The sequence below is a fragment of the Bombina bombina genome, chromosome 11, assembly GCF_027579735.1.
Source record: "Bombina bombina isolate aBomBom1 chromosome 11, aBomBom1.pri, whole genome shotgun sequence".
Lineage (NCBI taxonomy): Eukaryota > Metazoa > Chordata > Amphibia > Anura > Bombinatoridae > Bombina > Bombina bombina.
In genome coordinates, this window is record NC_069509.1 from 115659911 (window position 1) to 115731999 (window position 72089).

Below are 72089 nucleotides of genomic sequence, written 5' to 3' on the forward strand. Positions count from 1 at the left end.
TTTCAGTATGGAAATTATGTTTGGGAAGCTTATTTCTCTTACCTGGGGTTCCAGTTCTTCTTATATGACTTTGTTTTCCAACATTTTTGCGGGCAAACTAGGCTCACGAGGTCGCAAAATGTTTTTTTTTTTTATTGCGTCATTCGTGGCTCGAAAATTTTTTTGCCACAAAGTTGCATCCATGGTGATGCAAGTCTTGTCATTTCCTGCGTCTTTGTTGACATTACTTCTTTTGGGGCAAAGTCGTGCTTGTTATGATGCAAGTTGTGTCACTTTCTGGTGTTAGCTTTGGCGCCAAAAATGTTTTCCCTTTCTTTTGCGTCATGCGTCATTCATGGCACCAAAAATTTATTTGTATATTACCCCTCTTCCTTTAATGCTTCTGGTTCTCTTAAAGAGCTATGATGCTTACTTTTTTGCATATACTTTAGCATAAGCATTTTGTCCCATTTGTGAAACTGCTATATGAGGAAATTGGATATTTTGTTTAAATGTTATTTTTTTTCTTTTTACATTTTGCAAGATGTCTCAGTCTGATCCTGCCTCTGATGTTGCTGTAGAAACCATGCTGCCTGAACACAGTTCTACCAAAGCTAAGTGTGTTTTTTATAAATTAGCTGAAGTTATTTCTTCAGCTCAATTATGTGGCATCTGTCATGACAAACTGTTAAATGCTGATAATGTCTCTATTAGTTCAAATACAATGTCTGTTGTTCCTTCAACATCTAATGTACCTGATATACCTGCAGATGTAAAGAATTATTTTGCTGCAGCTTTAGAAAAGGCTCTGTCTGCTATTCCGCCTTAAAATAAACGTAAAAGGTATTTTAAAACTTCTCGTAATTCTGATGAAATTTGCATTGACTGACAACATACTGAAGTTTCCTCTGCAGATGAGGATCTCTCCGGTTCAGAGAATCCTGAATGAGACTCTGAATTTGTTAAATCTTCCTATATGTTTAAGATTGATTATATTCGTTCTTTGTTGAAGAAAGTTTTGGTTACTTCGGGTATTGAAGAGTCTAGTCCTCTTGATAACAAAGCCAGTAAACATTTAAATTCTGTTTTCAATCCTCCAAAGGTTGCTCCTGAGGGTTTTTCTATTCCAGATGATGTCTCTCATATGATTACTAAAGAATGGTCTAAGCCTGGTTCTTCTTTTAATCCTTCTTTTAGGTTTAAGAAGTCGTATCCTTTACCTGTGGCTAATGTAGAGTTTTGGGAAAAGTCCCTAAAGTTGATGGGGCTATTTCCACTCTTGCCAGATGTACTACTATCCCTATGGAAGATAGTACTTCTTTTAAGGATACTTTAGACAGGAAGATTGAATCTTATCTCAGAAAAGCTTATTTACATTCTGGCTATATTTTTAGACCTGACATTTCTATGGCTGATGTGGCTGCTGCTTCAACTTTTTGGTTGGAAAGTTTAGCTCATAAGGTAGAGGATCCTGACTTGTCTAGCATTGTTCTTCTGCTTCAACATGCTAATCATTTCATTTGTGATGCTATATTTGACGTTATTAAGATCAATGTTAAATCTATGTCTTTAGCTATTTTAGCTAGAAAAGCTTTATGGCTTAAATCTTGGAATGCTGACATGGTGTCTAAATCTAGATTACTATCTTTATCTTTCCAGGGTAAGAATTTATTTGGTTCTCAATTGGATTCTATTATTTCCACTATCACTGGGGGGAAGGGAGTTTTTCTACATCAAGATAAAAAAATCTAAGGGTAAATGTAAAGCTCCTAATCATTTTTGTTTCTTTCGTCAGAATAGAGAACAAAAAAACACTTCTTCCCCTAAGGCTTCTAGTTCTAATTGGAGACCATTTTCAAATTGGAATAAAACCAAGTCTTATAAAAAACCAAATCCAGCCCCCAATACTGCATGAATGTATGGCCCTCAAGCCAGTTCAGCTGGTGGGGAGCAGATTTAAATTATTTCAGGACATTTGGACAGGTTCTGTTCAGAATCAGTGGATTTAGAATATTGTGTCTCAAGAGTATTGAATAGGTTTCAGAATAAGACTTCTGTGGGAAGATGATTTCTTTCTCATGTTCCAACAAATCCTGTGAAGGCTCAGGCTTTTCTGAAATGTGTTTCAGACCTAGAATTTTCAGGGGTGATTGTACCAGTTCCTCTCCAGGAGCAAGGTTTAGGGTTCTATTCAAATCTATTCATTGTCCCAAAGAAAGAGAATTCTTTTAGACCAGTTCTGGATCTGAAGTTTTTAAATCATTTTGTAAGAGTCCCAACTTTCAAGATGGTGACTATAGGGTCTATTCTGCCTTTTGTTCAGCAAGGGCATGCTTATTTTCACATTCCAATTCATCCAGACCACTGTCAGTTTCTGAGATTCTCTTTTCTAGACAAGCATTACCAATTTGTCGCTCTTCCATTTGGCTTAGTGACAGCTCCAAGAATCTTCTAAAAGGTTCTCAGTGCCCTTCTTTCTGTAATCAGAGAGCAGGGTATTGTGGTGTTTCCTTATTTGGACGATATCTTGGTACTAGCTCAGTCTTTTCATTTAGCAGAATCTCACACGAAACAACTAGTGTCGTTTCTTCAAAGGCATGGTTGGAGGATCAATTTACAAAAGAGTTTCTTGATTCCTCAAACAAGGGTCACCTTTTTAGGTTTCCAGATAGATTCTGTGTCCATGACTCTGTCTTTAACAGACAACATGCAAATGAAATTGGCTATGTGCATGGAAGTTGTAGGTCTTATGACTGCAGCATCGGATGCAATCCCCTTTGCTCATTTTCATATGAGACCTCTGCAGCTTTGCATGCTGAATCAATGGTGCAGAGATTATACTCAGATATCACAACTGATATTCTTAAATCCTAACATTCAACTCTCTCTGTCTTGGTGGTTGGACCATCACTGTATTGTTCGAGGGGCCTCTTTTGTTTGTCCTCCTTGGACTGTGATTTCAACATATGCAAGTCTTACAGGTTGGGGAGCTGTCTAGGGGTCTCTGACAGCATAAAGGGTTTGGAAACCTCAAGAGGTGAGGTTACCAATCAATATTTTAGAAATCTGTGCTATCTTCAGAGCTATTCAGGCTTGGCCTCTATTAAAGAGAGAACTTTTCATTTGTTTTCAAACAGACAATATCCCAACAGTGACATATGTCAATCATCAGCTGGGAATCACAACTCTTTAGCAATGAAAGAAGTATCTCGGATACTTTCTTGGGCAACTCTTGTCTAATTTCTGCGATTCATATCTCAGGTGTAGACAATTGGGAAGTGGATTTTCTCAGTCATCAGACTTTGCATCCGGGGGAGGGGTCACTCCATCCAGATGTGTTTCATCAGATTGTGCTGATGTGGGGTCTTCAAGAAAAAGATCTGATAGCCTCCCGTCTGAACAAGAAACGTCCCAGTTACCTTTCCAGGACCATGGATCCTCAGGTGGAGATGGTGGATGCTTTAGCAGTTTCTTGGTTTTACCAACCTGCTTACATATTTCCGCTTCTAGATCTTCTTCCAAGAGTGATCTCCAAGATCATAGTGGAACAATCTTATGTGCTTCTGATAGCACCAGCATGGCCTCACAGGTTTTGGTATGCAGATCTTGTCCGGATGTCCAGTTGCCAACCTTGGCCACTTCCTTTAAGGCAAGACCTTCTGTCTCAAGGGCCGTTTTTCAATCAGGATCTCAAATCTCTAAATTTGAAGGTATGGAAATTGAACACTACCGGCTAAATAACGAGTTTTGCGGTAACAGGGGTGCGGTGCTAACTTGCACGTTATTCTCAACGCTCACTTACATGCTGCACTGGTATTACAGGTTTTTACAAATCCGGCGTTAAAAGGCAAAAAGTGAGCATAGAGCAAAATTTAGCTCCATATCTCACTTCAATACCAGCACTGCGAAAATCAGCAGTGAGCTGGTTGAACGTGGTTGTGCACGATTTCCCCATAGGAATCAATGGGGAGAGCCAGCTGAGAAAAAGTCTAACACCTGCAAAAAAGCAGCGTCTAACTCAGTAACGCTGCCCCATTGATTCCTTTGGGGAAACTAAATTTATGTTTACACCTAACACCCTAAACTGAACCCCGAGTCTAAACACCCCTAATCTTACACTTATTGAGCCCTAATCTGCCACCCCGACATTGCCGACACCTGCATTATACTTATTAACGCCTAATCTGCCGCTCGGACACCGCCGCCATCTACATCATACTTATGAACCCCTAATCTGCTGCCCCCAACATCGCCGCCACCTTCATTATATTTATTAACCCCTAATCTGCCGCCCCAAATGTCGTCGCAACCTATCTACACTTATTAACCCCTAATCTGCCGCCCCAACGTCGCCGCCACTATACTAAACATATTAACCCCTAAACCTCCACACTCCTGCTTCGCAAACACTAGTTTAATATTATGAACCCCAATCTGCCGTCCCTAACATCGCCACCACCTACCTACATTTATTAACCCCTAATCTGCGGCCCCCAACGTCACCGCCACTATACTAAATGTATTAACCCCTAAATCTAAGTCTAACCCTAACACCCCCTAACTTAAATATAATTTAAATAAATCTAAATAAAATTAATATCATTAACTAAATAATTCCTATTTAAAACTAACTACTTACCTATAAAATAAACCCTAAGCTAGCTACAATATAACTAATAGTTACATTGTAGCTAGCTTAGGGTTTATTTTTATTTTACAGTCAAGTGTGTATTTATTTTAACTAAGTAGAATAGTTATTAAATAGTTATTAACTATTTAATAACTACCTAGCTAAAATAAATACAAAAGTACCTGTAAAACCTAACCTAAGTTACAATAACACCTAACACTACACTATAATTAAATAAATTCCCTACATTAAATACAATTAAATAAATTAAATTAAATTAGCTAAAGTACAAAACCCCCCCACTAAATTACAGAAAATAATAAACAAATTACAGATCTTTAAACTAATTACACCTAATCTAATAGGCCTATCAAAATAACCCCCCCCCCCAAATAGAAAAACCCTAGCCTAAACTAAACTAAACTATCAATAGCCCTTAAAAGGGCCTTTTGCGGGGCATTGCCCCAAAGAAATCAGCTCTTTTACCTGTAAAAAAAATACAAACAACCCCCCCAACAGTAAAACCCACCACCCACACAACAAAACCCCCAAATAAAATACTAGCTAATAAAACCTAAGCTCCACATTGCCCTGAAAAGGGCATTTGGATGGGCATTGCCCTTAAAAGGGCAGTTAGCCCTTTTGCGGCCCAAACCCTAATCTAAAAAAAAAACAAAAAAAACCTTACACTAACCCCCTGAAGATCGACTTATTGTTCTGAAGACCGGACATCCATCCTCCGCGTCAGATGGATGAAGATAGAAGATGCCGTCTGGATGAAGACTTCTGCCCGTCCTGAGGACCACTTCCCCCGGCTTGGATGAAGACTTCTCCCGGCTTCGTTGAGGACTTCGGCCCAGTTGGATGAAGACTTCTGCCGCTTCCTTGAGGATGGATGTCCGGTCTTCAGAACAATAAGTCGATCTTCAGGGGGTTAGTGTAAGGTTTTTTTAAGGGTGTATTGGGTGGGTTTTTTGGTTTAGGGTTGGGCCGCAAAAGAGCTAACTGCCCTTTTAAAGGCAATGTCCATCCAAATGCCCTTTTCAGGGCAATGGGGAGCTTAGATTTTATTATTTAGCATTTTATTTGGGGGTTTTGTTGTGTGGGTGGTGGGTTTTACTGTTGTGTTGGTTGTTTGTATTTTTTTACAGGTAAAATAGCTGATTTCTTTGGGGCAATGCCCCACAAAATGCCCTTTTAAGGGCTATTGATAGTTTAGTTTAGGCTAGGGTTTTTTTATTTTGGGGGGCTTTTTTATTTTGATAGGGCTATTAGATTAGGTGTAATTAATTTAAAGATCTGTAATTTGTTTATTATTTTCTGTAATTTAGTGTTTTTTTTGTACTTTAGCTAATTTAATTTAATTTATTTAATTGTATTTAATGTAGGGAATTTATTTAATTATAGTGTAGTGTTAGGTGTTATTGTAACTTAGGTTAGGTTTTATTTTACAGGTACTTTTGCATTTATTTTAGCTAGGTAGTTAACTATTCTACCTAGTTAAAATAAATACAAACTTGCCTGTAAAATAAAAATAATCTCTAAATTAGCTACAATGTAACTATTAGTTATATTGTAACTATCTTATGGTTTATTTTACAGGTAAGTATGTAGTTTTAAATAGGAATAATTTAGTTAATTATAGTAATTTTATTTAGATTTATTTTAATTATATTTAAGTTAGGGGGTTAGGGTTAGACTTAGGTTTAGGGGTTAATACATTTAGTATAGTGGCGGCGACATTGGGGCGGCAGATTAGGGGTTAATAAATGTAGGTAGGTGGGGGCGATGTTAGGGATGGCAGATTAGGGGTTACTAATATTACACTAGTGTTTGCGATGCGGGAGTGAGGCGGTTTAGGGGTTAATATGTTTATTATAGTGGCGGCGACGCTGGGGGCGGCAGATTGGGGTTAATAAATGTAGGTAGGTTGCGGCGATGTCCAGAGCGGAAGATTAGGCATTAATAAGTATAATGTAGGTGGCAGCGATGTTAGGAGCGGCAGATTAGGGTTTAATAATTGTAGGTAGGTGGCGGAGATGTTAGGGGCGGAAGATTAGGGGTTAATGATATTTAACTAGTGTTTGCGATGCGGGAGTACGGTGGTTTAGGGGTTAATATGTTTATTAAAGGGGGCGGCGATGTCCGGACTGGCAGATTAGGGGTTAACATTTTTATTATAGTGTTTGCGATGCGGGAGGGCCTCGGTTTAGGGGTTAATAGGTAGTTTATGGGTGTTAGTGTCCTTTTTAACACGTTAGTTATGAGTTTTATTTTACAGCCTTGTACCATAAAACTCATAACTACTGACTTTCAAATGCGGTAGGAATCTTGGCGGTAGAGGGTGTACCACTCACTTTTTGGCCTCCCAGAACAGACTCATAATACCGGCGCTATGGAAGTCCCATAGAAAAAAGATTTTACAAAGTTTACGTAAGTCGTTTTGCGGTAAGGCCAAAAGGGTGTGCGGTGCCCCTAAACCTGCAAGACTCGTAATACCAGCGGTAGTGAAAAAGCAGCGTTAGGACCTGTTAAGCACTGCTTTTTCACCTAACTCAAAACACGTAATCTACCCGTTCGTTCTTAGTCATATAGGTTTCTCTGACTCAGTGATAAGCACTATGTTACAGGCTCATAAGTCTGTTTCAAGGAAGATTTATTATCGTGTATGGAAAATCTATATTTCATGGTGCTTCTCTCATAAATTTGCTTGGCATTCTTTTAGAATTCCTAGGATTTTACAGTTTCTTCAGGATGGTTTGGATAAGGGTTTGTCTGCAAATACTTTGAATGGACACATCTCTGCTTTTTCTGTCTTATTTCATAGAAAGATTGCTGAACTTCCTGATATTCACTGTTTTGTTCAGGCTTTGGTTCGTATCAAACCTTTTATTAAGTCTATTTCTCCTCCTTGGAGTCTCAATTTGGTTTTAAGGATTTTGCAGGCTCCTCCTTTTGAGCCAATGCATTCTTTGGATATTAAATTACTTTCTTGGAAAGTGTTATTTATTTTGGTTATCTCTTCTGCTAGTTGAGTTTCTGAGTTTTTCAGCTCTCTCTTGTGAGTCTCCTTATCTGATTTTCCATCAAGATAAAGCTGTTTTGGGGACTTTGCTTACATTTCTGCCTAAAGTTGTGATTTCTAACAACATTAATAGGGAAATTGTTGTTCCTTCCTTGTGTCCTAATCCTAAGAATTCTCTTGATAGATCTCTACATTCGTTGGATGTGGTAAAAACTTTGAAATACTATGTTGAGGCTACTAAGGATCTCAGAAAGATTTCTAGTCTATTTGTTGTTTCTTCTGGTTCCAGGAAAGGTCAGAAAGCCTCTGCCATTTCTTTGGCATCTTGGTTGAAACTTTTGATTCACAAAGTTTATTTGGAGGCGGGGCAGTCTCCACCTCAGAGAATTACAGCTCATTCTACTAGATCAGTTGCCACTTCTTGGGCTTTCAAGAATGATGCTTCAGTTCATCAGATTTGCAAAGCAGCAACTTGGTCTTCTTTACATACATTTACTAAATTTTACTATTTTGATGTATTTGCTTCTTCTTTGCAGTCTTTGGTAGAAAAGTTCTTCCGGCAGCTGTATCAGTTTGATTCTATTGCCTATGTTTTTTGGTTTTTTTTAAGAAAACATAATTATTATTCGGATTTAATTTATCAGCAGAATTAGCTGTTTTTATTTTATCCATCCCTCTCTAGTGACTCTGTGGATTTCCACATCTTGGGTATTATTATCCCATATGTCACTAGCTCATGGACTCTTGCCACTTACATAAAAGAAAAGATAATTCAAGGAAGAACTTACCTGATAAATTAATTTCTTCATTAGTGGCAAGAGTCCATGAGACCCGCCCTATTTTTTGGTGGTTATGATTTTTTTGTATAAAAGCACATTATTTTTCCAGTCCCTCTTTTTGTTTGCTTTTTTTACACCTCACTACTTAGCTATAAGTTAAACTAAGGTATGAGTGTGGTGGGAGGTGTATTTATAGGAATGTTGAGGTTTGGGAAACTTTGCTCCCTCCTGGTAGGAATGTATATCCCATATGTCACTAGCTCATGGACTCTTGCCAATATGAAAGAAATTAATTTATCAGGTAAGTTCTTACATAAATTTTGTTTTATTATAGTTGATTAAAAGATAATACTAAAAATGGTTTTATGCTAATTTGGCTAGGCATTTGAATTCTCTTGTTTGCAAATTGTGGCTCAATTTTTTCCTTGTAGCTAAACATTAAAGGGACAAAAAAAAAACACAACATTTTTATATAATTTGCTTTGTTCACTTGGTACGCTTTGTTGAAAAGCATCCCTAGGTAGGCTTGGGATAAGCAATGAACTATTTAGAACTAGCTGCTGACCAATGGCTGCAGGTATATGCATCTTGTCATTGGCTTACCTGGTATATCTCCCAGTAGTGTGTTGCTGCAACTTTAACAAAGAATACTAAGAGAATGAAGTGAAAACATGGAAAGTTGTTTAAAATAATATTTTCTGCTTGAATAGTGAAAGAAAATTTTTGGGATGTATGTCTCTTTAAGACTGTAAATGTCTATTTTACTTCTGTTTTAGAAAAGTGGAATATAATATCTTTATTTTTTGTTGTCTTACTAAGTATATTTAACTGCTTGTTTATCTAGAATGTTTGAGACTTGATTAACCCCTTAATGACCGAGGACGTGCAGGGTACGTCCTCAAAAAAAAGGCAGTTAATGCCTGAGGACGTACCCTGCACGTCCTCGGTGTGGAAAGCAGCTGGAAGCGATCTTGCTCGCTTCCAGCTGCTTTCCGGTTATTGCAGTGATGCCTCGATATGGAGGCATCCTGCAATAACCTTACACGGCCATCCGATGCAGAGAGAGCCACTCTGTGGCCCTCTCTGCACCGGACATCGATGGCCGGTATCGTTGGTGGGTGGGAGCCGACTTGGGAGGCGGGTGGGCGGCCATCGGTGTTCCCTGTGTCGTCAAGGGGGGCGGGATCGGGGGCGGGCCGTTAGGGGGCGCGCACGGGCGCGCGCGCGCGTGCACGGAGGGTGGCGGGCGGGCGCGTGCACGGGGCGGGAGCGGGTGGGAACCGCTACACTATGGAAAAAATTTTTGGTAACAAATGGCCAAATCTTGTTTGTGCAAAAGCACAAAAAGAGATCATGGAGGGGTGGGGGGTTGGTTTTGTGTGGGGGGAAGCTACACTGCAGAAAAATTTAATAAAAACTAAAAAAAAACCCATTTTTTCTGCTAAACTGGGTACTGGCAGACAGCTGCCAGTACCCAAAATGGCGCAGATTAAGTTAGAGTGGGAGGGTTATAGAGCTGTTTGGGGGGGATCAGTGAGGTTGGGGGCTAAGGGGGGGATAGTACACAGCAGCATATGTAAATATGCTTTTTTAAAAAAAAAAAAAAAAAAAACATAGCTTTTATTTTAGTACTGGCAGACTTTCTGCCAGTACTTAAGATGGCGGGGACAATTGTGGAGTGGGGGAGGGAAGAGAGCTGTTTGGGAGGGATCAGGGGGTCTGATGTTTCAGGTGGGAGGCTGAGCTCTACACTAAATGTGATATTAACCCTGCAAGCTCCCTACAAGCTACCTAATTAACCCCTTCACTGCTAGCCATAATACACGTGTGATGCGCAGCGGCATTTAGCGGCCTTCTAAATACCAAAAAGCAACGCCAAAGCCATATATGTCTGCTATTTCTGAACAAAGGGGATCCCAGAGAAGCATTTACAACCATTTGTGCCATAACTGCACAAGCTGTTTGTAAATGATTTCAGTGAGAAACCTAAAATTGTGAAAAATTTAACGTTTTTTTTAATTTGATCGCATTTGGCGGTGAAATGGTGGCATGAAATATACCAAAATGGGCCTAGATCAATACTTGGGGTTGTCTACTACACTACACTAAAGCTAAAATTACCCCAAAAAGCTCCCTACATGCTCCCTAATTAACCCCTTCACTGCTGGGCATAATACACGTGTGGTGCGCAGTGGCATTTAGTGGCATTCTAATTACCAAAAAGCAACACCAAAGCCATATAAGTCTGCTATTTCTGAACAAAGGGGATCCCAGAGAAGAATTTACAACCATTTATGCCATAATTGCACAAGCTGTTTGTAAATAATTTCAGTGAGAAACCTAAAGTTTGTGAAAAAATTTGTGAAAAAGTGAACAATTTTTTTTGTTTTAACGCATTTGGCGGTGAAATGGTGGCATGAAATATACCAAAATGGGCCTAGATCAATACTTTGGGTTGTCTACTAAAAAAAAATATATACATGTCAATGGATATTCAGAGATTCCTGAAAGATATCAGGGTTCTAATGTAACTAGCGCTAATTTTGAAAAAAAGGGGTTTGGAAATAGCAAAGTGCTACTTGTATTTATGGCCCTATAACTTGCAAAAAAAGTAAAGAACATGTAAACATTGGGTATTTCTAAACTCAGGACAAAATTTAGAAACTATTTAGCATAGGTGTTTTTTGGTGGTTGTAGATATGTAACAGATTTTGGGGGTCAAAGTTAGAAAAAGTGTATTTTTTTTCAATTTTTCCTCATATTTTATAATTTTTTTTATAGTAAATTATAAGATATGATGAAAATAATGGTATCTTTAGAAAGTCCATTTAATGGCGAGAAAAACGGTATATAATATGTGTGGGTACAGTAAATGAGTAAGAGGAAAATTACAGCTAAACACAAACACTGCAAAAATGTAAAAATAGCCTTGGTCCCAAACGGACAGAAAATGGAAAAGTGCTGCGGTCATTAAGGGGTTAAAGGGACACTGAACCCAATTTTTTTTTCTTCGTGATTCAGATAGAGCATGCAATTTTAAGCAACTTTCTAATTTACTCCTATTATCATTTTTTCTTCCTTCTCTTGCTATCTTTATTTGAAAAAGAAGGCATCTAAGCTTTTTTATTAGTTCAGTACTCTGGACAGCACTTTTTTTATTGGTGGATGAATTTATCCACCAATCAGCAAGAACAACCCAGGTTGTTCACCAAAAATGGGCCGGCTTCTAAACTTACATTCTTGCATTTCAAATAAAGATGCCAAGAGAATGAATAAAATTTGATAATAGGAGTAAATCAGAAAGTTGCTTAAAATGTCATGCTCTATCTGAATCACAAAAGAAAAAATTTGGCTTCAGTGTCCCTTTAAGTGCTGTTTTTTGTTTTTTTTTTGCTTTATCTTAGAGGCACAAAGCAAAACAACTTTGATTTTGCATGCAATGAACTATCTAATTACAAAATGAAACTAGGACTAGGACAAAATTTGGCTTAGTGAGTATAACCATTAATTTGACAAATACGTGTTTTAAAGTTTGCTATATAATTATGGTTACATTAGGAGATATTTTGTTTTATATATAGCACTCCAACAAGCAAAATTTAAAGGGACATTAAAGACAAATTTACTTCCCCATGAAATTGTTTAAATAAAGCTGTTTAAAATATCAATATAAATATATTTATTTAAATTCTTGACTTTTTAATGATTCAAAATATTTTATTTTTCCTCTCCTGGATGAGGCAATGCTATGTTTCTTTATGTTAGAGCAAACTGGTTTGGTTTAATTCAGTCCACTTATTTTGAGCCTGACTGTATAATAATGAAGACTACATACAGAATAATTCCGTTAATATGAGAGAGAAAATGCTAAATTACATCTAGACTCTGACTGGTTAAATCAAGAGACCAGATAAACATTAAGAGACGTATCTCTGTACCAAAGCACGGTTAATTTTGGTAATAAAATTATATATATTTGTATATTTTTATTAGATATGTGCGATTTTGTTCGGTTCGATTCGGAAATTCTAAAAATTCTGTAAATTCGGCTATTCGAATCGAACTGAATTTCCGAATTAACATTTTACCGAATTTTCCAAATCGAACCGAAACGAATCGATTCGTAAATTCGGATGGCAATTGGATTACACTAGTATTGTACAGTATGTTAGGTTAACACCTAATATACAGTATAATACTAGTCTAATCCCACCTAACACTTACCGAAATGCCGAATTTACTAACCGAATCGAACCGAATCAAACCGAATCCAGCCGAATTTCTTCGAATCCGATACGAATCCGAAACAAATCGATTCGAAATTTTCCGAATTAGAATCGATCCGAACCGATTTTTTTCGCCATGCACATGTCTAATTTTTATAACTGGTCTTTTATATGCATTTTTAGAAAGCAGTGATCAATTGCTGATGTAGGAGTATGCTAAGCAGTACATCACTGCCACTAATAAAATGTTTTAACCCCTATTCTGCCGCTCCTCAATATCGCTGCCACTAAATAAAGTTATTAACCCCTAAACCTCTGGGCTCCGACATCACTTCCACTAAATAAACCTATTAATCCCTAAACCAACAGCCCCCCACATCGCAAAAAACTAAATTAAACTATTAACCCCTAAACCTAACAACCCCCTAACTTTAAATTAAATACTAAATTACAAAAAATAACAAACACTAAATTACGAAAAATAACAAACGAATTATCCAAAATAAAAACAATTGCACCTAATCTAATAGCCCTATGAAAATAAAAAGGGCCTGTTGTAGGACATTGCCCTTAAGAAATCAGCTCTTCTACCTGAAAAAAATACAAAGACCCACCAACAGTAAACCCCACCACCCAAGCAACCCCCCAAAATAAAAAAACCTAACTCTAGCAAAAACCTAAGCTACCCATTGCCTTGAAAGGGCATTCAGCTCTTTTTCTTGCCCTGAAAAGGGCATTCAGCTCTTTTAAGAACGCCAAAACCCTAATCTAAAAACAAAACCCACCCAAAAAAAGTTTAAAAAACCTAACACTAACCACTTACAGTTACTGAAGCCTGGACAGGCGGTGAAGTCTTCATCCAGGCGGTGAAATCCTCATCCAGGCGGCGAGGTCTTTCTCCATTCAGGCGGCGTATTCTATCGTCATCCAGGCGGCATCTTCTATCTTCATCCTGGTGGCGCGGAGCGGGTCCATCCTGAAGACATCAAATCAGCCAATAGGATGAGATCTACTGAGATTCTATTGGCTATTCAAATCAGCCAATAGAATTTGAGTGGCTCTCATCCTATTGGCTGATTTGAACAGTCAATAGGATTTCAGTAGCTCTCATCCTATTGGTTGATTTGAATTTCAAAAATCAAATCAGCCAATAGGAATGCAAGGGATGCCATTTTGAAAAGTCTTCCTTGCATTGAAGATTCAGTATAAGCGGCGACCGTATAAAGAGGATGCTCCACGCCGGATGTCTTCAGGATGGGCCCGCTCCGCCAGGATGAAGATAGAAGATGTCGCCTGGATGGATGAAGACCTTGCGGCCTGGATGAAGACTTCTCGTCACCTGGATGAAGAATTCGCTGCCTAGATGTCCAGACTTCAGAAACTGTAAATGGATCGTCAGGGGTTAGTGTTAGGTTTTTTTAAACTTTTTTTGGGTGTGTTTTTTTTTAGATTAGGGTTTGGGCATTCTTAAAAGTGCTAAATGCCCTTTTAAGGGCAATGCCCATACGAATGCTCTTTACAGGGCAATTGGTAGCTTAGGTTTTTGTTAGAGTTAGGTTTTTTTTTTATTTTGGGGGGTTGGTTGGGTGGTGAGTTTTACTGTTGGGGGGGTCTTTGTATTTTTTTACAGGGAAAAGAGCTGATTTCTTTAGGGCAATGCCCTACAAAGGCCATTTTAAGGGCTATTGGTAGTTTATTGTTTTTATTTTGGATAATTTAGTTTGTTATTTTTTGTAATTTAGTATTTGTTATTTTTTGTAATTTAGTATTTGTTATTTTTTGTAATTTAGTATTTTTTATTTTTAGTAATTGTAGATCTAATTTTTTTAGTAGTGTTAGGTTTTTTTAATGTGTAATTTAATTTATGGTTATTTTAATTTTAGTATAATAGTAATGTTAGTTTAATTTATAGTTTAAACTTAGTTTTTTTTTAATTTCCCAGGTAAGTTTTTATTTATTTTAAGATAGCGATGTTGTAATTTTAATTAAAAGATAGGGGGTTGTTTAGGGGTTGATAGTTTTATTTAGTTTTTTTGCGATGTGGGGGGCTGTTGGTTTAGGGGTCAATAGGTTTATTTAGTGGCAGTGATGTGAAAGGCCAGAGGTTTAGGGCTTAATAACTTTTTTTAGTGGCGGCGATGTTGGGGAGAAGCGGAATAGGGGTTAATATCTTTATTATAGTGTGAGCGATGTTGGGGTGCAGGGGAATAGGGGTTAATAACTTTATTATAGTGACGGCGATGTCGGGGAGCGGTGGATTAGGGGTAAATAAATTTTACTAGTGGCGGAGATGTCGGGAGTGACAGATTTGGGATTAATAACTTTATTTAGGTGTTGGTGATGTTGGGACGGCAGATTAGCAGTGTTTAGACTTGGGGTTTATGTTAGGGTGTTTAAATGTAACTTTTTCTCCCCATAAACATCAATGGGGCTGCATTACGGAGCTTTTCATTCCGCGATCGCAGTTGTTAGCTTTTTTTTCTAACACTCTCTACCCATTCATGTCTATGAGTAAAGCGTGCACAAGCACGGCAAAGCAGCGCTTGGATTTTGTGCGGTACGGAGCTCGTTGCCACCATATCGCATGCACAAGGCAGCTTTTCAAAAACTTGTAATGACAGCACTATGAGGGGTAAAATAACACAACTTTTGTTGTGTTCGTTTCGCACCCTCTATAGCGCAAAACTTGTAATCTAGGTGATACAAATTATGACTTTAATATGCCTTTAATTAGATATTACTATATTATTATGCTGTAATATCATTTTTTGATAAACATTTCTTTAGCAATACCTTATTGCACTTATATAAGGCCAGATTACAAGTTGAGCACAAAATATCGCTTTCGCAAAATCGATATTTGCACTTATCTTAGTAATATCAGCGCAAGCAAATTTTCACTGGTATTGCAAGTTAGATGCAATGCAAACGAGACCTCACTTTTGCATTACACGGAAGCTTTGTGCTCACGAGAGCACAATTTCATAGGCTCCGATCGGAGCCAAGTTCTCATGCCGTCAAGTGGTAAGTCGCGCAGTGATGTGTAGCAAAAATGTATATGTTTATATATATACAGTATATATTTATCTGCAAATATGTGTATATACACATATTAACACATAAATATATATATTTATATACATATATTTATATATATTTACTGGGAACACATAGACATAGGCACTTTTCAGCACTGCCTTTTTTCTAATACCCAACCCCGCCAACTTTAACCCCTAAAAACTGCATAGTGGATTTTTGTTCCCCAAAGAAAAAAAGATATGTTTTATTTACTAAAAGGCACTAGACACATGTTTTGGGGATAGTTAGGGCAAATTTTAAAATCACAATTTAAATGTTCACCTATGATAATTCAAATGTTTCATTTGCTAAGTGGATGTTGTTAAATTTGATATTTTTAAATGTGGTAAGGGTTGAATTTTGTTCTTTTTTAAAAAAAAAACTACTACTATTTAAGATTTATTAAAAAAAATAAAATTAATGTGCTAAGCATATAAGGTCAATTTATGGTAAAAGTGGATAATTTATTAATAACCTTTCTATTACTTTGAGTCAACAAATGTTTTTATATGTTTACTTGTTATGTGATTGCTTCCAACAGATTATATATAATGGCAATGGTGTTCCTATTTGGTCTTCTGTCTCTTTTATCAATTTATTACAAGCTTCAATAACACTTGTGGCCTTAGTATAATCCATTTTAGACCAAAAGAAAATAGGCAAAAAAATAAAATAATATAAATTGAAGCAAATTGCTTCTACGAATGAATACTGTTTTTGAAGCTTATTCTACAAGAAACAGAATTATATTATTTAAGAGTTTTATACATTTTTTAAAATATATATTTTTAAACATAGTGAATTTTCTTCCTAACGATATAAAATTCTTCACATTGCCAGACAAGACATGAGTGCAGTAACCTATTTAAATTACAAATTAAATCAGCGTTCAGCAATTACCATGTGTGTGATTAGTTGACGTGTTACTTGATTGGAATTTTTTTTTTATTCATTTGTTAGAGATTAAACAGTTATAACCAATTATGCTTAGAAATTTAGTCTTGAATTAAAGAATCAAAGATGAAAACAGAAAGAAAGAGGGAAAGGATTTCATTTGCAGCTCTTTTATGTTATAACACTTTTCTATTTCTTTGGCTTGATTAAACATATGACGCTAGCATTGTAGCATTAAAATCACGGAAAACGCTGAATTTATAGCAGACTAAAAAATGTATTCAGTGATAAATTTATAAGGTTTTTAAAGGTAAATAAAAAAGAGATGCATTTATTTGAATGCATCACACCCACTTCATTAAAGTGATAGTAAATTTAACATCATGTGGAAAAGGATTTTGACATCTTTATGAAAATGAATATGTAGTTTAAATCATTAGCTTTTATACACTATATATCTAGTTTTTTTACTTTATTCATGGTCTTCTAATACCCCGCTCCAGCCGCCACTTTTAAAAGTACTTTTTTTTTTTTTTTATCTTTGGCATTATCCAATCATTTGCTTAGCCATACGACACTCTGCTTAAAAAAAAAAAAAAAAAAAGCTTGCAGTCCTCTTACACTAGGGCAAGGGTCTCCAACCTTTTCGGACCTCAGGGACCACTAAACTCACAATTTTGAATTCCGTGGACCACTAACATTAATTTTTTTAAAAGGGTGAAAACTTCTATAATGTGTGTGTGTGTGTATATATATATATATATTTATATTTATATATATATATATATATATATATACGAATCATTGGTGGTACAGCACTCACGGTAACCGTTGGAGAGAACTTCTTCTGCCCAGGGTGCACTTAAAATAGGTGTATGTAGTCCAGGAAAGAGAAAGGCATTCACCGGGTCTTTTAAATTATAATACCTTTTATTTCATGTAATAAAATGTATTATAATTTAAAAGACCCAGTGAGTGCCTTTCTCTTTCCTGGACTATATATATATTCATAAATAATGGGTAGAGAGAGTTAGATACTTTTAATCATATTTTGTTTAGTAGTTAACTACTTAATCAAAGTTAATGGTGAAGACCCTTTTAAAATAACTATCAAATTACATTTAAAGATAGATTTATAAGGAAGGAGGATACTCCTCCCTTACAAAAGAAAGGGAATACAGCACTCTTTTTGCTTTAAAAAGCCATTTTTATTCATCTAAATATTTCAATTAGTGTCTGTCAGAGAAATATAATCACCATTACTTATATATATTCAAACCCAAAATAAAGTTAACAATTCTGCTAATCAGGAAGCAAACATTAACATTAGAAAATGAGCAACCAAAAGACCCACAGGGATTAAGCCGTTAATATCTTAGGCAAGAATTGGTTTCCCAAAGCTTGCTCAGCTTAAACATATATTACCCCTATGTATCTACAATAGTATAGCAATGGTTAACCTTAATACACCTTATTTAACCTGGTTTTAATAATAATCATGCAATCTTATAAAACATACATGGTTGCTGAAGTGACCTTAATATGATAGTATTGGTTACTGAGGCGATGTTATAACTTTATACTGGGCTGCAGTCCCTTAGAGTAACACTCCAAAAGCTCACAGATGGTGTTTGTAACAAACCAAATGCCAGTTCCAAATCTGTTGCAAAGTTGCAGAATAACAGAGTACCTTATTGCTGGAGACCACCCTTAACGAAAAAGCTGTTTGTCAAGCTCCTTAGATGCCTTCCTGGCCTCCTGTTCCCAGGAGCACGTTACCAAACAAGTTGTTTGTTTCCTCCAGCAGCTTCGCTCAGCAGCGTGGGTGTCAGGGGATTACACGTAATTTGGTTACTCCTGTTTCCTCCAATCACTTTGCTTATACCAGAAAAAAATTCCTTGGTAAGTCTCCATTAACACCTCCGTGAAGCTTATCTTGTGGGATCCCAAAGAAGTTTTCAGTGATAACTTAGCCTTACTTTGGGCTTATTCTTAGCTGTGCAATCAAACAGTTTTCTGCTCATGTTAAATGGTGCATTCCTGCAGCAATGGAAGTCAAGTTGTGTTTGCTGCCAACAACATGTGTTTCACCCCTCCTTTCTTTTTCACACCTGGGGCTTCATCAGGGCTCCAGAGTAAAAAAACAATCTAGCTACGCAAGTTGCGCAGTACTACGCAACATGCATAGGGAGATTATAATTTAACTCCTCCGTTGATTTTCACTGATGTCCAGCCAGGCACTGTAGGGAGTTGCAACGCGATGGGGTGACACCATCAGAGGAGATTAATTCCTGCTTGATGGTGTCAAGGATTACCAACATCTTCTCATGGACCACTGGTTGTCAACCGCTTCTCTAGGGAGTGTGCATTGCTACAAGGACTGCTCTCTATATTTACAAAGATACTGACCAGGAAGCGAAATGGGGGCAGAGAACCCAAAGAAGAATGCCAACAATTTAAGTATATAATTTAAAGTGTAAGCTTAAGAATTAAAAAAATAATAATTTAGCAGTTTGCATTACAATAATATACATTTACTACTGAGATGTTCTTCGACTTTTAAATTCACCATCACTTTAACAAAATGGCACTATAGTAGAATACAGAAAATTGTGAATAATTTATCTCGCTAAACATAAGCTAACTTTAGTTAATCTTCAAGAAGCTGTTGTGTTTTTCATCTATACAACTTTGCATTTTCTAGTCTTTGCTTGCCTATACATAGCAAAGTCATGTGGAGAATACAGAGACACCTGAAAAATGTAGCACATTTAGAAAACTTTGCATTCTTTGTAGCAGAAATCAAATGTGCCAAATCGCATTTTGTTTTTGCATTGACTGTATTAGAACACTTCATGGGTGCATTCAGGTTTTGTGTTGCTTCCTAGTCATTTATTAAAATGAAAAGGGCTTTTGGGGGTACCAAATGTTAAGATATAGCAGACATTGTCATAAAAATATATAGTAAATAATAATATACCAAAGAAAGGTGCAGACCCAAAATTAATGTATTGTAATCATATATAAAAAGAAAGATACCAATGATAAGTATTCAAATGTATAAAAGTAAGGGGATTCAGCACTCTTGATTAAATATCAAAATATATAATTGTATTATTTCAATCAAAAAACACAGTGTTCTCAATCACTAAGCAGTTCAAACCTTAGCACTCCCTCCCCAGTGTGGCTCAAGATGCTGACCATCAGCGTTATCTTTAAGTTCATCAAGTACTAATCAGGAGTAACTCACCCCTCTTTGCAGGCTGCTTGTAGGCTTTTGGAGTACATCAGACAAATGGAAAGCCTTCAGCTCTTCTGTCATACCTGCTGTATCCCAAACGGACATCTCAGCTTACGATCTGGGCCCCTGCTATGCCAGACAGCTTCAGTCTCCTACTCCACAGTCACCATTCGCCTCAAAGGATGATGTCTGATGCTGGAATCTCTACCAGCTCCGAGTCCTCCCTACTGCCAGTCAGATTCAATGATTGAACAGCAGCCTCCGGTTTCAAAAGGTAATCACCAACACTAGCGATATCCAAATGCAGAGACTCAAGCCGGGTACATAGGCATCAAAGGTGAAATAATACAAGGAAATCCCAGCCAGTCTCAAGGCATATAATAATAAAGGCTTTATTCATGGAAAACAAAAAACATTGCTAAAAAAGCATAAGCACAACAGAGCAGGCGTGTCTTACGTGTTTTGGCGTTGGTACACCTTAATCTTAGTCTATGATTAAGGTGTACCAACACCGAAACACGTAAAACACATCTGCGCTGTTGTTCTTTTGCTTTTTTAGCATTTTTTTTGTTTTCCATGAATAAAGCCTTTTTTTATTATATGCCTTGAGACTGGCTGGGATTTCCTTGTTTTGTTTCACCTTTGTTATTTATCACTAATGTAATATATACATCCTAAAAAAGTGCAAGATAGTGATCAACATACATAAAGATATCAAATACAATCACATAACATATAAAAACATGCCGTTTAGGAATTTAAGCCAAATAGTAGAGCAGCGTGCAACACTCTGCTGCACCAGACCCTGTGTCAAGCAGGTACCGTCTGGCCAGTGTAACTTGGGGATCTATGCACACCACAAAAACAGCATAGATAGCCTCATTAGGAGACCAAGACAAGCAGGAAAAGCAGTCACTGCGGAGCTTAACAATCCAGGCAGTCTCCTAGATCAGTACAGGGCAATGAACTTCCACAAGCCCTTAATGATACCGTCAAGCATAGGAGAAAGAAATGCAACAAAGCAAGCAGTTAGTAAGCAGTTAGTGTACTGATCTTAGAAAGGCAGGTCCAACAATCACACAAGCCATGCTTGGAGAGGCAAATAATTCTGGCAGTCACTTTGAACTGAGAGGCAAATGCAAGTGCTGAGCTGAACTCCTGACTATATTAAACAGCACATTACCTCTCTGCCATATTCATGCTAACCTCTCTTACTGGATCCTGGTCAAAGACTTTGTTTCAATGTTGTAAATCCCCACGGCTCCCTCTGACATCAAACGGCCACCACCTATGCATGTTTCACCCCCCCCCATTGGCTGATTCCTGGTGCTTCGTCAGGACCCTGTTGTTTCTTTATTTATTTCAAAGGTTTTTTTGTCTGCAGATGGGGGGGGGTGGACTGTTAGAATAGTTTTGTTCTTTTTAACCTATTTCTAGCCAGTGCACAACTATCCTATCATGGCCAGAAAATATAGAATCATAGAAAATCTCATTCCTCAGAGGGACCAGTACAAAAACCATGTTTTGAATCCTGTGAGCTGGAGCTAAAGGAACAGTAAATTAAAAATGAAATAAATTAATCACTAGTCATATAGGGAATGCAATTTTAAACAACTTTACAATTTACTTCTATTATCTCATTTGCTTTCTTCTCTTAGTATCCCATGTTGAAACACATATCTAGGTATGCTCAGGAGCAGCAATGCACCACTGGGAGCTAGCTGGTGATTAGTGACTGCACATATACACCTCTTGTCATTGACTCACCAAAATCACCTAAAATCACCAAGATCAGATAGAGCATGACATTTTATAAAACTTTGCAAGTTACTTCTATTATCAAACTTGCTTGGTTCTTTTGGTATCTGCTGCACCTTTAACAAAAGATACCAAGAGAACCAAGCAAGTTTGATAATAGAAGTAGCTTTCAAAGTTTTATAAAATGTCATGCTCCATCTGAATCATGAAAGAATTTTTTTTTCTTTTTTTTTTCATGTCCCTTTAATGAAGAATGGTTAATATTATGTTACCTCGATGGGTGTTAAAATGAATAGAATTATCATTAACATTGGATAAAGCATCTACCTTCTAACTTTTTTCGATATAACTAGAACTATAAATGTCATTGTTATAGACAAAATGCGCGTGGGTATTAATTGGTGTGAATCACTGTCTAGGTAAGTGATTATACAAAAAATATATTAATTACTCCATGGTCTAGTTTTCTATGATTAGTTTGTACATTTAGGGTGAGATTACAAATGGCGCTCTATTTACACTTTGTGGTAGATCCGACGTACGTTTTCGCATTGTATGCAGCTTTTTCAAAGAGGTGAAATGTACGTCATATCTACCACAAGGTGTAAACAAATGAGAGTATAAGCCAGTATATACATTGTAAGCAAACTGTGACTCTGTAATTATACGTGGGATTGCAGTACGGCTTCTCTGCTGTATATCCACATAGTGAATGCAGTTACTATAAACACTACCGGTAAAATATCCTTGATTAGTGGTAACAAGATACGCTTGATTTGTTTTTAAAATTTGTTTTGATGTTGTAAGGATTTTTATGGAGAATCAGAGGGATTTGTTATAATGCTGTCATCTTAGAGCTAGGGAAGCCCTGAAAACTGAGTCATTTTATCTATTTTGCAAAAGAATTGTAGTTGAAGAATTGCTACACTATGATGTGGTGTTTCCATTTTTTCTTTTGAGGATTTAAGTCACCATTGAAGAGATATTAATAAAGGATATTTGATTTAATCTGTTTTTTGTTGGTACAAAAGAATAGTAACTACTTACTATGGTATTGCATTTCATCCTGTTGCTGCAGATCTTTTCAAATCAGTGTTCCTGTTTTAATAACTTAAAGGTAAAAAAGAGCAAGATGTAGTTCCCTTGCTCATAAAAGTCCCTTTATGTAACAAACATGGGGATCAAAATCTCCACTCAATGTTTTGGGGGTGTTCCCCTTAATCATGTGATGAAAGGGTCATAATACCCAAATGTTTAAACACTTGAAAGTGATGCAGTATAGCTAGCTGTAAAAAGCTGACTAGAAAATATCACCATCATCATCTCTATGTAAAAAAGAAAGATATTTTACCTCAACAGTTTCTCAGTAGCCACATCCCATTGCAAAGGACTTCTAAGCAACAAATCAGTATGTCTGTCCTGGGACAGCTAAGGGAGTGAGCTTTTGTGCACACTCATGTTATTTCCCTATTCAGTGTACAGAAGTTTACAATGAAATCTCATGAGAGTTAAGTGAAATCTCATGAGATCACAGTAAAAGAGTTCATGACCTCAGCACTGTTGATGCTGATTGGCTACTGTTCATTTCTTCATTTATATATGTTTTACCTGCAGCTGGGCTGCAGCTGAGTATAACTTTTTACACAGAACTTACTCCGCTGAGCTGAAGAGATTGTGAGGTAAAACATCTTCTTTTTTTACATAGAGATGCTCAGGTGATATTTTCCTGTCAGCTTTTTACAGTTATACTGCATCAGTTTCAAGTGATTTTGCATATGAGTATTATGTCCCTTTAAGGGGAATGCCCCCAAAATGCTGTGTTAAAAAATATTGATCCCAATTTTTGTTAAATAAAGGGACTTTAATGAACAAAGGAACTACATCTTGCTGTTTTTACATTGGTTATGAGCTGGGCAGTGGCTCATGGTGGTTCCTGGCTATACTGAAGAGTGCTGGTTTGACTTTGTTGTTAATAGCTTAAAGGTGCCATATACTGAAGCTCTGCCACTTCATACTGGGCGCCACCATCTTGTAGCTTTCTCACATACTGTGACAGAATCAGTGTGCATTTACATATCAATGAGGTTGTCAACTTTTTGACAACTGTATAATGTGCTTCAAGTTTAGGGGCATCATACAAACCTGGGGATGTACATTTTGCAGCTGCTGCTGCATTGATATATATTATTGTTGAGTGCTTTTTTTAAATATATTTTGTTTAACTGTGAAAATGTGTAAAAAATGCAAAAACGTAAAGCTCACTTGATCTACCATGCTCACTAACTTCAAGCCAATTATACAGCTGTAAAAAAGTGGGCAATATTAAAGTTCCGATGTAATGAAATAAGTAAAAATTTAAATCAAGCAATCGTTCATGCGATCACATGATTTAAATGATGGGATCGCTAGGCGCCCACTCCAGCCCGCGATCCCATTCAGTAAGTGCATATGGATTCAGTACAGCCAAATGACTAGGATGTTCCATGCCGTCCTCACGGCGCTAAAGTCCAGCACAGTTAAGATGGCTTTAAACGTCCTAATGGCGGGAAGGGGTTAAACAGAAATAGAGACTTTGTTTTTTTTTTTTTTTTTTTTTTAACTATGAAAACTGTATATCTTTTTATAGTAGACATCCCAAGGTACTGATCTAGGTCCGTTTTGGTATATTTCATGGCACGATTTAGCTGTTAAATACAATCATATAAAAGAAAAATGTTATCTTGTTCGCAAACTTTGGGCTTCTCATTGAAATTATTTACATGCAACTACTGCAGTCATAAGATAAATGGTTGCAAAAGTTTCTCTTGGGGGCTGCTAGTTTGCCAGTAACAAATTACCTTTATTTTCTATTTATTATTTTATTTGCATATAAATTATTTTTTTCTGCAGTGTAGGGCCCCATCCCTCCCTCTCCCTTCACATGCAGTGTTTAATGTAGTATATGGAACCCCACTGCTCCTTCCCCCCTCTTTGCTTGGTTTAGCTTTCAACTAAGAATACCAAGAGAACAAATAAAAATTGATGATAAAAGTACATTGGAAAGTTGTTTAAAATTACATGCCCTATCTGAATCATGAAAGTTTATTTTTGACTAGACTGTCTCTTTAATGTATCTGTTATTCTCTTGCAATGTCCACTGTGCTTTATAAATTAACCCTGCAAAAAAATCCTTGTAGCATTATTAAAGGGACTGTACACACCAATTTCCAAATAACTGCATGTAATAGATACTACTATAAAAAAAAGAATATGCACCAATACTAAAAATCCAGTATAAAACCTTTTAAAAACTTATTTAGAAGCTCCCAATTTAGCACCAATTGATGAGGTTAGTCTGGGATACCCACTGAAATGGACTGAGAAAGCAGAAGGAACAGACACTCCCCCCTCCCCTGCATATGAAAAGACCCATAACACAAACAGGATCAGCAGGAGTCTGTAGACATCAGTATACATCTAAAACTTAGGGGCTAGGTTAGGAGTCTGAAAATCAACACAATCACCTAGATTACGAGTCTTGCGTTAGGCTCGTAATACTAGCGGGTGTTAAAAAGCAGCATTGGGACCGACCAACGCTGCTTTTTAACGCCCGCTGGTATTACGAGTCTTGAAGGTACAGGTGTACTGCTCACTTTTTGGGCCAGACTCGGAAATACCGCAGATCCACTTACGTCAATTGCGTATCCTATATTTTCATAGGGACTTGCATAGCGCCGGTATTACGAGTCTGACCAAAAGAGAGCGGTAGACCCTCTCCTGTCAAGCTTGGTACCGCATTTAAAAGTCAGTAGTTAAGAGTTTTACACTACAACGCCGTAGCATAAAACTCTCAACTAAAGTGCTAAAAAGTACACTAACACCCATAAACTACCTATTAACCCCTATGTGGTGGTAATTAGTACCAGAATATTAAACCAAAGGGGTTGTCCACTTTTTAAAATTATTTTATTGGAAGACAAATAATATAGGTATGTAGATTAACAATTATCTATACACTACAAAATATAAAACAAGTCTCAAGAAATACCAAGAGCTACAAACATAAAGTACAGTCCAAAATATATAGGGCAACTCTATTTTAAACAAACCCAGATTAAGCAATATTAACTAAACATAGTGAACAAGAGAATTTATCCCAAAGTAAATGTATATGAATGCTAATATACTCAGCCAGTCCAGTCCTCCAATGCTCTCTCTCTCTCATCAGTTGCTTTCAGGAGGTGAGGAAGATAAAAAAAGTGTGTATACTAACTTTTGGCTCCCATTGTATACTTAATTCACTTAAGGTGTGTCCTACCATACACCAATAAAAAGGCTACATGGGAGTGTCCTTCTTAGACAAAGACTAGGCCAGAGGCCTAGTCTATATTTTAAAATATGTTTGTAAATTTAAGAATTAGATATCAAAAACAAAATAAGTCCTTGATGGAGGTGCGCCTATGGTGACGAATGTAGCAAACAATCCGATATAAGGCTGCTCTTCTGTAGCGTGCGTAGACGGTTAGGAAATCTGTAGTGGGGAAACAGGAAGGCGCCAATAGGGTGATAACGTATAGACCCAGACAGGTGAGTATAAGGAGAGAAAAGGTACTCACAAGCAGGGCGGCACTTGAACGTGCCTAACCAAGCGGGCCGGGACCACAGCGTCGCCCGGGAGACTCACAACGGCAACAACACCAATCCTCGAGCCGGACCAAGTTCCGTGTGGCCAATCAGGAACGCTGGATGATGACACACCTCCCTCTTCGTATGCCGATACTGAACACAGGCATAGAGGGTAGGAGACAGGAACGAACTGTGTAAGGCTCTCCCGAATACCGAGAGCTTGATTCACACAAGCCAACAAGCTTAGCGTGAAATTTCCTTTCCTCTATCTATATGAGGTGACCTTTTGTCAGACGCAGCTTATTGTACTCCTGTATTCAGAAGCTCATCTCTGCAGAAGAAAGGTGACTTTGCAGACAGGGTGTCTCATCAGATACTTGAGTTGCAACTCAAGCTGCGTCTGACAAAAGGTCACCTCATATAGATAGAGGAAAGGAAATTTCACGCTAAGCTTGTTGGCTTGTGTGAATCAAGCTCTCGGTATTCGGGAGAGCCTTACACAGTTCGTTCCTGTCTCCTACCCTCTATGCCTGTGTTCAGTATCGGCATACGAAGAGGGAGGTGTGTCATCATCCAGCGTTCCTGATTGGCCACACGGAACTTGGTCCGGCTCGAGGATTGGTGTTGTTGCCGTTGTGAGTCTCCCGGGCGACGCTGTGGTCCCGGCCCGCTTGGTTAGGCACGTTCAAGTGCCGCCCTGCTTGTGAGTACCTTTTCTCTCCTTATACTCACCTGTCTGGGTCTATACGTTATCACCCTATTGGCGCCTTCCTGTTTCCCCACTACAGAAATTTAAGAATTAACTACTTGAACACTCTAGGGATAAATTCTCTGGTTTTATGACACCACATTCCCCCACTTTAATTTCTCCTATGTTACCCCGTTTTCTATTTATACCCATTAATACAGAAGAACCCAGTGGGAGCGAAAACCTTATAGGAAAAATTCAACCCACCGTCGTCCCTCCGGAATAAATCCCTTGGCGACTTGAGCTCTTCTGTACTTTCCTAGGACTGTCAACTGCTAACCTAAATGTTATACAATTAATAATAAAAACTAACTATTACTCCCAACACAATCCAAACAAATTAATACAAGTCAGAAAAACAAATTATCAGAAGATAGATAGAAATGTGGGTGCATGACGGTGGCTTTGGCAAAGCATACTTACCTGATGAGGGATGTGTATGTGATTGTGTGTGAATTTATGGATAAACTTTATTAGAAGAGTATGCAGTCATGCCTGAACAATAAGAATAACACTTAAATAAAGTCATTTTGCTTCCTTGCTTTCAGCTTCCTCTTCATCTTCTTTAATATCACACAAAAATACAGTATCACAGCTGTTGTTATAACTTGGATAAACATAAGCATTAAGGAGAGAGATCTCATTATCGGGTGTGTTTCTACATCAGTGAGTACTCCCCACCATGGATGGATAACTTCTTCTTTAGTTTTTTCAAGTTCATTATTTTGTTGCTCAAGCAAATTGCTGATGGGGTGTAGCTGCTGTTTAGTATGTTGTACTAGTTCATGTAACTGCAAAGTGAGCTTAGGAATAGGAGGAAAAAGCTTCAAAGTCCAATTCTCCCAGACAGTGTCCTCAGTAAAATTCATGCAGTCAGTAGTGAGGTTTCCTGATGGAAAGACAGTATGTTTTCCAACATGGAGGGGTGTTTTTATTCTAACACATGTCCCTTCTTCCACTGGGCATGTCTCATCTGATGTTTTGTACTCCTTATGGCCTATGAAACAGGCCATATCTCCAATATGAATGCCCTCGTGTACCAGCTCAGCTTTTGTAAACTGCACCCATCCATTCTCAATGTCTCTAGTTTCCCAGGTGCAGGTACATAGCCATCGAAGTTGAACTTTCTTGCAACAGCCTTAATCAATTGCTACTTCTGTAATAGTTGCCAATTTTTTTGAAGGAAAATGTTGCTGGTAGGTGCTTTGGCTAAAAGTACCAATACTATGCACAAAATTCAATGGTTCCGCTTCTCCTTCCCAACGTGGAATTGCTAGGATTAGTCCTACTCTCCCAGATTCAGATTCTTCCGGTAGCCATTGTCCTGGTCCTTCAATGTATGCATGCTTTAAATTGTCCTCTGTAACTATCACACCTTTTTTCCTTAATGTTGCTATGATCTTAGTTGCATTAAGTGTTTCTGTCCACTTGTTTCCTTTTATATCATTTATAGTATCCTTCAGATCAGATAATAGTTTATTCCCGGTCATGGAGCAAAAGATGGCAGCTCCTATTTCTTCATTTTTAATGCTGTTAGAAATGTCGGCAATGTTCTCCTCCACTAGTTGTAAATTGTGGACAATGGTGTGTATGTCATCTACATTGTCTCCCAACTTCTCTACAATAAGTGAGTTGGCTACTCCACCTGTTTTCATGGCATGGCCAAAACCATCTGTCAGAGAGTTAATTCTGCTATTAAGTCCTATGATATCAGCTGAGTTCCACACACCTAATCCGGTTCTGACTCCTCCCAAAATTGTTGCTATGGTATCTCGCTTGTCCCTTCTCTTTGTTTCTGTCCACTCATCAATAATCTCCTGTGTCCTTCCTTTGAACCATTCGCGCTGCTGTCTTGAGCACCTTAAAGGAATCATGAAATTATTAAAATCTAACATTATAGGGTAATATGTCCATCCCACACCTTGTACCACAGTTTCATGTGTAGGGACTACAATGATTCCCCTTTTTGGCCATGGAATTCTTATCTGATCTTTACAATGTTCCCTTTTCTGTACTGAAAGTGTTACCTCATCTACTGTTAATACACACCCCTCTCCAGTGTTAAGATTGCATTTCAATTCTTTATTGGGATGTGAAGCTATAGTGGCAACCTCCCAGTCACCACCCTCATTTAAAGATATGTTGCTTACTATGATATTAATATGTTTATAGTATCCTTTGGAGGTTGAAGTCAATTTCACACGATCTATAAATATTCCATTAGCTGTTACCTGCCCATTTCTAACCACCCAGTTCCATTCTTGTCCCTTGGTCACATTTATTGGTGCCCTAAGAGCTAACCCCATGCTATCATTTGGCAACATGATATTCAAATGTAAGTCACCAATTTATTTTACTTTTAACTCCCTCGGCCAAATAAATCTATCTGCCTGTATATATCTATCCTCTATTCCTTTTAAAATAAGTCCCTTATATGCTGTATCCTCTGGTCTAATTGGTGGTCTCCCTCTTCCCATTCCGATACAGTTTATACTCATCAGTTGTGCCAGAAAAAGACACCATCCTCCTTGGCTAGGTTTCATTTCTTCTGAACTCAATCTTCTGACGAGCCTGTGAATAAACTAATAATTTGTAATTAGTGAATGGGGAAATATATTTTTCTCATTCTCTTCTTATTTCTTCCCTGGGTGAAAGAGAGAGAAGATAAAAAAAACAAAACACAAAACAGGACCAAAATATAGTTAGCATATAAACATAAGGCATAGAAAACAGGAAATGTATAGATCGTTATAGGAACTTTATGGTATGACTATTAAAATCATTTTCATCCCTCTTTATTTTTATTTTTTTTTTTGCTACCCACATACTCAATTTCCCAAAATGAATTATCATTTGCTGCCTTTAACTTACACCCATTTTATTTTCCTGACCTAACTATTATGATTTTCTAGGTCTTAGGGTGTATGTGTACTTACTAAGGCATGTTGTTTGCTGGGTCCCTAACCTTGTTTTTTTTAAATCTTTTTAATTGACTTGCATGCAGCCAGACTTCTCCTTTTTCTGCATGGTCAATCAGGTATACTGCAGCCCCTAATCTATCTATGACCGTATATGGACCCTTCCATCTTGCTCTACCCCATGGTAGAAGTTCATCATGGTTTTGTACCATAATCCTGTCACCAGCCTGGTATGTAGTTATATCTCCTGAGGCATCATGCCATCTCTTCTGTTGCTGGTGCTGATTCTCATCTTCTACTGCTGCTGCTTTGTGCACAATTTCTAGATGTGTGGCAAGCTCTTTTACCCATGCATCTGTGATGGCTGCAGTTTGTAATGCCACTGGTGCTGGAATGGTCATCCAGTTGTTTCAGGATGGCATTGGCCTCCCCATAAGGATTTCATAGGGTGAAAATCCTGTAGATCTAGAGGGTCTGGCTCTAAGCCTTGCACATACCAAAGGTACATAGGTGTCCCAGGCTGACCCATGTTCTGCAACCAATTTCATAAGTTCTCTTTTTACAGTCCCATTCATCCATTCAACTTGACCTGCTGCCTGTGGATGGTAAGGTATGTGATATTTCAGATCTATTCCAACGATTTTGCACATTTCCTTCATTACATTTCCAATAAATGCAGCTCCATTATCACAATCAATTACTTTTGGGACCCCCCACACAGTAATTACTTCATTCACTAGTTTCATGGCAGTTGTTACCGCTGTACAGTTCCTTGTTGGGATTGCGATCATCCATCTTGAAAAACTATCCACTACCATCAAAATGTATTTATTCCCTCGTGTGGTTGTTGGCAGTGGTCCGGTATAATCAATTTGAATTCTTTCCCATGGTCCTACAGGTGGCTGTCTCATTAGTTCTCCCCTTTTCTTTCTGTTAGATCGATCAAATCTAGCACAGGTGAGGCAGCCGTCCAAAAAATCTTCAAGGTCCTTATTATGTCCATGCCACCATCCCATCTTCTGTATTTTTTCCTTTGCTTCCTTTATCTTTGGGTGTCCTCCTGCTTGTGACCCATGTATCCATCTAAGGATGTCTTTCCTAATATGGAATGGTACAACCCAGACAGGAAAGCCATCTTCTAGTACACAAACCAGACCATTTTCTTCCACTATCATTTTCCCTTTATGATGTACTTCCTCTCCTCTTCTTATCCTCATTCTGAGTTCTTTAATTTCAGCATCTTCATCTTGAAGTTCTTGCAATTCTTGCATTCTCTTTTGTACTCCTTGTGCATCTGGCATTGTGATGGGATACAACCTGAACTCTCTTTCATGGTCAGGACTTGCAAGGGTTGGTGCATTACCTAGTTCTGTCTTCAACTGGTTAACAGCCTTAGTATGTTCATCAGACCAATCCCAATTTTCTGCTCTAAGAATTTCATACAAGGGTTGAGCCAGCTGTGCATATCTTGGAGTGAATTCTCTACAGAAGCCCATCATTCCTAACAAATATTGTAGTGCTGTACGATCAGTTGGGATTGGTAGTTGAGCAATCACTTTTGCTCTATCCTGATCAATTGTTCTAGCCTCTCCAGTTATAGTTACTCCCAAGAAATTAACTTCCTTGCAGGCCAACTGAGCTTTTGCACCATTTAATTTTAGTCCTGCATTATTAATATACTCTAGCAAGAGTGTCAGATCTTGTTGATGTTGTTCCATATTTGGAGACTGAAGAAGCATGTCGTCCACATATTGGATGATACGTTCAGGTCGTGGGAATTGTGCTAATGCTTCCTTCATGTGTGTATGGAAAATAGCTGGGGCATCACAGTACCCTTGTGGCAGAACTGTGAAGGCATACTGCCGTCCTTCCCAGGTAAATGCAGTCCGGTATTGGCATTCTTTTTCCAGGGGTATTGACCAGAATCCATTTGCTACATCTATTACTGTAAATATTCTCATTTCTAGTGATATCTTTGACATCATTTCACAATAGACTGATACGACTGGTGCCATTCTCTTTGCTAGTTTGTTGACAGCTCTGTAATCAATGATAAGTCTCCAGGATGGAGCTGTTTTGCCTTCTGCTTCACTGGTTTTCAATACTGCCTTCTTGACAGGCCAACAAGGAGAATTACATCCATATCCATTTCCAGATTTTATGATTCCACGTTCCTCCAGTGTCTCTATCATTTCTGTAATAGAAACCACAGATTCCCTTGGAACTGGGTATTGCTTCTGCCATGGTGGATCTTTTCCTTCAAGTAGCACTGTTGTATCCATTCTCCCACAATCAAGCTTATCTCTTGCCCATACTGGAATTGCTTGCACGAGTTGCTTCAACCATTCTGGTCGTCCCTCCAACTGTAGCCTGTTTTCTCCTAGGCTTTTTACTGGTACCACTATGTATGCCATGGGACACACTGTACCATTTGTCTGTGTTGTCTCTCCATGTTTCTCACTACCTGGTTCCTTTTTCCACAAGCATTGGTTGGCAAAGTCTACAATAAATTTACCTTTTTTTAATGCTTCTATACCTAATATTTCCTCAGGCCATCCAACTATAGCTTCAACTTTAACTGTTTCTCCACCCACCTTAATCTCTATCACCCCTGCACTGACTTGCTGTGGGTTCCCTGTAACTCCTACTATTTTAACTAAGCTGTTCCCATTTGTGACCCTGTTTGTCACAGTAACCGCCGCACCACTGTCTAACAACATGTGTTTTCCCACCCCTGCAATGTAAGTAAATATGGTGGGCCGACCCGCCTCATCCATGCCAAGGTCAGCTGCATGTATGAGGTGGTCTTGAGCAGGGGTTGGGCCTCTTCACTCTGATTTGTGTTTCTCTTCCTCCTTTATTACAGTATACTGTGCCCTATTTTCCTCACGTTGTGGCTTCCTATCTGCCTCTTTTTGCCTCTTTAATGCTTCTATTTCTTCTCCCATCCTGTCATTCTGCTTTCTCAGGTCCCAGTATCCCATATTGCCTTTATTATCTTCCATATCATTCCTTCTCCAGTCACCATTGTGCCTTTCCTTGTTGTTATTTTCTGCCACTTCTGCCTTAGGGTGCACCAGAAGAGTATTCTCTGTGCTACCTCCCGGGGGCCATCTGTAGGCCTCATTGTAATGTGGCTAATTTCCTTTTCTATATTAGTTAAGTAGAAGTAGGTTGCAGCTATTCTTCCAGCTTGATCTGAAACACTTGTGTTAAATCCCAATAGTCTGCTTGCAAATGGACCCAGAGCAAATTCTAGTAATTCAGTCCATTCATCAAAACACAGACCTCCTTTTTGTGCCTTCTCAGCTCCCCTCTGAAACCAATGTGTGAACTTGTTGAAATCATTCTGAGGCATGGCACCCCACCATTTCTGAAAATTGTCTTTATCCATCATAGACATGGGGCGAGTCTGCATTGAAAAACCTGTAGGTGTTTTATGTGCATTAAAAGTCTCAGATACTATAACTGGTGCTAAAGGCACAGGCAGTAGTAATTGACCTTGCTCTATATCTTGTTTTGACTCTCTTTTACTAGGCCATAGCGACTCCAAATTCGGGTATAATCTTGGAATGACTTTTCCTTCTTTGTCTTCCTGTATATAAGATTTGGTTTTTTGCTCCATTGTAATATTTTGAAGCTCTGTGATTTTACACTCATATGAATCTCTCTGGTCTTCAATTATTCTCAGTTCATCCTCTAGTTCTTCCACCATATTGGTTGTTCTAAGTGATGCTATTTTTAGACAGTCTCTATTGTTTAGTGCCTCTTCCATCTTTCCTGTGAGATCTTTATTTTCCTTCTTTAATGTTTCTATTATGTATGCAAGTCCACCAATTGTAGCAATGACTGCTTGAACTACTAATGCTTTACGTTTCTTATTAGAGAGTTCTTTTTGTTTAACACTATTTGTGTTAACACATCCATAAAACCTTCATATGTGTTATTTTTTGATTCACAGGGTTCTGGAAGAATATATGGCCCATCATGTTTGTTAATATCATCTTTAAAATATTCCCTTACTGCATCAGAAAAATATTTTGCCCCAGGAAAAGACATTATTACCTAGAATTACAATTAAAAATAGGAAAGAAATGCTATTGTTTGTAATAACAATAAAATAAATAGTAGCCCACTGATAATTCAGTATGTAACAGCTATTATACTCATTTGTTATATGTAAAAGGAGGAAAAAAAATCTAATTAAAACACTGTTAACTAATGTTTGATTTAAAAAAAACAATTTGAAATGACCTTGACAACTTATAAAATTTGTGTAATTAAAATTAATTCATATAATTTAGAAATACATGTGACTAAAATATGGTTAGACACTGAATAGAATAGCCTAAGCAAGAGAAACAAAATTAACCCAAATGTGATAGCAAAACAAATTAAAGTAGCAGCAGAAGGAAAAAAAAAAAAAAAAATAATTATAAGAAATAAAAACAAACTGAGTAGTAATGCAGAAACAGTTCAATATGTACCAGTTGCTATGATTTGTATACAGAAGAAGAGAAAAAAATAAATATTCTAAGTAAAACACTGTTAGCTTATTTTAAACAAAATGACCTTACCAAGTTATAAAATTAGTGAAATTAAAAGAAAATAAAGTTACAGTTACATAGGTATCTATAACCTAAGCAATAGATACAATGTATGGGAGACTACACTAAATTGTATCAAGATTAAAGTGTTTTATATCAAAAATAAGATAGCAAAAATAATTTAAAGCAGCAGAGGGAAAAGGAGGAGAAAATAAAAAAAAAAAAAAAATTACTAATAATTTACTGTTATTAACATTATTCTCACTACCAGTACCAATACCATTAACACTACTACTTATAATAATAAAAATAATAATTACAAATAATAGTAAAACCCTCAACAATTACTAGTCAAAATAATTAGAGAGATAAAAGAAGAAGGAAAAAAATAAAATAAAAAAATAAAATAAATAAAAATACAAAAATAAAGTGAACAAAAAAATAAATAAGGAAGCTGTTTACTGCCTATGAATGAATATACTAAACTAAATGTAACCACATTAAATTCCAAGCTAATTAACTAAATTATTTCTAAATTATTTAATATTTTTACTAAAAGAAATAGCTAAATCAATGGAAGTATAGTATTAAATGGAGGAAAACTGTAGTAATATTTTAAATTTTGATTGTTTAGCGGGGGGGGGGGTCACATTAATCTAAACTTATTTTTTAAGCAAAGCAAATAAATGATATGTATAACTGTATTGGAGCTTAAAACATTTTAAAGGTAGTTTCAAGTAGTTTCTATAGAACTTTTTGAAATGCTAATTTCAATTGTAGCTTGGTTCCAAGTATCTACTTTAAACACAGGATATATATAAAAAAAAATCAAATTGCTCCTAAAATGCAAATTGTTAACTTTTTGTTACTCAAACAAAGGTTACACATTGTAAAAAAAAACCTAATTAAAAGCTGACTGCAATGTAACAATACCCACAAAAGGGCTGGAACCAAAAATGCTAATTTTAACTGTATCTTTGGTTTCAGCCTCTGCTCCAAACACAGGATATATAAAACAGTAAACAAGAAGCGTCTACCAATGGTTGTTTAAAATGCAATTTTTTATTTATTTACTTTTTAACTTTTGTTACCCAAACAAAGATTACACACCTTTTTATTCAATACAAACTTAATTAAAAAAAATCTGAACCATCTGCTCACAAATATTTTAACAATGTAATAAGAATTAAGAAAAACAAAGAAAATTGAAAAAGAGAGGGAAAAATAAAATAAAAAATAAAGACATTAGAAAGTCTTAAATAACTTTTAACTTCTACTTAAGCTTTTACATATACCCCAAGAGTTAAGCTATTTGTTTTCAAACAAAGTTTAAAAAAATAAATAATGAAATAGATTATTAGAGTTTGTTATGCTTCAAACTGCTGATGGCTTAGCATACTCCCCAAGTTAAACTGTATTTTCCTAACTTTAAATTCTACACAATTTCCATACAATCTGAAACATTTTCTCACAAAAGTGAAAATTCAAACAAAACCAAATTTGAATTGTACTAGACTATATATTTTTAAGTTCAAATCCCATGCAAATATGAGCAGACACAAATTCCAGAATAAGTCAGAATAAAATTCAATATTTAAAAAAAAAAAAAACAAAAAAAAAAACAATTAGTAGAAACTGAATGTTTGTGTATTTACAAAACCAAATCAAATATTTTCTTTTTTTTTTTCACTAAGAGACCACTTAGACTGTAGCTTTAATTCAGAATCAAATTCAACATGTAAAATAAAAATTAAATTACAAAAAAACACAATGGAAACTGGATAAGTAATATTTAGTAGATACCACACTCTTGTAGCAAAAGTAGCCAAGGAGCCTGAAATATTCCTCAATTTATGAAACTATAAATTCCTATATAATTTAATCTTCCAAAAAATTTTTTTACATGGAAAATGTCTACACTTCGTGATTGCCAAAATGTGGTGGTAATTATATGTAAACACTGTGCGTGGAGTCTAAGGCCAGCGCAATGTTGCCGGATATAGCAAGCCAGCGGCTCAATGGCAAGATCGAATAGGAGTGGGGACAGTGGGCAACCTTGGCTTGTGCCCCTTTCTAGCTTAAAGGAGGGGGAGAGACCACCATTGATAATGATGGATGCCGAGGGTGAATCATATAGTCTACGTACAGCATCCAAGAAGTGGCCTGTGATACCAAAGTTTATAAGCATAGTGTATAGATGATCCCACTCCACCCTATCGAACGCCTTCTCGGCGTCGACAGAGAAGAAACAGGCATCCTGTAGTGAGGCGTCTGACCGGTTATTTCGGGCTTGATGGTAGTGTGCAATGACTGCCAGTGCTTTGCGTAAATTGATAACTGATGATCGGTGTTTGACAAAACCCGTCTGGTCTGGGTGAACCAGCAGTGGCAGAACATCTGCCAGCCGATTAGCGAGAATTTTGGTCATCAACTTATAGTCCCCATTTAATAAAGAAATCGGCCTATAAGAGGACGGCAGAGTCGGATCTCTATCCGGTTTGGGAATGACGCATATGTTAGCATCGGTAAATCTAGAGTCCGGTACAGACTTCCCTGCTAAGTAATCTGAAAAAAGCCTAGCCAAAGTGGGCGCTATCGCAGGGCATAAGATTTTATAATATTCTGCGGGGAGACCGTCAGGTCCCGCCGCCTTCCCTAGTTTGATGCTTCGTATGGTATTCACGATTTCTTGTATTTGGATAGGGGCATTAAGCGTAGCCAATTGTTCCTGGGTCATGGTGGGGATAGTGACATTGCGCCGAATGATTGTTTATTATGTTCTGATATATCCTGCTTAGTGTATAATTTAGTGTAGTATGACACAAACTCTTTCATAATCGTAGGGGTGTCATTGCAAAGGCCCTTATCTGTAATGATTGCTGGAATGTTAGATCTAGGGGTGACCACTTTGACCATGTTTGCCATTATTTTCCCCGCCTTATTCCCGTACCTGTAGAATCTCCCCTGCCTATGCAGTGTGTGTATATTATCCACCATTTGGATATGGGTGTCTCTTTCTTGCTTTAAGTTGTAATAGTGTTGCCTCGATTGATTGGTCGGATGTTGCAGATATGTATTATATGCATCTGTGAGATTTCTTAGCATTTGATCAGTGAGCCTCTTAGCCTGTTTCTTATGGTGTGAAGTGTATGCTGTAATTCTCCCCCTTAGCACAGCCTTTGAGGCGTGCCAAAAGAGATCTGGGTTGTCGTGGTGTTGGGCGTTATCTGCGTCGTAGTCTATCCAGTATGCGAGTAAGTTTTGGCGGAAATCTATATTGTTGTAAAGATGGGTAGGAAACCTCCATGTTTTGTGTAGATTGTCAGAGGGGGTAAAGTCTAGCACCAATGTGATAGGGGCGTGGTCTGATATGGTGATGGGTTGTATTCTAGTTGAGGTTATAAAAGGGGTGAGGCCAGGAGACGTGAGGAAGTAGTCAATCCTGGACAATGTGTGGTGTGATTTAGACATACAGGTGTAGTCTCTAACCTCCGGATTACGCAATCTCCATAAATCAACCAATCCCAAGCCCTCCTTAAGTCTTAAAGTAATTTTAGATTCATTTTTCTGCCTCTGAGAGCCCTGTTTTATGCTGGAGGATTGTGAGGGATTTAAAAATCTATCAAGTGGGGATAGCTGGGCCATGTTAAAGTCCCCTCCCATGAGGATTTGAGAGCTATTACGTTTAGTTAGGAGTGATTGAATCTGGGACCAGAAGTGGGGAGAGAGATTATTCGGCCCATAGACACTACAAAGTATATAGGTTTTGGAAGACATATGCAAGTTAGTGATGATATACCTTCCCTGCACATCAATATGTGTATCTGTAAACGCTATTGGTAACCCTTTCCTGACCAGGATCGCCACCCCCTTTTTCTGCCTGTCGTTGGCGTATTTATAACTTGGCCCACCCATCTAACCTTCAGCTTAGCGTGCTCTTCCTGTGTCAAGTGGGTTTCCTGCAACAGTGCAATGTCTGCATGGATTGAATTGAGGTAGTGGAGTATTTTGCTTCTTTTAGCTGGAGAGGTGATACCTCCAACATTCCAAGATACTACATTATAACGCTGCGCCATTATCTAATGAAAGTATGGAATGTTCCCCCCAGCTTTGCTATTCTAAGGTGCGGTCTGTGGAGCAGGCGGATCAGTAGGATAAAATATGGGTACCTTGAGGTATAGGGAAAAGTGTGGTATGGGGAGGGCGTGTTATCAATTTGTGCCAGGGAGTTGTACTCACGAATCGGCCAGACGGGAGAGAATCAGGAAGCCAAGCCAGAAGGTTTCCACATGTCAAGGATTGCATGGTGTGGGGACCCCCCAGAGTGGAGGAACATCTGTTGCTGAAGGCAGAGACACAAAAGCATTAATGCATCACATAATATAGACACTGCAGACAAATCACATAAACATAACAGACAAGTTCCAACCAGAAACCAGCAGACTTCACCAGCCTGAGAAAAAGGATGGAGACCCTGCTTTATCATAAGAATGTCCTGGTAGCAGGCTTGGTACCTAACAAAGACTATGTCGATCTCAGCATAAACATCCCTAAGGACAAACAAAATAGTAACAAATAGAGAGAAAGAAATGGTTAGGCAAACATAGTCTAGGAACATGAAATATCTCTCCATAACGGCTAAGGGGGAGTGGGGTTCTACTTGGCTAGAAGCACTGTAATTGGGATTAAAGTCACTTTGATCCATTTCCCAGGCTGTATGAATATCGGGTATAGAAGGTTTTAAGCAAGGGAAGGGGAGCCTGCCAGCCCTGTTAGAGGACAGGGACCCCATGTATGGCTTAGTTTTAAAACCTGGGAGGAGAAAAAGTGCCACCCCTCTACCATTATACGGGGAGGGGGCTAGTGTCAAACCTGGGAGACAAAAAGCATAAATTTCTTTCTTCGAAAATGCATACAAAACATAACTTTTAACACAAAACAAGATAACATTGAGGAACCAAACCAGTAATTCCCCAAAATGTATAATTTTGGTCTTCATGAACCAAGAAGTGGGAGAGTGTATATGCCCCCATAGCATAGTTCCTGGGAGTATCGGCAGATCACATATGAGCTGTTCAGGCAGTTCAGTATTCCTGAGTTCAGTCCCAGTTACTCTCCCTGCCATGGGGCATGTTGCAACACTCCATCTCTCCATTATGTAACGGAGAGCTTGGAGAAAATTGTGGCTGGAATAGAATTCTTTTATATTCAGTGTACATCCTGTTGGTCATCTTTATCAAGGTATACTTGCAGATCTTTGGGGGAACTGAAAAACTTGGGACCAGCCGGTGTTTGCAGTCTTAATTTAGCAGGGTATAGCAGGGAAGCCTGTCTCCCTTCCTTATGAAGGCGAGAGCACAGTGGAGCAAATTCTTTCCGGAGTTTGGTGACCTCTGCAGAAAAGTCCTGAAAAATCAATATTTTCTTTCCTTCAAAGATCAAATCTCCCGCATGAGCCCTATAAGCTCGCAATAGTGCGAGTTTCTCCTGGTAGTTGAGGCACTTATAAATCACTTGGCGCGGGCGAGAATTTAAAGTCTCAAGGCCTCTGTCCGGGCCTATGCGATGGGCTCGCTCTATGTCTAGGGGCAAGTGATCTGGGTTCATTTTCAGCAGTTTAGGGATGGTTAAAGCGGTAAACTCAAGCAGATCTTTGTTTTTCACTGTTTCAGGTACACCCACCATTCGGAGATTATTCCTCTGACTCTGATTTTCAAGATCGTCCACCTTGTCTTGCAATATTTGGTTTTGGCGCTGTAGTTGTCTTACTGAGGTAGTGGTTGAATCTTGTCTGTCCTCTACATCTGATACACGCTGCTCCACGTGGGACATTCTAGTAGAGAATTGGCGTATTTCGCTGGTTAATGTATCTACCCCAGCCTGAAGGGACTCCATCTTCGGCAGAAAGAAAGACTTGAGTTCCTGGAGGAGAGCAGAGGAGTCAGTTGTGATTACATGTGAAGATTTGGGAGAGGGTGGGGATTCAGTATGTGACTCTGGTGCAGGCCTCTTCTTATCTGATTGCTTATGCCTGGATGTCATTTTGTCAGCTAGTGTGCTTGATACAGGCTTGAAGTATTGATCTAGCTTCATGCAAACCTTGCACTAATTTGCTTACAGTATAAACAAAGTTCTCTTGTTATGAGTGTGAGAGTCCTCTAGGTGGCAGCATCAGCCCCTGTATCAGCAAACCAAAAGGAATAAACTCCCCTCCAGTGATCTTAATACAAATGCTTCATGAGACAACCATTTTTTTTTATTCTGTTGTTAGTGAACGTTCAGCATAATATGTGCAAATAAAGGTTGAAGTTTTACTGTGAACAGGTCATATGTTTCACAATAGATGCTTTGAAGCTATGCCCCGTTAATTGTGTGATACTTCTTTTATTGTGAACTGTATAGTCCAGATAGAATAAGTGTTCCCATCCTCCCACAACAAGTGTGAATCTTTAGGGGTGTACCTCTGGTAAGATCTTCTGAGTGTGCGTGTATCAGGTTTTACACGGTCTCCTGCTGTAACAAATACGTTATAATTGCTACAAAAATAAGTTTTTGTTGCTCTTTTGTGAATGATACCCAGGAGTCACTGAATACTCTTAGTAACAACACAGTGAGCTAGTTTTGATGTTAAGTAGTTTCAGATATTTGAGAGCAGATTTTATGCTTTAAGATGGTTCTCTCAGCGTGGGCTGACTCTGATATGAGTAGCTTAGCAAGGAGATGCTAGTTTGAATTGGTAATAGAAGCAGTAAAAAGTCTTTACACAAATGATGAAGTATAATCTGATTGAGTCTTTCTGTCTTCACACACACACACCCGATCAATACATACACACACAGAAGCTCACAGGTATTGAGAGGAATCCGGCAATAAGCAATGATGAGGTAAAGTTTAGGTAAACAATCTTAGTATGAGTTCTGGTATTTGTATTGGTAACAGTTGATATAAGGTTTTGAATAAACACAAGTAATGAGAAAAGTAAGATGCTTGAAGTGGTAAACACTATGATACCTGACCTCCTCGGCGTGTTCAGCGTTTACACAGCAGCGGGTATGTGCGTGACTGACTTCCGGTCCTGCAAACACCGTGTCCTTGCTGCGAGGTTCTGCAAACAGCTGACTCCTGTCAGCGTAACGGTAAATGTACAAATGGAAGTTTCCTGAGAAAAGGCTGTTGAAGAGGTTTACCCAATAATGCAAACAAAAGGAAAAGTAGCGAGAACTGCTAGCAAAATAACTAATAGAAATTAGCAACAAAAACTTGTAGCAGAAAGTTTGAAATACTGCAGTAACAATCAGAGCAATTAAGAAACTCAGATGCACAGCAGTGTTTGTCCTTCAATATTCAGGCAATGAGATACAGGAACAGGAAGCCTTTTATAGGGTTAGAGGCCAAACAGGTGATATACCTTAAAGGTATATCACATACCCCCTTCCCCAAGGCCCCCCAGGTCAAATCAGGAAGGTTTATTGGGGTAACGTCTGTGGAATGCAGAACGAAGCGAAGGAGCATGAACGTCCAATTGAGAAACCCAGGAGTTTTCCTCCATACCATAACCTTTCCACTTAACCAAATACTGGAGAGTACGTCTCCGTACCCTGGAGTCAAGAATTCGCTCCACCTCATACTCCGGACCATCCTGAAGCAAAACAGGAGGGAGAGGAGATGATTGATGAAGGCAGTCATAAGGTTTCAGTAGGGAGACGTGGAATACAGGGTGCAACCTACAATCAATGGGTAATTTCAATTTTACAGCATTTGGATTCACTATGGAAATAATACGGTATGGTCCTATATATTGATTAGCTAATTTCTTGCTGGGGAGCTGAAGCTTAAGATGTTTGGTAGAGAGTAGCACTAAGTCACCTATTTTGTAGGGAGGTGTTGGTGAATGATGATAATCATAATATTTTTTCTGACGATCTTTAGCCTCACTTAAATGTAGTTTGAGTATCTCCAGTCTATCTTTTAATGTTGAGGTGAAATCAGTAACACTTGGACAAGAGACCAGGGCATGCGAAATGGCTATAGTGGATGGATTATATCCGTAAGTGGCAAAGAATGGAGTCATCTTTGTGGATGTTGATATCGAATTGTTATAAGAGAATTCTGCCATAGGTAGGTATTCAATCCAATCGTCCTGTAAGTGGGTTATGTAACATCTTAGGAACTGCTCCAAAGTCTGATTTAGGCGTTCAGTCAACCCTTTGGTTTGAGGGTGGAATGAAGTTGAATACCTAGTCTCTATTTGTAGAAGTTTACAAAGTGATTTCCAGAGAGCTGAGGTAAACTGTGTACCCCGATCAGAAATGATGGTAGTGGGAATGCCATGTAAGCGTACTATGTGTTTCAGAAATACTCTAGCTGTAGTCATAGCAGTGGGTAGATTCTTGAGAGGGATGAAATGTGCAAGCTTTGTTAAGTGGTCAACAACTACTAATATTGTGGTAAAGTGTTGAGATGGGGGTAGATCTACTATGAAATCCATGGAGATGGTGGACCATGGCATAGACGGTATTGGTAGTGGTGAGAGATAGCCAATTGGTTTTTTGTGTATAGCTTTGTTTCTTACACATATATCACATTTTTTTATATAGGAGATAATAGAAAGTTCCATTTGAGGCCACCAGAAGTAGCGTTTAATTAGCTCTGTGGTCTTTTGTATGCCTTTATGTCCTGCTAATACATTGTCATGATGATGATGTAAAATGACATCTCTGAGTGTTTTGGGAACATAGATTTTCTTGTTGTGAAAGTAAAGTCCGGTGGCTTCGTCTTTCTCACAGTCACTTGGTAACTCTGTCTCTTTAAGAGTTTCAGATAGTATCTCACTTTCAAGAGAGGTTAGGGATCCCAAGAATTTTTCTTGAGGAATAATCGGATTGAGGGTATCCAGACTCGAATTGACATTCGGTATTCGAGATAGTGCATCAGCTTTAGTATTACTGTTTCCAGGTCGATAGGTGATTAAAAAATTGAAACGGTCTAAGAATAGAGACCAGCGAACTTGTCGGGCCGAGAGAGTCTTGTTTTTCCGCAAGTATTCTAAGTTCTTATGGTCAGTGTATATTAGGAAAGGTTCTGGAGATCCTTCCAGAAGGTGCCTCCAATGCTCCAAAGCAGCTTTAATCGCTAGAAGTTCTTTATCTCCCACATTGTAGTTTAGTTCAGCTGGGAGTAAAGATCTGGAGTAGTACTCTATTGGATGTAATTCCTGAGTAGTTTTATCCTTCTGGGATAAGACAGCTCCTAGTCCATAATTAGAAGCATCTACTTCTAGGATGAACTGTGAAGTATAATCAGGCAGGGTTAACACAGGTGCTACTGTGAATAAATGTTTTAGAGTAAGAAATGCTTTTTGAGCCTCGTCATTCCATTTGTAGTTACAGTTCTTTCTGGTAAGTAATGTGAGTGGCTTCACAATGTCTGAAAACTTATTTATAAATTTTCTGTAAAAATTGGAGAATCCCAGAAACCTCTGGAGTGCTCTCAGGGTTTTAGGTTGTGGCCAATTAGTTATTGCAATGATCTTGTCTGGGTCCATTTGAATTGTATTAGGTGAAATGATATATCCAAGAAATTTTATTTGTTGAACATGGAAATTACATTTTTCCATCTTTGCAAACAGTCGGTGCTCTCGTAGCCGTGTCAGGACCCATCTTACATGTTTTTCATGTTCTTTAAGGGATTTGGAATATACCAGAATATCATCTAGATAGATGATGACGCATATGTCTATGAGATCGTGAAATATTTCATTAATAAAATATTGAAAAGTCGCTGGGGCGTTAGTTAAACCAAATGGCATCACGTTGTATTGGAATAAGCCATAGCGTGTCCTGAAGGCTGTTTTCCATTCATCCCCTTTTTTGATGCGAATTAAGTTATAAGCACCTTTAAGGTCTAGTTTGGTATAAATTGTTGCATTTGTCAATCTTTCTATCAATTCTGGTATCAAGGGTAGTGGGTAACGATTTTTTATGGTAATTGCGTTGAGGCCTCTATAATCTATTATGGGTCGTAGTGAGTGGTCCTTATTTTTTACAAAAAAGATTCCAGCTGCTGCTGGTGATGTGGAATGTGAAATAAAACCTTTTTTGAGGTTATCATCTAGATATGTGCGTAGGTGTTCGAGTTCGGTTTGAGATAATGGGTAGATTTTCCCATATGGGATTTGTGAACCAGGAATTATATCTATTGGACAGTCAAAGGGCCTATGATGTGGTAAACTGTCCGCTTCTTTGAGATCGAACACATCTACCAAATCAGAATACGCCAATGGTAAACCAGTCTCCAGGCTGGATATTGAACAATGTGGAAAACAAGTTTTAGTACAGTAATCCGAATTTAAGAGAATGGAATTATGTGACCAATCTATGTTTGGATTATGTGTATTCAACCATGAGTACCCTAGAATTATTTCATGTCTATCAATAGGAATTATATCATAGACTAAATATTCTGTATGTCCATCTAGTGTTGTGGTAAGTAAAGGAATGGTGTGATGGGTTATAGGCCCTTTTTGTATTAAAGAACCATCAATTAATTTGACAAAGACTGGTTGCTTTTTACACACAACAGGAATTTTATTTCTATATACATAATCAGCATCTATATATATCCCAGATGCTCCGGAATCTATTAAGGCATCAGTCTGGGTATGTGTTTGATCCCACTGTAAAGAAATGGATAAAGTGAGTTGGTTTGGAGTAGGTGTTTTGGTATTACACACAAATATAGTGGTCTTAATCTTACCCTTCTTTTGTTTGGCTAATAGGGGACATGAGGATACTGTGTGCTCTTTGTGTGCACAGTAGAGGCAAAGATTTGCCAGTCTCCTCCTGGTCTTTTCCTCTGCAGATAATGGTCCTTTGATAGTACCTATTTCCATGGGTGTGGATTGGTTTCTATCGTGACCTTGGGTAGTTTGAGTCATGCGTCTGGGGGTAGGATCATAGTAACTCTTTTCTGCCTTTCTTTCTCTTAGTCTGCGATCAAGTGTAGTACTGAGTTTAATTAATGATGCAAGTGTCTCAGGCATTTCCAGACGAGATAGCTCGTCTTTCAGAGTCTCTGAGAGTCCCAACCTAAATTGATTTTTCAGGCTGATCTCATTCCAAAGAGATTCAGAAGCCCACATTTGGAAGTCAGTGGTGTATTCTTCCACTGTTCTTTTCCCTTGTTTGAGAGCTCTTAATTTTGTCTCTGCATTTAGTTGACTGTTTGCGTCCTCATATAAACTAGCTAAAGCAGAAAAGAATTCTTGAAGTGAATCTAATATTGGGTCATTGTTCTCAAAGAATCTATTAGCCCAAGTCCGCGGTTCACCAATCAAATAAGAGATAGTTGTGCAGACTCTGATTCTATCTGTAGGATAGGTACGTGGCTTCATAGAAAATAAAAGGAAGCATGCATTTTTAAAGTCACGGAACTCTGACCTTTTCCCTGAGAAAGGTGTAGGTGTTTGTATGTGTGGCTCAGGAAGCTGTGGTTCCTTAGGGGTTAACGAATCCTTTATCAAGGTTCTGATAGCTGTGTTTTCAGCTTTAACTTCATTTAATGCATGAGCTAAGAAATCTAACTTCTGGTACACATTATTAAATTCCTTTTTGATTTCATTAGGATCCATGGTTAAATAACCTGATACTAATGTTTATTTGGCCTGAATATTATGTAACAAATACGTTATAATTGCTACAAAAATAAGTTTTTGTTGCTCTTTTGTGAATGATACCCAGGAGTCACTGAATACTCTTAGTAACAACACAGTGAGCTAGTTTTGATGTTAAGTAGTTTCAGATATTTGAGAGCAGATTTTATGCTTTAAGATGGTTCTCTCAGCGTGGGCTGACTCTGATATGAGTAGCTTAGCAAGGAGATGCTAGTTTGAATTGGTAATAGAAGCAGTAAAAAGTCTTTACACAAATGATGAAGTATAATCTGATTGAGTCTTTCTGTCTTCACACACACACACCCGATCAATACATACACACACAGAAGCTCACAGGTATTGAGAGGAATCCGGCAATAAGCAATGATGAGGTAAAGTTTAGGTAAACAGTCTTAGTATGAGTTCTGGTATTTGTATTGGTAACAGTTGATATAAGGTTTTGAATAAACACAAGTAATGAGAAAAGTAAGATGCTTGAAGTGGTAAACACTATGATACCTGACCTCCTCGGCGTGTTCAGCGTTTACACAGCAGCGGGTATGTGCGTGACTGACTTCCGGTCCTGCAAACACCGTGTCCTTGCTGCGAGGTTCTGCAAACAGCTGACTCCTGTCAGCATAACGGTAAATGTACAAATGGAAGTTTCCTGAGAAAAGGCTGTTGAAGAGGTTTACCCAATAATGCAAACAAAAGGAAAAGTAGCGAGAACTGCTAGCAAAATAACTAATAGAAATTAGCAACAAAAACTTGTAGCAGAAAGTTTGAAATACTGCAGTAACAATCAGAGCAATTAAGAAACTCAGATGCACAGCAGTGTTTGTCCTTCAATATTCAGGCAATGAGATACAGGAACAGGAAGCCTTTTATAGGGTTAGAGGCCAAACAGGTGATATACCTTAAAGGTATATCACACCTGCATGTATCAATACCTCCGGTCCTGCACCTGTTATTTTCATACACTGCTTGTGGGGGCTAAAATACATTCAGTAGGGCAGCCAGGCGGCTTGTACTCACTCCCTCCGGTAATATGCAGCGGCGGAGAATGCCCTCTGGTAGCCGGGTAGCAGTCGGTTCCAATGCGGTGGTAGCGTGGGCCGCACTCCAAGATGGCGCCCGCGGTTTGCGCTTCGTTGCGCACTTTTGTTCCTTCCAGGGACTAGGGCGATATTCGGCCCTTCACACTTTCTGGTCCGTTGGGGCTAGGGTCCAGGTGATACCCCAACAAGGATGGCGTGTGTGGGTAGCAGGGACCGGCAGCTTTTTGGCTTAAACGAAGCACAATCTGAGGAGCTCTTTCACTATGCTGCCGGTCTGTAGCTCCGCCCACCGGAAGTCGAGTTTAGAGGGTTTTAATGTTGGGGGGGAATTGTAATTTTTTTTTCAGGTAAAAGAGCTGATTACTTTGGGGCAATGCCACGCAAAAGGCCCTTTTAAGGGCTATTTGTAATTTAGGGTAGGGTAAGGTTTTTTTTTATTTTGGGGGGGCTTTTTTATTTTCTTAGGGGGATTAAATTAGGTGTAATTAGTTTAAAAAATCTTGTTTATTATTTTCTGCAATTTAGTGTTTTTTTGTTTTTGTACTTTAGATAATTTTATTTAATTGTTATTAATTGTATTTTATTTAGGTAATTAATTTAATTGTAGTGTAGTGTTAGGTGTAATTGTAACTTAGGTTAGGGTTTATTTTACAGGTAAATTTGCCTTTATTTTAACTAGGTAGTTATTAAATAGTTAATAACTATTTAATAACTATTGTAACTAGTTAAAATAAATACAAAGTTGCCTGTAAAATAAAAATACACCCTAAGCTAGCTACAATGTAACTATTAGTTATATTGTAGCTATCTTAGGGTTTATTTTATAGGTAAGTATTTATTTTTAAATAGGAATTATTTAGTTAATTGTAGTAATTTTATTTAGATTGATTTATTAATTATATTTAAGTTAGGGGGGATTAGGGTTAGACTTAGGTTTAGGGGTTATTAACTTTATTATAGTGGTGGTGATGTTGGGGGCGGCAGATTAGGGGTTAATAAATGTAGTTAGGTTGCAGCGACATTGGGGGCAGCAGATTAGGGGTTAATAAATATAATGTAGGTGTGGGCGATGTTGGGGGCAGCAGATCAGGGGTTCATACATATAATAACGGCGGTGTCCGGAGCGGCAGATTAGTGTTTAATAATATAAAGTAGGTGTCGGCGATGTCGGGGGCAGCAGATTAGGGGTTAATAAGTGTAAGATTAGGGGTGTTTAGACTCGGGGTTCATTTTAGGGTGTTAGGTGTAGACATAACTTTTATTTCCCCATAGGAATCAATGGGGCTGCGTTAGGAGCTAAACACTGCTTTTTTGCAGGTGTTAGTTTTTTTTTCAGCTGGCTCTCCCCCATTGATTCCTATGGGAAAATTGTGCACAAGCACTTTTTACCAGCTCACCGCTAACGGTAAGCAGCGCTGGTAGTGAGGTGAGATGTGGAGCAAAATTTTGCGCTACGGTCACTTTTTTGCGGTTAACGCTGGGTTTGTAAAAACCTGTAATACCAGCGCTGTCTGTAAGTGAGCGGTGAGCATAAACTGCTCGTTAGCACCGCACAGCTTGACATGAAAAACTCGTAATCTAGCTGTATGTTATTTAAAAATAAGCAATACTATACATTAAAAAAAAAAAGATGGGCTATATAAATGGATCATCTACAAAACATTTATGAAATGAAAAATCTAGTGTACAATGTCCCTTTAACTTTTTTTTGAGATGACAGCTGCGTCATGAGAGGTTCTTATCAATAAAAGACAACTATGTTGTGAAACACTTCAGAGGGCATTATTGATGAGATCTAAGTGTTGCATTATGCTTTTTAACGTTGTACTAATCAATTCGATTTTGTTTTAACTTAGCTCCCTCTTGGGCTGATGCATTACTCTGTGACTAAGAACAAAGGGAATGCAAACTTAACCATTAGAGCTCCCTTTCCTCATATACCCAGAAGGCTGTGCTCCTAGAGATGCTGATTGACCAGTAACCTGTGTATTGCACACACTGATCCTTTGTCACTAATGTATGCATCAACATCTGTTCCATGTCAACTGCATTTTACATTATTAGATAGTAAATGGTAATATTGTCACTAAATTTAGCCCTAGGAAAATGCAGATTTTATTTAAAGGGACATACAATTATTATTTTTTTTGTATATTCATGTTTTATATCAGCAGTTAAATGGACATAAGACTCCAAATTTTTATTTTGTGATTCAGATAGAGCCTTCTAATTTAAAGAACTTTCCAATTTACTTCTATTATAAAATGTGCTTCATTCTGTTGGTATCCTTTATTGAAGGTGCAGAAATGAACTACTGGAAGCGAACCGAACACAACAGGTCAAGAGGACAAAGGTCATATATGTGCAGCCACCAATAAGCAGCTATTTCCCAGTAGTTCATTGTTGTTCCTGAGCTTTCCAAGAAAACAAAGAAAAATCTATAATAGAAGTTAATTTCCAACTTATCCATGTTTAATTTTGACTTTACTGCTCCTTTAAAGTTCTCTAGCTAGACATAGAAACATAGATATTGACGGCAGATAAGAGCCATAGGCCCAGCAAGTCTGCCTGATATTACCTAACAGTATAAACATATATAGTTCGTAGGATAGCCTTATGCTTGTCCCAGGCATTTTTAAAGTCCACCACAGTGTTTGTCATTACTACCTCTTGAGGAAGTTTATTCCATAAATCAATCACTCTTTGGGCTCCATGTAAGAAGCAGCGAAAGCTGCTCCGGAGCCTTTGCGTTGCAGGTTCGCATATGCGAGCCTGCTTCCCGCAATGTAAGAAGCAGCGGTCATTAGACCGCTGCTTCCTACACCTTACGCCACCTCTTAGCTGGCAAAGCAAAATCACAGAGAGCACGCTCGCTCTCGGTGATTGACAGCCCCTTCAGTCGCGTGATTGGTCGCGCGATTGAAGGGGTGGGCATTACAGACGCCGATCAGTGTGTAATGATACATACGGGCAAGAGGATCAACAGATCCGCTGCCCGTATGTAGCAAAGGCGGACGGACAGCTTCGCGAGTTGAGAAGCTGTCCGCCCGCCATTTAGTACATGGCGCCCACTCTGTAAAAGTTATGCACTTGTAGTAACACCAGCACCAGTATCTTGGATATAAATACTTTTATTAGAGGTTACATTAAAAGCAGCAACGTTTCGTGGTAAACCCACTTAGCATGACTAAGTGGGTTTACCACGAAACGTTGCTGCTTTTAATGTAACCTCTAATAAAAGTATTTATATCCAAGATACTGGTGCTGGTGTTACTACAAGTGCATAACTATTACCGAGGCTATTGCAGCTACCTCTTACACCGTGCACCTCCTCAACACTAAGTGCTGTATTCACCTACTACTGCCCACTCTGTAAAGAAACTTCCTCAAATTACTCCTGAATCTACTACCCTTTAGCTTGAGCTCATGACCCCTTGTTAATGAATTTTCCATTTTATGTAAAATACCCACAGCCTCAGTTTTACTAAGCCCTTTAATGTACTTGAAAGTTGCTACCTCTTTCCCTTCTCTCCTCTAAGCTATACATATTTAGGTCATTGAGCCTATCCTGGTACGTTTTATTTTTTAGACGTTTGAGAAGTTTTCTTCTCCTGCAAAATCACACACAAACACACACACCTCTACACAACAACACACAAACACACATTTCTACACAACATCACACAAACACACATACAAACACCTCTATACAACATCACACACACCTCTACACAAAATCACACACAAACACACACCCACACATACCTCTACATAACAACATACAAACACATACACACACCTCTACACAACATCACACACACCTCTATACAGCATCACACAAACATGAATACAAACACCTCTACACAACATCACACACACCTCTACACAAAATCACATGCACACACACCTCTACACAACAACACACAAACACATACACACACACACCTCTATACAGCAGCACCCTACCCTCTACACAACATCACACACACCTCTACACAAAATCACATGCACACACACCTCTACACAACAACACACAAACACATACACACACACACACCTCTACACAGCAGCACCCCCCCTCTACACAACATCACACACACCTCTACACATAAACACATGCACACACACCTCTACACAACAACACACCAAAACATACACACACTCCTCTACACAACACCACACACACACCTCTACACAGCATCACACCCCCCTCTACACAACATCACACAAACACATATACACACACACCTCTACACAGCATCACACACGGTCCTCTACACAACATTACACAAACACACATACAAACGCCTCTATACATCACACACACACAGCTCTACACAACATTACACAAACACACATACAAACACCTCTATACATCACACACACACACAGCTCTACACAACATACACACACCTCTACACAACAAGACACAAACACACATATACACACCTTTATTCAACATCACACACCTCTACACAACATACACACACAGGGAGTTCTCCCATTCACATGCCTGCAAACATAAAAAAAAAATTGCATTATTTTGCATATCTGTAATTTCACATACATTAAAAAATCTACTATAATTATTTTTATAGAATATTATTTTATTGAGCATCGTTTACTAGAATATTGCTCAATATTTTTTGATAATTAGATTATTCCGGCACATTTAAAATCTAGGTTTTAAACCACTTTTTTTATTTTTTTAGTTTATGCATAACAGTTTAAAAAATGAACAGAAAACTGCAGTTTCACTGTTAAAATTGAAACAAATTATAAATGCGGTGCTATTAAATATTACAAAGATAAAAAGTGTAGTTTGAAAAATGTTCTTGCAGTTTTAAATATTTTAGGAAATATAGTCATTTTGTTGAAGCCCAACCAAATTTTTTAAACTTAGGATTTTTTTTAGTATAGGTTTTTTTTTTTTCATTTGGGCACAAATGCCCTTCTACAGCAAAGCCCTTCTAAGGGCAATTTTTAGATGTTTTTTTTAAAAAAAAATAGGCTTTTTTGGAGAGGGTTATTTTTATTGTAGGGTTGTATTTTTTCTAGATAAAGAGCTAAGTCACTTTAGGGCAATGCCCTGCAAAAAGCCATTTTAACCCCTTAATAACATTGACAACTGATGTACCAGGTACATCATGCAAAAATTAACATTTAATGACAATAGACATACCTGGTACGTCAGTTGTCTAACAGAGTGCTGGAAGCGATCCCAATCGCTTCCAGCAGCTCTGAGGGTATTGCAGTGATGCCTCGATATGGAGGCATCCTTTAATACCACTTTACAAGCCTCGATGCAGAGAGAGCCAATCTGTGGCCCTCTCTGCACCGGTAGCGATGGTGCCGTTGTCCGGGTGTGAGGGAGCGTGCGTGCGCGTGCACGAGGCGGGTGCACATGAACGTGCATGGGTCGCACGTGCACGTGCGTGCATTAGCCACACTGACACCAATGAATGAGGGCAGAAAGGGAGAAAAAGGTAAAAAAAAAAAAAAAAAATTAAATATAAAAGGATCTGGGAGGGGGAGGGGTGGGGTTGGATGTATTGTGGGGGGCTGCTACACTACAGAAAGAGTTTTAAGTTAAAAATCAAATAAAAATACTTTGGTTTTTGGGGCCAAACTGGGTACTGGCAGACAGCTGTCAGTACCCAAGATGGCGGTAATTAGGTAGGGGAGAGGGTTAGAGAGCTGGAGGGGGGATCAGGGAGGTTGGGGCTAAGGCAGGGGTCCATCACAGCTAAAATATTTTATTATTTTTTTTTTTTAAAAAACTCTTTTATTTAGTATTGGCAGACTTTCTGCCAGTACTTAAGATGGCGGGAACAATTGTGGGGTGGGGGAGGGAAGAGAGCTGTTTAGGAGGGATCAGGGGGTGGGATGTGTCAGGTGGGAGGCTGATCTCTAAAATTAACCCTGCAAGCTCCCTACAAGCTACCTAATTTAACCCCTTCACTGCTGGGCATAATTAATGTGTGGTGCCCAGCAGCATTTAGCGGCCTTCTAATTACCAAAAAGCAACGCCAAAGCCATATAAGTCTGCTATTTCTGAACAAAGGGGATCCCAGAGAAGCTTTAACAAAAATTTCTGCCATAATAGCACAAGCTGTTTGTAAATAATTTCAGTGAGAAACCTAAAATTGTGAAAAATGTAAAGTTTTTTTTTATTTGCTCGCATTTGGCGGTGAAATGGTGGCATAAAATATTCCTGACAGATATCAGGGTTCCAATGTAACTAGCGCTAATTTTGAAAAAAAGTGGTTTGGAAATAGCAAAGTGCTACTTGTATTTATTGCCCCATAAATTGCAAAAAAAGCAAAGAACATGTAAACATTGGGTATTTCTAAACTCAGGACAAAATTTAGAAACTATTTAGCATAGGTGTTTTTTGGTGATTGTAGATGTGTAACATATTTTGGGGGTCAAAGTTAGAAAAAGTGTGTTTTTTTCCATTTTTTCCTCATATTTTATTATTTTTTTTAGTAAATTATAAGACATGATGAAAATAATGGTATCTTTAGAAAGTCCATTTAATGGCAAGAAAAGAGGTATATAATATGTGTGGGTACAGTAAATGAGTAAGAGGAAAATTACAGCTAAACACAAACACTGCAGAAATGTAAAAATAGCCATTGTCATTAAGGGTAAGAAAATTGAAAAATGGTCCGGTAATTAAGGGGTTAAGGGTTATTTCTATAGTATCTTTAGTATAGGGATTTTTATTTTGGGGTGGTTTTTTTAAGGGTACTTTAGTTTTAGGATAGGCATAACTGTGGGTTTTTTATTTTGTGTAACTTAAGAGGTGATAGGTTAGGGTTTTAAGGGGTTAACTGTTAGGTAGTTAAGTAGTATAGGGCTAGTTTCCATTGAGGGTTGTGGTGGTTAAGGGGTTAATAAGCTAGGGGGTGTTTGCATAGGGGGGTTGTGGCGGTATAGGGGCTAAAAGGTTAGTGGGTGTTTGCATTGGGTGGTTGTGGTGGCATAGGGGTTCATAGTTTAGACGAGGGTGTTTGTGTTGGAGGGTTGCGGCAGTATATGGGTTAATAGGTTAGGAAGTTTATTGTGGTGGGCTATTAGCTGTATAAGGATTAATATGTTAGCAAGTTTATTGCGGTAGGCTATTGACTGTTTAAGGGTTAATAGGTTAGGAAGTTTATTGCGGTGGGCTATTGGCAGTTTAGGGGTTAATAGGTTAGGAAGTTTATTGCGGTTGGCTATTAGCTGTTTAGGGGTTAATAGGTTAGGAAGTTTATTGCGGTGGGCTATTGAAAGTTTAGGGGTTAATAGGTTAGCAAGTTTATTGCGGTAGGCTATTGGCTGTTTAGGGGTTAATAGGTTAGGAAGTTTATTGCGGTGGGCTATTGGCAGTTTAGGGGTTAATAGGTTAGGAAGTTTATTGCGGTGGGCTATTGGTGGTATAGGAGTTAAGAAGTGTAGGGTTAGTTCACGGTGGGGGTTTATATTGGTTTAGGTGTATATTTATTAGGTTGTGTGTTATATATTTTAAAGGGATTCTTTACTTTACATTGCCAATGTGGGTGCCGATACTGCTTGGAATATTTCACCAGCATCGCCACCCATTGCGATGTTTAGTAAAATGCTCCTCTGCAATGCTGCCTTTAAAGAGTAATGCCGGCACTTTTGAATATTTTGGCTGCATTCTCGACATAACATTGGATCACTTTTAAATATATTGCCAACTTGCAGAACTTTTGATCATTGGGGCTTAGGTTTGCTGTATTTGCTTAGTGCATTGCAAATCGAAAAATGAGTGTCCCTTTTAATTAATAAACTAAGAAACAAATGATCATGCAGTAAATCTTTAGTTAAAATGTTTTAAGCTGTTGCTGCTTTGTACAAGTAGCACAAAGTAATACTTTCATTTTATTTTAGTTTAAGCTGTTGTCCAGCTGCTTGTTTTGTTGCCCTGAAGACATCCTTCATAGGAAATAAGAATTTAACAAATTTAATTTAACAAATTATTAGCTAGATTACGAGTTTTGAGCGCTATAGGGATTTTAACGACTGCCACAAAGCGGAGTTATTTCACCTCCCAATAGCGCTGGTATTACAGGTTTTGAAAAAGCAGGCTTGCGCTGGCATAATGGTTGCGTTGAGCTCCATACCGCACCAAAAACAAGCGCTGCTTTGACGTGATTGGAACAGCCAATAAAATGAGAACTGCTCAAATCCTATTGTCTGATTGGAACAGCCAATAGGATTTTAGCAGCTCTAATCCTATTGGCTGATTGAAATCTTTCAGCGAATAGGAATGCAAAGGACGCCATCATGGATGAGGTCACTTGCATTGAAGTTCCAGTTTACGGCGACGACCGTATGAAGAGGATGCTCTGCGCCGGATGTCTTCAGGATGGACCCGCTCCACGCCGGATGGATGAACATAGAAGATGCCGTCTGGATGAAGACTTCTTGCCGCCTGGATGAGGACTTCGCCGGCTGGATGAAGATCGAAGAGGCTGCCTGGATGAAGACTTCTTGCCGGCTGGATGGATCCTTCAAGCGGGACTTCAATAACTGTAAGTGGATGGTCGGCAGTTAGTATTAGGTTTATTTAAGGGTTTTTTGGGTGGGTTTTATTTTTAGATTAGGGTCTGGGCATGTAAAAGAGCTAAATGCCCTTTTAAGGGCAATGTCTGTACAAATGCCTTTTCAGGTCAATGGGGAGCTTAGTTTTTTTTAGATAGCTATAATATTTGGGGGGGTTGGTTGTGGGGGTGGTGGGTTTTACTGTTGGGGGGTGTTTATATTTTTTTAATTTTTGCAACTAGCTCATCTACAAAAACAATGTCTTTCCCATAGGAATTAAAGGCACACTGAACCCATATTTTTTATTTCATGATTCAGATAGAGCATGCAATTTGAAAAAACGTTCTAATTTACTCCTATTATCAATTTTTCTTCGTTCAAATAAAGATAGCAAGAGAAGGCATCTAAGCTTTTTTTTTGGTTCAGAAATGTATCCACCAATCAGCAAGAACAACCCAGGTTGTTCACCAATAATGGGTCGGCATCTAAACTTACATTCTTGCATTTCAAATAAAGATACCAAGAGAATGAAGAAAATTTGATAATAGGAGTAAATTACAAAGTTGCTTAAAATGTCATGCTCTATCTGAATCACAAAAGAAAAAATTTGGGTTCAGTGTCCCTTTAAGCAATTTACGAATGTGGTTGACAAAACTGTTACCATCCATGGGCGCGATTAAATATACGGCGCAGGTTTCGGTGCAAGCGTGGAAACCTGCGCCACCCGTAATTTCACCTTGCACATCTGGGTATTACATATATGGCGCCAGCATTTCCTAAGTGGCGTAAGTCGGATAAACTAGTGATGTCCAGAATTAAGCGTAAATACAATTTTTTGGAGTCGCCAGTGACTTACGGCACTTTAGAAACTGCCGGCACCTAAGAAAAGTAAAGAAAATAACAAATCTCCCGTAAAAGTCTAACACGCCTCCAAAAAATAAGCCAGACACGTAAAACCCCTATATCCGCAATCCCCCCTCTCATTACTAATATTAAATGTATTAACCCCTAGACCGACAACCCCCCACAACGCAATATGCCTATTTAAACTATTAACCCCTATATCTGCCATCAAACCCACACCACAAGTAATAACTAAATTATTAACCCCTAAACCGCCATAGCCCACACCTCAAGTAATAACTAAATTATTAACCCCTAAACCGCCATAGCCCACATAGCCTATTAATTGTATTAACCCCTAATCTGTCGCCGCCACTATAATAAAGTTATTAACCCCTAAACCTAAGTCTAACCCTAACATCCCCCTAACTTAAATATTATTTAAATAAATCTAAATAATATTACTATTATTAACTCAATTATTCCTATTTAAAACGAAATACTTACCTATAAAATAAACCCTAAGATAGCTACAATATAATTAATAATTACATTGTAGCTATTTTAGGGTTTATTTTTATTTTACAGGCAAGTTTGTATTCATTTTAACTAGGTACAATAGCTATTAAATAGTTAATAACTATTTAATAGCTACCTAGTTAAAATAACTACAAATTTACCTGTAAAATAAATCCTATCCTAAGTTACAATTACACCTAACACTACACTATCATTAAATAAATTAAATTAATTAACTACAATTACCTAAAATTAAATACAATTAAATAAAATAAACTATAGTACAAAAATAAACAAACACTAAACTACAGAAAATAAAAAAAATTACAAGAAGTTTAAACTAATTACACCTAATCTAAGCCCCCTAATAAAATAAAAAAGCCCCCCAAAATAATAAAATTCCCTACTCTATACTAAATTACAAATAGCCCTTAAAAGGGCTTTTTGCGGGGCATTGCCCAAAAGTAATCAGCTCTTTTACCTGTAAAAAAAGAAATACAACCCCCCAACATTAAAACCCACCACCCACACACCCATCCTTACTCTAAAACCCACCCAATCCCCACTTAAAAAAACCTAACACTAACCCCTTGAATACCACCCTACCTTGAGCCGTCTTCACCCAGCCGGGCAGAAGTCTTCATCTGATTCGGGCAGAAGAGGTCCTCCAGCCGGGCAGAAGTCTTCATCCGATTCGGGCAGAAGAGGTCCTCCAGCCGGGCAGAAGTTTTCATCCAAACGGCATCTTCTATCTTCTTCCATCCGATGAGGAGCGGCTCCATCTTGAAGACATCCGACGTGGAGCATCCTTCCTGGCCGACGACTACCCGACGAATGAAGGTTCCTTTAAATGACGTCATCCAAGATGGCGTTCCTTCAATTCCGATTGGCTGATAGAATTCTATCAGCCAATCGGAATTAAGGTAGGAAAAATCCTATTGGCTGATGCAATCAGCCAATAGGATTGAGCTTGCATTCTATTGGCTGATTGGAACAGCCAATAGAATGTGAGGTCAATCTTATTGGCTGATTGGATCAGCCAATCGGATTGAACTTCAATCCGACTGACTGATTGCATCAGCCAATAGGATTTTTCCTAACTTCATTCCGATTGGCTGATAGAATTCTATCAGCCAATCGGAATTGAAGGGACGCCATCTTGGATGACGTCATTTAAATGAACCTTCATTCGTCGAGTAGTCGTCGGCCAGGAAGGATGCTCCGCGTCAGATGTCTTCAAGATGGAGCCACTCCTCATCGGATGGAAGAAGATAGAAGATGCCGCTTGGATGAAGACTTCTGCCCGGCTGGAGGATCTCTTCTGCCCAGATCGGATGAAGACTTCTGCCCGGCTGGAGGACCTCTTCTGCCCGGATCGGATGAAGACTTCTGCCCGGCTGGGTGAAGACGGCTCAAGGTAGGGTGGTCTTCAAGGGGTTAGTGTTAGGTTTTTTTAAGGGGGGATTGGGTGGGTTTTAGAGTAAGGTTGGGTGTGTGGGTGGTGGGTTTTAATGTTGGGGGTTGTATTTCTTTTTTTACAGGTAAAAGAGCTGATTACTTTGGGGCAATGCCCCGCAAAAAGCCCTTTTAAGGGCTATTTGTAATTTAGTATAGGGTAGGGAATTTTATTATTTTGGGGGGCTTTTTATTTTATTAGAGGGCTTAGATTAGGTGTAATTAGTTTAAACTTCTTGTAATTTTTTTATTTTCTGTAATTTAGTGTTTGTTTTTGTACTATAGTTTATTTTAATTAATTGTATTTAATTTTAGGTAATTGTAGCTAATTAATTTAATGTATTTAATGATAGTGTAGTGTTAGGTGTAATTGTAACTTAGGTTAGGATTTATTTTACAGGTAAATTTGTAGTTATTTTAACTAGGTAGCTATTAAATAGTTATTAACTATTTAATAGCTATTGTACCTAGTTAAAATAAATACAAAGTTGCCTGTAAAATAAAAATAAACCCTAAAATAGCTACAATGTAACTATTAATTATATTGTAGCTATCTTAGGGTTTATTTTATAGGTAAGTATTTAGTATTAAATAGGAATAATTGAGTTAATAATAGTAATATTATTTAGATTTATTTAAATAATATTTAAGTTGGGGGGGTTAGGGTTAGACTTAGGTTTAGGGGTTAATAACTTTATTATAGTGGCGGTGACGTTGGCGGCTGCAGATTAGGGGTTAATACATTTAATAGACTATGTGGGCTATGGCGGTTTAGGGGTTAATACACTTTATTAGTTATTGCGGTGGGGGATTGCGGTTGACAGGTAGATAGACATTGCGCATGCGTTAGTTGTTAGTTTAATTTTCAAGGCATTTTCGGGAGTTACGGTGCTCCCATACTCAGCGCAAGGCCTGCTACGTCTGCCTTTTATGGCGAGGTAAAAATGGAGTAAGATTTCTCCATTTTCGCCATGTAAGGCCTTGCGCTGGATATTGGATAACGATTTACGACGCGGTCCCATGTTAGCCTATGGGAGTAAAAATTGCGAGCGACGGGTGAAATATACGGGCGTAACTTGTATGCTACGCCGTATATGTGATACCAAACTAGAGCAAAAACCGGCGTCGCCGGCTTTTGCGGGCGACGCTGCATATGTGATCGAGGCTCATATGTTTCCTGGTGCACTTCCAAAATATAAAAATTAAAGGACTGGCTCAATAATCAGCATGTTAGGAGATCTAAATTTCCCATGATGCTCAGCCAGCATATCAGATGGCTGAACATCATGGGAAATGTAGTTCCAAAACCTCTGGAGAGCCAAATTTGAGGATGTCTGATCTAAAGTATGGAAACACTAAAAATAAAACGTAAATTGTTATATGCTATTTTGTTACAACTTAAAGGGATATGAAACCCAAAAAAATTGTGATTCAGACAGAGCATACCATTTTCAAAAAAGTTTCCAATTTACTTCTATTATTAAATATGCTTTGTTCCCATGATATTCTTTGTTGAAGAAATACCTTGGTAGGCATTTCGAGCTCCACATTACAGGAAATAGTGCTGCCATCTAGTGCTCTTGCAAATGAATAACTTTCTTGCAAAACTGCTGCCATATTGAGCTCCAGAAAGGGGCGGGATCCTAATCATACGTCCCTACTTTTCAACAAAAGATTCCAAGAGAACAAAGAAAAAATGATAATAGAAGTAAATTAGAAAGTTGTTTAAAATCACATGCTCTATCTGACTCGTGGGGAAAAAAATTGTGTTTCAAATCCCTTTTAAAACCACTACAAGCTAAAACAGTGAGTCTTTCTATTTATGTTTGTGATCTAAAATAAATTGTTTATTTTGCTTTCTAAAATAATCTGGTCATCATTTACACAATTTGTTTTGAATAGACCTTAGAACTGTTGCTAGATTTTTGGGAAATGGGGACAGCAGCTTCTGTAATTAACGCACATTCTTCCCAAAAATAAATAAAAGAAAACATTCAACTGAGACTGTCTGAATTCCTTTGAGAGTTATTTTCCTGTTTTCTGTTGGTAGATAATGGAATGTTCTATAGATAGCTATAAGGAGACATCCTGGATGTCCCAGTAGCATTGTGCAGGGAAAAATATAGCTCCCTTGTGCACTAGGCCAGCTTAAGAAATAAGAAGGATATCTGTAGATTAGTTTAAAAAAAAAAAAAAAAAAAAAAAGAACTCAGATCACTATGCTATTTAAGATCTCAATTTTGCCCAGTTATTTGTGATAGGACCAATAAATATTGGCTGACAGCCAGGGTGCGTGTATTATCAAAATCCTGTAGCAAAAAAACCCAAACAACAAATATAACAAATATAACCAATATCATATAATTGCAGGTCACAAGAAATTGTGTTTCCAAAGTAATTTTGTATGAAATTTACAATATTTTTGCAATGTCCTGCAACCAATGACTATACTTGACTAAACTGTGGTAATCTTAAAGGGACATGAAACCCAATTTTTTTTTTCATGATTCAGATAGAGAATACAATTTTAAACAACTTTCTAATTTACTTCTATTATCTAATTTGTTTCATTCTCTTGGTATCATTTGTTGAAGTAGCAGCAATGCACTAATGGTTTCTAACTGAGCTCATGGGTGAGCCAATCACACTCGATATATATATATATATATATATATATATATATATATATATATATATATATATATATATGCAGCTACCAATCAACAGCTAGAACCTGGATTCTCTACTGCTCCTGAGATTTCCTAGATAAAGCTTTCAGCAAAGAGTAACAAGAGAAGGAAGCAAGTTAAATAACAGAAGTAAATTAGAAAGTTGTTTAAAATTGTATTCTCTATCTGAATCATGAAAGAAAAAAATGTGGGTTTCATGTCCCTTTAAGTAATGAAACACTAAAAAGTATATTTGTTATACTTAAGGGATATGAAAATCAACAAAAATACTTTTGTGATTTGGACAGAGCATACCATTGTAAACAAAAAAGTTTCTAATTTACTGCTGCTATTAAGTTTGCTTTCCCATGATATTCTTTGTTGAAGATTTACCTAGGTAGGCATCTGGAGTAATTTTGTGTGGAATTTACAATGTTTGCAATGTCCTACAACCAATGACTATACTTGACGAAACTGCTTTTTCTTTATGCTTGTCTTAATATAGTGTAAACTTAACCTGTCTCAAGTAGGGGTAAACTTAGTGGTTATTGGTCAAACATTGATATCTCAACTGCTTTGAGATGTGTGTCCCTTGCATTAAGGGTACCCATAATAATAAACTCTAACTACAAATTCCTCATTACAATAACATCCACTATTCCTCAACAATCAACCCATTTTTCCAAGTCTCCTCTGACCCCTGTTAGCCCACATGTGACCCCTTCCCACTAAAATAAACCTTAACAATGCTGAACCACTACTGCAAATAGCCCTCAATCTCCCAGATGATGGACCTGCATCCTGAATTCCCAGCAAGTAACCCTAACCATAAATGTAATTAAGCCATACTATGCCAGACCCCAACCCAATTCATTAACTCCTAGGAATTTCAGGGGTTCTCATAAACTTTGATGTAAGCACAAGCAGCAAAAAATAAATAAATACATAAACAAATGACACATCATAGCTAATTGTTTCTATATTGATAATGTAACTTATGTGTTTGAATTCAGATTTATACCCAATAATATTAAACCATGGCAATTAAAGGGAACCCCCAAATCTTTCTTTGATGATTCATATAGAGCAATGATGTTATCCTTTGCACCCCAGATTAGGGTTGCCACCCGTCCCTTAAAATACAGAACACTTACACACACTGCAGGGAGGAATACGAATAGTGCTGTCCAGAAACACAATACATGTTCCTCCCTGCACACCCTGCAGCATGTGTAACTCATAAGTGTCCAGGAAAACATGGCTGAGGTGGCAACCCTAGCCCAGATGTTTTGAAACTAGATTTCCCATAAAGCTTAGGTACTCTGTAGCCTTGTTGATGGGAAATGTAGTTCCGAAACATCAGGGGTGCCCGGGTTAGCCATCATGGATATAAAGTGTACAAGTAAAAAAATATATATATAAAAAAACTTTCCAATTTACTTTATCTCTTTGACAAGCTTACCTATGTACGCTCAGGATCAAGGATCATATACATGTCCGGCACACTATATGGCAGCAGTTTTGAATCACTGCATTTGCCCTGTACAAACACTGCAGTCATCTAGTGTCTCATTTGATAATATGAGTAAATCAAAACTTTTTTTAATTGTACACTATCTGAATTATCAGATAATTTGGGGTTTCCATGGGCTCCATGTACTAACCACCGGGCGGAGCTGTCTGCCCACCTTTGCTACATACGGGCAGCGGATCTGTTGATCCACTTGCCCGTATCTATAATTACACACTCATTGGAGTGTGTAATGCCCGCCTCTTCATTCGCGCGACTGATGGAGCTGTCAATCACAGAGAGTGAGTGAGTGAGTGAGTGAGTGAGCAAGCTAGCTCTCTGTGATTTTCCCTCGCCATCTCAAAGGTGGCGTAGGGTGTAAGAAGCAGAGGTCTAATGATTGCTGATTTTTACATTGTGGAAAGCAGGCTCGAATATGTGAACCTGCCCTGCCATGGCTCCGGAGCAGCTTTTGCTGCTTCGTACATGGAGCTACTTGTCTCTCTAACAATTACATATAATTCTGAGTAATTTTACAATTAACATTTTTCTTTTGTCCAAACATTTAATTGAATATTTAATGTCCATACTTAAAGGGATTTTTCTTTCATAATTCAGATAGAACATTCAATTTTAAGCAACTTTCTAATTTACTCCAATTATCCATTTTTCTTCATTCTCTTGCTATCTTTATTTGAAAAAGCAGGAATGTAAGCTTTGGAGCCGGCCCATTTTTGGTCCTACATTCTGGATAGCGCATGCTGATTGGTGGTTACATTAGTCTTTTAAGCCCAGAAAACAGTGTTTATGAAATGTGCAATATACTAAAACTATACAGTTAATAAATGTCAATAAAAAGGACAAAACTGGCTGTGGAATTTGAAAAGACTAAAAGTCCTTTGAAAAGCTGCAGGGAAATTGTTTTTTGATGAGTTGGAATGCAGCTATTGTGTTGTCCACATGCAAGAAATAATAGTGTTATTGTGTCAATAATGCATTTGAAAAGATTGTTCAAAGTGGTTTATCACAGGGTTTTCTAATGAATTGCTTTGAATTTAAAAACCTTGTGAAAACCCAAGCAACACACTGCAGGGGAATTCTAATTAATTGGGATAAACCTCCATTATTGCCATTTAAATTACTTTGCTTCAAAAGAACAGATGGACTGGATTAGAGATCCCTTGACCTGAGTCTTGGGTTTCTTAGAAAATCCATCTCTGACTGTAATACATTTTTATGTAGAGTTTTGCTTTGCATGTGGACTAGGTTGAGGAATGTAGTATTACAGAAACTTGTACTTTCTTAATAAATCATTATGTGCATTCTCTGAATGCATTATCATAAATGAAAATGCATGGAATACAACCAATTGGTTTTATAATTGCTAACTGCCACAGTGACACCACCCAGATGTCATTTTATAGAAAGAAACACATTCAAAGACATAAAACTCCATATGCTTAACTGATACATTCTAAGCTATTTATGCTAATCATGATGCTAAGCTATTTAATACTTTTTAATACTAATTTGTAAATTATTGATATACCCTTCACAAGTCCTTTTGCTTTATAAAGTTTTTTTTTATTATATATAAACTTTATAGAGTTAGATCCTATGCAGCCTGCTGAAAAAACATACGGCTAGATTACGAGTTTTGCGTTAGAGGCTATGCGGTGCTAACGAGCAGTTTATGCTTACCGCTCACTTACAGACAGCTCTGGTATTACGGGTTTTTACAAACCCGACGTTAAAAGACAAGAAGTGAGCGTTGAGCAAAATTTTGCTCATTACCACACTCCAATACCAGCGCTGCTTAAGTCAGCGGTGAGCTGGTGTAACGTGCTCATGCACAATTTCCCCATAGGAATCAATGGGGAGAGCCGGCTGAAAAAAAGTCTAACACCTGCAAAAAAGCAGCGTTTAGCTCCTAACGCAGCCCCATTGATTCCTATGGGGAAATAAAATTTATGTCTAAACCTAACACCCTAGCATGAACCCCAAGTCTAAACACCCCTAATCTTACACTTATTAACCCCTAATCTTCCGCCCCCGACATCACTGACACCTGCATTATATTTATTAACCCCTAATCTGCCGCTCCGGACACCGCCGCCACCTACATTATACTTATGAACCCCTAGGGCTTGATCCGATAAAAATCATCGCCCGCAAAAGCTGGCGACGCCAATATTTGCGCTGGTTTGGTATCACATATACGGCGTAACCTAGAAGTTATGCGCGTATATTTCTGCCGTTGCCCGTAGTTTTTTGGCCCATAGGCAGGTATACCAAACCAGCGCAGTTTGGTATCCAATATACAGCGTAAGGACTTACGTGGCGAAAATGGAGAAATCTTACTCCATTTTCACCTCGCCACAAAAAGCAGCCGTAAGAAGCCTTACGCTGTCTATTGGAGCCCCGTAACTCCCTAAACTAGCTGCTAAATAAACCTAACACCTAACGCATGCGCAATATCTATCTACCTGTCAACCGCGATCTGCTATATAAAACCTAACACCTAACGCATGCGCAATGTCTATCTCCCTGTCAACCGCGATCCCCCGCCGCAATCCCTAATAAAGTATTTAACCCCTAAACCGCCGCCATCTACATAAACTAACCCCCTACTGTGAGCCCCTAAAACCGCCACCATCTAACTGATCTATCCCCTAATGTGAACCCCTTACACCGCCGCCATCTACCTTACCTATCCCCTAATCTGACCCCTTACACCGCCGCCACCTATATAAAAATTATTAACCCCATAATCTAATCCCCCTATACCGCCGCCAGCTATATTAATATTATTAACCCCTAATCTAATCCCCCTAAAATAATTATCTCTATTACCAGCCCTTAAAAGGGCCTTTTGCAGGGTTTTGCCCCAAAGTAAACAGCTCTTTTGCCCTATAACCTGCCCTCCCTACACTGCCGCCACCTATATTAATAGTATTAACCCCTAATGTAAGCCCCTTACACCGCCGCCATCTATATTAAAATTATTAACCCCTTATTTAATCTACCTACCCCGCCGCCAGCTATATTATCTATATTAACCCTAAGTATATTATAGTTAATATAGTTATTACATTATATATATTAACTATATTAACCCTAATTATATTAGGGTTAATATAGTTAATATAGTTACTATAGTATTTATATTAACTCTATCTAACTCTAACACCCCTAACTAAATTCTTATTAAATAAATCTAATTCATATTATAAACTAAAATATTCCTATTTAAATCTAAATACTTACCTATAAAATAAACCCTAAGATAGCTACAATATAATTAATAATTACATTGTAGCTATGTTAGGGTTTATATTTATTTTACAGGTAAATTGTTAATTATTTTAACTAGGTATAATAGCTATTAAATAGTTATTAACTATTTAATAGCTACCTAGTTAAAATAATTACCCAATTACCTGTAAAATAAATCCTAACCTAAGTTACAAATACACCTACACTATCAATAAATTAAATAAACTACAAATATCTATCTAAAAATACAATTAAATAAACTAAACTAAATTACAAAAAAAACAAACACTAAATTACAAAAAATAAAAAAAGATTACAAGATTTTTAAGCTAATTACACCTATTCTAAGCCCCCTAATAAAATAAAAAAGCTCCCCAAAATAAAAATAAAAATTCCCTACCCTCTTCTAAATTAAAAAAAGTTCAAAGCTCTTTTACCTTACCAGCCCTTAAAAGGGCTTTTTGCGGGGCATGCCCCAAAGAAAACTGCTCTTTTGCCTGAAAAAAAAAACACAATACCACCCCCCAACATTACAACCCACCACCCACATACCCCTAATCTAACCCAAACCCCCCCTTAAATAAACCTAACACTACCCCCCTGAAGATCTCCCTACCTTATCTTCACCACGCCGGGCTGAACTCCTCATCCGATCCGGGTGATGTCTATCCAAGCGGCAAAGAAGAAGTCTTCATCCCGGCGATGTTTTTATCCAAGCGGCAGCAAAGTCTTCTTCCATCCGGCAGCATCTTCCATCAAGCGGCATCTTCAATCTTCTTTCTTCGCTCCACCGACGCGGAGCATCCATCCCGGCCGACGACTGAACGACAAATTAGGTACCTTTAAATGACGTCATCCAAGATGGCGTCTGTCGAATTCTGAGTGGCTGATAGAATCCTATCAGCCAATCGGAATTAAGGTAGAAAAATCTGATTGGCTGATTGAATCAGCTAATCAGATTCAAGTTCAATCCGATTGGCTGAACCAATCAGCCAATCAGATTGAGCTTGCATTCTATTGGCTGTTCCGATTAGCCAATAGAATGCGAGCTCAATCTGATTGGCTGAATGGTTTAGCCAATCGGATTGAACTTGAATCTGATTGGCTGATTCAATCAGCCAATCAGATTTTTCTACCTTAATTCCGATTGGCTGATAGAATCCTATCAGCCAATCGGAATTTGATGGACGCCATCTTGGATGACGTCATTTAAAGGTACCTCATTCGTCGTTCAGTCGTCGACCGGGATGGATGCTCCACGTCGGTGGAGTGAAGATTGAAGATGCCGCTTGATGGAAGATGCTGCCGGATGGAAGAAGACTTTGCTGCCGCTTGGATAAAAACATCGCCGCGATGAAGACTTCTTCTTTGCCGCTTGGATAGACATCAGTAGGGAGATCTTCAGGGGGGTAGTGTTAGGTTTATTTAAGGGGGGTTTGGGTTAGATTAGGGGTATGTGGGTGGTGGGTTGTAATGTTGGGGGGTGGTATTGTGTTTTTTTTTTCAGGCAAAAGAGCAGTTTTCTTTGGGGCATGCCCCGCAAAAAGCCCTTTTAAGGGCTGGTAAGGTAAAAGAGCTTTGAACTTTTTTTAATTTAGAATAGGGTAGGGAAATTTTTTTATTTTGGGGGGCTTTATTATTTTATTAGGGGGCTTAGAATAGGTGTAATTAGCTTAAAAATCTTGTAATCTTTTTTTTATTTTTTGTAATTTAGTGTTTTGTTTTTTTTGTAATTTAGTTTAGTTTATTTAATTGTATTTTTAGATAGATATTTGTAGTTTATTTAATTTATTGATAGTGTAGGTGTATTTGTAACTTAGGTTAGGATTTATTTTACAGGTAATTGGGTAATTATTTTAACTAGGTAGCTATTAAATAGTTAACAACTATTTAATAGCTATTATACCTAGTTAAAATAATTAACAATTTACCTGTAAAATAAATATAAACCCTAACATAGCTACAATGTAATTATCTTAGGGTTTATTTTATAGGTAAGTATTTAGATTTAAATAGGAATATTTTAATTAATAATATTAATATTAGATTTATCTTAATAGGAGTTTAGTTAGGGATGTTAGAGTTAGATAGGGTTATTATACTTAATATATATATATATAATATAATAACGATATTAACTATATTAACCCTAATATAATTAGGGTTAATATAGTTAATATATATAATATAATAACTATATTAACTATATTAACCCTAATATAATTAGGGTTAATATAGCTGGCGGCGGTGTAGGGGTATTAGATTAGGGGTTAATACATTTATTATAGGTGGCCGCGGTGTAGGGGATGTAGATTGTAGGCAAAAGAGCAGTTTACTTTGTGACAAAGCCCCGCCAAAAGCCCTTTTAAGGGCTGGTAAAAGAGCTGAATTCTTTGGGGCATGCCCCGCAAAAAGCCATTTTAAGGGCTGGCAAAAGAGCTGTTACTTTGGGGTAATGCCACGCAAAAAGCCCTTTTCAGGGCTATTTGTAGGGTTAGACTTAGGTTTAGTGGTAGGGATAGTTTAGTATTTTAGAGGTTAAATAATTTAATATAGATGGCGGCGGGGTAGGGGGATTAAATTAGGGGTTAATAATTTTAAAATAGATGGGGTAGAGGCTCACTTTAGGGGGTAGGTAAGGTAGATGTCGGCGGGGTAGGGGCTCACTTTAGGGGGTTATAGATTTAATATAGCTGGTGGCGGAGTCCGGGAGCGGCGGTTTAGGGGTTAATACATATTTTATTGTTAGGATAGTGAGGGGGGATAGCGGATAGAGGGATATCCCTAATCTGCCTCCCCAAATGTCGACATAACCTATCTACACTTATTAACCCCTAATCTGCTGCCCCCAACGTCGCCGCCACTATAATAAACATATTAACCCCTAAACCTAAGTCTAACCCTAACCTCCCCCCTAACTTAAATATAATTTAAATAAATCTAAATAAAATTACTATAATTAACTAAATTATTCCTATTTAAAATTAAATACTTACCTATAAAATAAACCCTAAGCTAGCTACAATATAACTAATAATTACATTGTATCTAGTTTAGGGTTTATTTTTATTTTACAGGCAAGTTTATATTTATTTTAACTAGGTAGAATAGTTACTAAATAGTTATTAACTATTTAATAAACTACCTAGCTAAAATAAATACAAAAGTACCTGTAAAATAAAACCTAACCTAAGTTACAATAACACCTAATACTACACTATAAAAAAACACTAAATTACAGAAAATAATAAACAAATTACAAGATTTTTAAACTAAATACACCTAATCTAACCCCCCTAACAAAATAAAAAATCACCCCCAAAATAAAAAAGCCCTACCCTACACAAAATTACAAATAGCTCTTAAAAGGGTCTTTTGCGGGGCATTGCCCAAAAGTAATCAGCTCTTTTACCTGTAAAAAAAATTACAAATCCCCCCAACATTAAACCCACCACCCACACAACCAACCCTACTATAAAACCCACCCAATACCCCCTTAAAAACCCTAAAACTAACCCCTTGAAGATCACCTTACCGGGAGAAGTCTTCATCCAACCGGGCTGAAGTCCTCAACGAATCCGGCAGAAGTGGTCCTCTAGATGGGCAGAAGTGGTCCTCCAGACAGGCAGAAGTCATCATCCAGACGGCATCTTCTATCTTCATCCATCCGGCGCGGAGCGGGTCCATCTTCAAGACATCCGACGTGGAGCATCCTCTTCTTTCCATGGTGACTGAAGAATGAAGGTACATTTAAGTGACGTCATCCAAGATGGCGTCCCTTCAATTCTGATTGGCTGATAGAATTCTATCAGCCAATCGAAATTAAGGTAGAATGATGCTGATGTGTAATTTGTGTTTGTTTTTTTGTACTTTAGCTAATTTTATTTAATTGTATTTAGTTTAGGGAATTAATTTAATTATAGTTTAGTGTTCGGTGTTAGTGTAACGTAGGTTAGGTTTTATTTTACAGGTAAATTTGTATTTATTTTAGCTAGGTAGTTTATTAAATAGTTAATAACTATTTAATAACTATTCTACCTAGTTAAAATAAATACAAACTTGCCTGTAAAATAAAAATAAACCCTATGATAGCTGCAATGTAACTATTAGCTATATTGTAGCTAGCTTAGGGTTTATTTTACAGGTAAGTATTTAGTTTTAAATAGGAATAATTTAGTTAATTATAGTAATTTTATTTAGATTTATTGAAATTATATTTAAATTAGGGGGGTTAGGGTTAGACTTAGATTTAGGGTTTAATAACTTTAGTATAGTGGCGGAGACATTGGGGGAGGCAGATAAGGGGTTAATAAATGAAGGTAGGTGTCAGCGATGTTAGGGATGGCAGATAAGGGGTTAATAATATTTAACTAATGTTTGCGAGGCGGGAGTGGGGCGGTTTAGAGGTTAATATATTTATTATATTGGCGGCGATGTTCGATTCGGCAGATTAGGGGTTAAAAATTTTATTTTAGTGTTTGCGATGTGGGAGGGCCTCGGTTTAGGGGTTAATAGATAGTTTATGGGTGTTAGTGTACTTTTTAGCACTTTAGTTAAGAGTTTTATGCTACGGCGTTGTAGTGTAAAACTCTTAACTACTTACTTTAAAATGCGGTACCAGTCTTGACAGCGTCTAACACTCACTTTTTGACAGACTCATAATACGGGCGCTATGCAAGTCCTATTGAAAAAAGAGGATACACAATTTACATAAGTGGATTTGCAGTATTTCCAAGTCTGGCCAAAAAAGTAAGCGGTACACCTGTACCTGCAAGACTTGTAATACCAGCGGGCATTAAAAAGCAGCGTTGGGACCGGCCAACGCTGCTTTTTAAGCCTAACGCAAAACTCATAATCTAGGTGAATGTATTCTGAGAGGTGGCCGAGCCAATAATGTCCCTTTTGCTCATGTGAGAACATTTATCTTAGAGTAAAATGTATTTCCTTTAAAATACTCTTATTAATCAACAATGACATGTTCTCCAAGATAAATCAGTGTCATAACTTAAAAGGGCAATCTACATCATCTCTGCCATGAAGCAGCTACAACCTCAATTGAGTTTATTAAAATAAAAATAGGAGATGAAGTAATTTGCCGGTATATTTTTAGGTGGATTCATTTTTTTTTCTTTTACATGGTTTTCCAATATGTTGTTCTTTTTTGTGTTGTTTGAAAAATCAGCAATGTAAAGCTTACGAACTGGGCCATTTTTGGTTTAGCACCCTGGATAGCGCTTGCGGATCAGTGGCTGCATTTAGCCACCAATCAGCAAGCAGTACCCAGGTGCTAAACCAAAGATGGTCCCACTTGTAAACTACATTCTTGCTTTTCAAATAAAGATATCAAGAGAACGAATAACAATTGATAATAGGATTAAATTAGAAAGTTGCTTAAAATTGCACGCTCTATCTGAATCGTGAAAGAAAAAAAATGGGTACAGTATCCCTTTAACCAATAGTATTTCAATACATGAGAAAACAATTTGATTTCTAATATATTTGGATCTATCTACAGTAGCATGGTTACTACTCAATAGAGATATGCAACCAAGAAAATGTATTTTCAGATTAAATTTTTGTTACGAATATTCAGGGAAATTAGTTTCCCAGAATATTTGGTAGCTACACTATTCGGTATTCATTTAATTTAAAACTAATACTAATACTTAATTTTAGTTAAACATTTACATTTGAATGTTTTTAATGCTGCAGATGAAAAGTTTACCTGTAGCTACAATACTAACCTTAAAGGGACACTAAACTCAAATGTTTCCTTTCATGATTTAGATAGAGCATGTGATTTTAAGCAACTTTCTAATTTACTCCTACTATCAATTTTTATTTGTTCTCTTTCTATCTTTATTTAAAAAGCAGGAATTTAAAGCTTGATAGTGCTTGCTTATTGGTGGCTACATTTAGCAAACAAATAAGCAAGCGCTACCCATGTGCTGAACCAAAAATAGGCCGGCTCATACGCTTTACATTCCTGCTTTTTAAATAAAGATAGCAAGAGAACGAAGAAAAATTGATAATAGGAGTAAATGAGAAAGTTGCTTAAAATTGCATGCTCTATCTGAATCATGAAAGAAAAATTTGGGTTTAGTGTCCCTTTAATGTGCTTTTAATAT